The sequence below is a fragment of the Ascaphus truei genome, unplaced genomic scaffold, assembly GCF_040206685.1.
Source record: "Ascaphus truei isolate aAscTru1 unplaced genomic scaffold, aAscTru1.hap1 HAP1_SCAFFOLD_388, whole genome shotgun sequence".
NCBI classification, from domain to species: domain Eukaryota; kingdom Metazoa; phylum Chordata; class Amphibia; order Anura; family Ascaphidae; genus Ascaphus; species Ascaphus truei.
In genome coordinates, this window is record NW_027456718.1 from 716 (window position 1) to 72,457 (window position 71,742).

Genomic DNA, 71,742 nt, shown 5'->3' on the forward strand with positions numbered 1-71,742 from the left:
CCCCCTCCGCACCCAACAATACACATACCACAACCCCCCTCTCCGCACCCAGACAATACACATACACAACCCCCCCCCCCCCGCACCCAAAAATACACATACACAAAACCCCCCTCCGCAACCAACAATACACATTACAAACAAACAGCCCTCCACACCCAACAATACACATAACACATCACACCTATCCGCACCCAACACTACACAGTACACAACCCCCCCCCACTCTCTCTCTCTCTCTCTCTCTCTCTCTCTCTCTCTCTGACTTTCTCTTTCTCTCGTTCATTCTCCCTTTCTCTCTCTCTCTCTCTCTCTCTCTCTCTCTCTCTCTCTCTCTCTCTCTCTCTCTCTCTCTCTCTCTCTCTCTCTCTCTCTCTCTCCCTCTTTCTCTCTTTCTCTCTTTCCCTCTTTCTCTCTCTATCTTTCTCTCTTTCTCTCTCTCTCTCTCTCTTTCCCTCTTTCTCTCTCTCTCTCTTTCCCTCTGTCTCTCTCTCTCTCTCTTCTCTCTCTTTCTCTTTCTCTCGTCTTCTCTCTCTCCTCTCTCTCTCTCGCTCTCTCTCTCTCTCTCTCTCTCTCTCTCTCTTTCTCTCTCTCTTTCTCTCTCTCTCATCTCTCTCTCTCTCTCTTCTCTCGTTCTCTCTCTCTCTCTCTCTCTCTCTCTCTCTCTCTCTCTCTCTCTCATCTCTCTCTCTCTCTCTCTCTCTCTCTCTCTTTCCCTCTCTCTCTCTCTTTCTCTCTTTCCCTCTTTCTCCTCTTTCCCTCTTTCTCTTCCTCTCTTTCTCTCTCTTTCTCTCTCTACCCCCCAGTCCCACAATACCCACACACACAACCCCCCCTCCGCACCCAACAATACACATACACATACCCCCCCTCCGCACCCAACAATACACATACACACAACCCCCCCACCGCACCCAACAATATCCATACACACAACAATACACATAAACACAACCCCCCCCCTCCGCACCCAACAATACACATACACACAACTCCCCCTCCGCACCCAGCAATACACATACACACAACCCCCCCCCTCCGCACCCAACAATAAACATAAACACAACCCCTCCCCGCATGCAACAATACACATACACACAACCCCCCACTCCGCCCCCAACAATACACATACACACAACCCCCCCTCCGCACCCAACAATACACATACACATAACCCCCCTCCACAACCAACAATACACATACACACAAACCCCCCTCCACACCCAACAATAAACATACACACAATCCACCCCTCCGCACCCAAAAATATACATACACACAACCCCCCCTCCGCACCCAACAATACATATACACACAACACCCCCCTCCGCACCCAACAATACACATACACAAAACCCCTCCCCGCATCCAACAATACACATACACACAATCCACCCCTCCGCACCTAACAATACACATACAAACAACCCCCCCTCCGCACCCAGCATAACACATACACACAACCCCCCCTCCGCACCCAACAATACCCATACACACAACAATACACATACACACAGCCCCCCCCTCCGCAGCCAACAATACACATACACACACTTCCCCCTCCGCACCCAGCAATACACATACACACAACCCCCCCCTCCGCACCCAACAATAAACATAAACACAACCCCTCCCCGCATGCAACAATACACATACACACAACCCCCCACTCCGCCCCAACAATACACATACACACAACCCCCCCTCCGCACCCAACAATACACATACACATAACCCCCCTCCACAACCAACAATACACATACACAAAACCCCCCTCCACACCCAACAATAACATACACACAATCCACCCCTCCGCACCCAAAAATATACATACACACAACCCCCCCCTCCGCACCCAACATACATATACACACAACACCCCCCTCCGCACCCAACAATACACACATACAACAAAAACCCCTCCCGCATCCAACAATACACATACACACAATCCACCCCTCCGCACCTAACAATACACATACAAACAACCCCCCCTCCGCACCCAGCATAACACATACACACATCCCCCCCCTCCGCACCCAACAATACCCATATCACACAACAATACACATACACACAGCCCCCCCCTCCGCAGCCAACAATACACATACACACAACTTCCCCCTCCGCACCCAGCAATACACATACACACAGCCCCCCTCCGCACCCAACAATACACATACACACAACCCCTCCCTGCATCCAACAATACACATACACAAAACCCCTCCCCGCATCCAACAATTCACATACACACAATCCACCCCTCCGCACCTAACAATACACATAACAAACAACCCCCCCTCCGCACCAGCATAACACATACACACAACCCCCCCTCCGCACCCAACAATACCCATACACACAACAATACACATACACACAGCCCCCCCCTCCGCAACCAACAATACACATACACACAACTTCCCCCTCCGCACCAGCAATACACATACACATCAACCCCCCTCCGTACACCCAACAATACACATACACACAACCCCTCCCTGCATCCAACAATACACATACACAACCCACCCCCCCTCCGCACCCAACAATACACATACACACAACCCCCCCTCCGCACCCAACAATACACATGCACAAACCCCCCTTCACCCAACAATACACATACAACACAACCCCCCCTCCACACCCAACAATACACATACACACAACCCCCCCCTCCGCACCCAACAATACACATACACACAACCCCCCTCTCCTGCACCCAACAATACACATACACAACCCCCAGCTTTTCGCACCCAACAATACAATACACACATACCCCCCTCCACACCCAACAATACACATACACACAACCCCCCTCCGCACCCAACAATACACATACACAACCCCCCCCCCGCACCACAAAAATACACATACACACAACCCCCCCCTCCGCAACCAACAATCACATACACACAAACAGCCCTCCACACCCAACAATACACATACACACAATCCACCCCTCCGCACCCAACAATACACATACACACAACCCCCCCCCCCCTCTCTCTCTCTCTCTCTCTCTCTCTCTCTCTCTCTTTCTCCCTTTCTCTTTCTCTCGTTCTTTCTCCCTTTCTCTCTTTCTCTCTTTCTCTCTCTCTCTCTCTCTCTCTCTCTCTCTCTCTCTCTCTCGTTCTCTCTCTCTTTCTCTCTCTCTCTCTCTCTCTCTCTCTCTCTCTCTCTCTCTCTCGTTCTTTCTCTCTCTCTTTCTCTCTCTCTCTCGTTCTCTCTCGTTCTTCTCTCTCTCTTTCTCTCTCTCTCTCGTTCTCTCTCGTTCTTTCTCTCTCTCTTTCTCTCTCTCTCTCGTTCTTTCTCTCTCTCTTTCTCTCTCTCTCTCTCTCTCTCTCTCTCTCTCTCTTCTCTCTCTTTCTCTCTTTCCCTCTTTCTCTCTCTCCGCACCCAACAATACACATACACACAACCCCCCCTCCGCACCCAACAATACACATACACAAAACCCTCTTCCGCACCCAACAATACACATACACACAACCCCGCCTCTCACCCAACAATACACATACGCACAACCCCCTCCCTCCTCACCCAACAATACACATACACACAAACCCCCCTCCACACCCAACAATACACATACACACAACCCCCCCTCCGCACCCAACAATACACATACACACAACACCCTCTCCGCACCCAAACAATACACATACACAACCCCCCCCCCGCACCCAAAATACACATACACACAACCCCCCCTCCGCAACCAACAATACACATACACACAAACCCCCTTCCACACCCAACAATACACATACACACAATCCACCCCTCCGCACCCAACAATACACATACACACAACCCCCCCCCTCCGCACCCAACAATACACATACACACAACCCCCCCCTCCGCACCCAACAATACACATACACACAACCCCCCCTCCGCACCCAACAATACCCATACACACAACAATACACATACACACAAACCCCCCCTCCGCACCCAACAATACACATACACACAACCCCTCCCCGCATCCAACAATACACATACACTCAACCCCCCCCTCAACACCCAACAATACACATACACACAACCCCCCCCTCCGCACCCAACAATACACATACACACAACCCCCCCCTCCCTGCACCCAACAATACACATACACAACCCCCCCTCCGCACCCAACAATACACATACACACAACCCCCCCTCCACACCCAACAATACACATACACACAACCCCCCCTCCGCACCCAACAATACACATATACACAACCCCCCCTCCGCACCCAACAATACACATACACACAACCCCCCCTCCGCACCCAAACAATACACATACACACAACCCCCCCTCCACACCCAACAATACACATACACACAACCCCCCCATCACACTCAACAATACACATACACACAACCCCCCCTCCGCACCCAACAATACACACACACACAACCCCCCCTCCGCACCCAACAATACACATACACACAACCCCCCTCTCCGCACCCAACAATATACATACACAAACCCCCCCCCTCCGCACCCAAAAATACACATACACAAACCCCCCCTCCGCACCCAACAATACACATACACACAACTCGCCCGCCGCACCCAACAATACACATACACACAACCCCCCCCTCCGCACACAACAATACACATACACACAGCCCCCCCCTCCGCACCCAACAATACACATACACAACCCCCCCCTCCGCACCCAACAATGCACATACACAACCCCCCCTCCCCCTCCACACCCAACAATACACATACACACAAACTCCCCCCCGAATCTGCACGAACAATACACATACACACAAACTCCCCGCCCCCTCTGCACCCAACAATACACATACACACATCCCCCCCCTCCGCACCCAACAATACACATACACACAACCCCCCCCTCCCTGCACCCAACAATACACATACACACAACCCCCCTCCACACCCAACAATACACACACACGGTAGCCAAGAAATGAGTGCCACCTAATTTGGAGTATGTTCGGAAGTAGGGTGTCCCTGGAGAGTAACTTAATGAGGTTCAGCTCTGGAGGTCCCCTTCTTCAATTCAATATATATAAAAATGTCATTTGAAAACCATTGCAGGCTTGGATTGCTTCTTTAAATAAATTAGAAATATCTCTGCCCCACTCATACATTAGATTAAATTAGCCCATGCAAACAGTGTTCGGGGCCTATTTTTGGCCAGTTATAAATCAGGATATTTTTACTCAGTCCAAACCACCATTTAGGGCCTGCACAATGAGTTTCCCGTACAGCTCCCCACCGTGTCCTGTTCTCTGCCACTGGCATTAGACATTTCTCCTCTTTCCTGGCGAAAGAGAGGTCTGAGGGAGTCCTTTGTAACTCTTTCTCTCTCTTTCTCCACATAGGATTGTCTGTAGGAAGCCATGCTTTGCCTTTGTATCTTCCTCACCCTCTGCCTGAGTGCAGTGTACAGCCAGTTCCCCAGAGCCTGCACCACAGAATCTGCTTTTCGGACCAAGATCTGCTGTCCGGCCTGGAAGAATGCCGGCCCCTGTGGTTCCCGTGCCGGGAGGGGTCGATGCCGGAATATGATCGTTTTCCAACCATTTGCAGCTGGACAAGTCCCCCAGTATGACGATGACCGCCTGGGCTGGCCACGACACTATTATGATAGTACGTGCGAATGCTTCGAAAACTACAGTGGTTTCAACTGTGGCAGCTGCAAATACGGTTACTTTGGAGAGAAATGTGATCAGAAAAAGATTGTGATTCGGAGAGAGATCCGGGAGCTTTCCTTTCTGGAGCAAAAGCGATTCTTCAGTTACTTGGCTCTGGCGAAGACCACAAAGAGCAAAGATTTTGTTATCCTGAGCACTGGAGACAGACACCACAGAGACACGTATCGCTTTGTGGATGCTTCAATCTATGATGTGTTCGCTTGGATCCATTACTACTCCATGAAGCCAATACTGATAAACAGCACATTTGATAGCACACATAACTACGCCCATCAGGGCCCTGCTTTTCCTGGCTGGCATCGCCTGGGACTTGTCTCGTTGGAGAGAGAAATTCAGCTAATGACCGGGGATAAAGACTTTGCTCTTCCATATTACGATTGGCGTGGAGAGAAGAACTGCTCAATCTGCACTAACGATTTTGTGGGAGATAATGATGTTCAGGGGATCCTCAACCCATACTCCCACTTCTCAGGCTGGAGGGTGAGTCACATCTTGTTTATAACTTTATGCAATAAGTAAACGTGGGAAGGATGTTGATCCAGGGATTAATCCGATTGCCAATTCTTGGAGTCAGGAAGGAATTTATTTTCCCCCTTATGAGATATCATTGGATGATGTGACTCTGGGGTGTTTTGTTTGCCTTCCTCTGGATCAATAAGTTAGTACAGATATAGGATAAAGTATCTTTCGTCTACATTAAGCATAGGTTGAACTTGATGGATGTATGTCTTTTTTCAACCTCATCTACTATGTAACTATGTAACGATGTAACTATGTAACTATGTAACTTGTTATCCTCTATCTAACTGGGCTGTTTCTCTTTCTCTCTCCAGTTGATTTAGTTTATTTTCTCATTTTCACTTTTTTTCTTTGTAATATCACACTCTACCTCTATTCACCTTTTGTGGAAATATATTAAATACAAACTTTTGAGCACTGGGTCCCTCGGCCTCCCATAGACAGTTTTTTTCTGGACTCCCTGCTTTATTTGCCATGACATTCCTCTGTGCTAAGGTATTATATTTCTATGGACCCAGAACACTATGGGGTGATGTATTATCTGGCTGCAGAACTGAGTAAAATGTGATAGAAAAATAGCAACACATTTATGAAAGAACAAAATCACATATAACAACTACTGTAGATCTCCTAATATGCAATAACAAGCGCACAAGACAGTAGAGGAATTACCATCTCTGTATCATCTCTTTACCCTTCAGTGCATTTGCAGTGGGTTTAATTACCCAGACGCTTACTGCCCATTTGCTAGTGAGGAGTTTCAGATGGAAAGACTGCAGAGAAAACCGGGCGCCAACCCACAGTCCAACAGACTGCCCTCGTTCAAAGATGTGGAGGACACACTCAAGTGGGGAAACTTCGACACACCTCCATATAACAACGAAGCAAAACAAAGCTTCCGTAACGCCCTAGAAGGTACAGAGCCATATTCTCTACATAAGGGTCTCACTGCCCTGATATCTGGAGTTATTATTAAAGATTACTTAGCAGAACCCTCTTCCCTTCCAGTCCAGAAGTAGGTGGAGAGTGGTTACCGAAGCAATTTTAGGAGCAGCTAGAGGAGAAGTTATCCAGAGTGGTTATAGAAGAAATTAAGGGAGGAGTTACAGGGAGCAGTTATTTATAAGACCAGTTATGGGAGAAATTATAGTGAAATGTTGTAGGAGTAATTATAGGAGGAGTCATAGGAGAGTTAAGGGAGAAGTAATAAGGAACTGTTATAATAGCAGTTAGGGGAGAAAAGCAATTACGAGTTATATGGACTATGGATCAGCGTTAGAAGCAGTTAGGGAAGGAGTTATAGAGAATAGTTACTGGAGCAGTTAGAGGAGTTATAAGGAATATGGATCAGCGTTAGAAGCAGTTAGGGATGGAGTTATAGAGAATAGATACTGGAGCAGTTAGAGGAGTTATATGGTGGACTATGGATCAGTGTTAGAAGCAGTTAGGGAAGGAGTTATAGAGAATAGTTACTGGAGCAGTTAGAGGAGTTATAAGGAATATGGATCAGCGTTAGAAGCAGTTAGGGATGGAGTTATAGAGAATAGATACTGGAGCAGTTAGAGGAGTTATATGGACTATGGATCAGCGTTAGAAGCAGTTAGGGAAGGAGTTATAGAGAATAGTTACTGGAGCAGTTAGAGGAGTTATATGGTGGACTATGGATCAGCGTTAGAAGCAGTTAGGGAAGGAGTTATAGAGAATAGATACTGGAGCAGTTAGAGGAGTTATATGGACTATGGATCAGCGTTAGAAGCAGTTAGGGAAGGAGTTATAGAGTATAGTTACTGGAGCAGTTAGAGGAGTTATATGGACTATGGATCAGCGTTAGAAGCAGTTAGGGAAGGAGTTATAGAGAATAGTTACTGGAGCAGTTAGAGGAGTTATAAGGACTATGGATCAGCGTTAGAAGCAGTTAGGGATGGAGTTATAGAGAATAGATACTGGAGCAGTTAGAGGAGTTATATGGACTATGGATCAATGTTAGAAGCAGTTAGGGAAGGAGTTATAGAGAATAGTTACTGGAGCAGTTAGAGGAGTTATATGGACAATGGATCAGCGTTAGAAGCAGTTAGGGAAGGAGTTATAGAGAATAGATACTGGAGCAGTTAGAGGAGTTATAAGGACTATGGATCAGCGTTAGAAGCAGTTAGGGAAGGAGTTATAGAGAATAGATACTAGAGCAGTTATAGGAGTTATATAGACTATGGATCAGCGTTAGAGCAGTTAGGGAAGGAGTTATAGAGAATAGTTACTGGAGCAGTTAGAGGAGTTATAAGGACTATGGATCAGCGTTAGAAGCAGTTAGGGAAGGAGTTATAGAGAATAGTTACAGTAGCAGTTATAGGAGTTATATGGACTATGGATCAGCGTTAGAAGCAGTTAGGGAAGGAGTTATAGAGAATAGTTACTGGAGCAGTTAGAGGAGTTATAAGGACTATGGATCAGCGTTAGAAGCAGTTAGGGAAGGAGTTATAGAGAATAGTTACTGGAGCAGTTAGAGGAGTTATATGGACTATGGATCAGTGTTAGAAGCAGTTAGGGAAGGAGTTATAGAGAATAGATACTGGAGCAGTTAGAGGAGTTATATGGTGGACTATGGATCAGCGTTCGAAGCAGTTAGGGAAGGAGTTATAGAGAATAGATACTGGAGCAGTTAGAGGAGTTATATGGACTATGGATCAGCGTTAGAAGCAGTTAGGGAAGGAGTTATAAAGAATAGTTACTGGAGCAGTTAGAGGAGTTATATGGTGGACTATGGAACAGCGTTAGAAGCAGTTAGGGAAGGACTTATAGAGAATAGTTACTGGAGCAGTTAGAGGAGTTATATGGACTATGGATCAGCGTTAGAAGCAGTTAGGGAAGGAGTTATAGAGAATAGATACTGGTGCAGTTAGAGGAGTTATATGGTGGACTATGGATCAGTGTTAGAAGCAGTTAGGGAAGGAGTTATAGAGAATAGTTACTGGAGCAGTTAGAGGAGTTATAAGGACTATGGATCAGCGTTAGAAGCAGTTAGGGAAGGAGTTATAGAGAATAGTTACTGGAGCAGTTAGAGGAGTTATATGGTGGACTATGGATCAGTGTTAGAAGCAGTTAGGGAAGGAGTTATAGAGAATAGTTACTGGAGCAGTTAGAGGAGTTATATGGTGGACTATGGATCAGTGTTAGAAGCAGTTAGGGAAGGAGTTATAGAGAATAGTTACTGGAGCAGTTAGAGGAGTTATAAGGACTATGGATCAGCGTTAGAAGCAGTTAGGGAAGGAGTTATAGAGAATAGTTACTGGAGCAGTTATAGGAGTTATATGGACTATGGGTCAGCGTTAGAAGCAGTTAGGGAAGGAGTTATAGAGAATAGTTACTGGAGCAGTTAGAGGAGTTATATGGTGGACTATGGATCAGCGTTAGAAGCAGTTAGGGAAGGACTTATAGAGAATAGTTACTGGAGCAGTTAGAGGAGTTATATGGACTATGGATCAGCGTTAGAAGCAGTTAGGGAAGGAGTTATAGAGAATAGTTACTGGAGCAGTTAGAGGAGTTATATGGTGGACTATGGATCAGTGTTAGAAGCAGTTAGGGAAGGAGTTATAGAGTATAGTTACTGGAGCAGTTAGAGGAGTTATAAGGACTATGGATCAGCGTTAGAAGCAGTTAGGGAAGGAGTTATAGAGAATAGTTACTGGAGCAGTTAGAGGAGTTATATGGTGGACTATGGATCAGTGTTAGAAGCAGTTAGGGAAGGAGTTATAGAGAATAGTTACTGGAGCAGTTAGAGGAGTTATATGGACTATGGATCAGCGTTAGAAGCAGTTAGGGAAGGAGTTATAGAGAATAGATACTAGAGCAGTTATAGGAGTTATATAGACTATGGATCAGCGTTAGAGCAGTTAGGGAAGGAGTTATAGAGAATAGTTACTGGAGCAGTTAGAGGAGTTATAAGGACTATGGATCAGCGTTAGAAGCAGTTAGGGAAGGAGTTATAGAGAATAGTTACAGTAGCAGTTATAGGAGTTATATGGACTATGGATCAGCGTTAGAAGCAGTTAGGGAAGGAGTTATAGAGAATAGTTACTGGAGCAGTTAGAGGAGTTATAAGGACTATGGATCAGCGTTAGAAGCAGTTAGGGAAGGAGTTATAGAGAATAGTTACTGGAGCAGTTAGAGGAGTTATAAGGACTATGGATCAGCGTTAGAAGCAGTTAGGGAAGGAGTTATAGAGAATAGATACTGGAGCAGTTAGAGGAGTTATATGGTGGACTATGGATCAGTGTTAGAAGCAGTTAGGGAAGGAGTTATAGAGAATAGATACTGGAGCAGTTAGAGGAGTTATATGGACTATGGATCAGCGTTAGAAGCAGTTAGGGAAGGAGTTATAGAGAATAGTTACTGGAGCAGTTAGAGGAGTTATATGGTGGACTATGGATCAGCGTTAGAAGCAGTTAGGGAAGGAGTTATAGAGAATAGATACTGGAGCAGTTAGAGGAGTTATATGGACTATGGATCAGCGTTAGAAGCAGTTAGGGAAGGAGTTATAGAGTATAGTTACTGGAGCAGTTAGAGGAGTAATATGGACTATGGATCAGCGTTAGAAGCAGTTAGGGAAGGACTTATAGAGAATAGTTACTGGAGCAGTTAGAGGAGTTATATGGACTATGGATCAGCGTTAGAAGCAGTTAGGGAAGGAGTTATAGAGAATAGTTACTGGAGCAGTTAGAGGAGTTATATGGTGGACTATGGATCAGTGTTAGAAGCAGTTAGGGAAGGAGTTATAGAGTATAGTTACTGGAGCAGTTAGAGGAGTTATAAGGACTATGGATCAGCGTTAGAAGCAGTTAGGGAAGGAGTTATAGAGAATAGTTACTGGAGCAGTTAGAGGAGTTATATGGTGGACTATGGATCAGTGTTAGAAGCAGTTAGGGAAGGAGTTATAGAGAATAGTTACTGGAGCAGTTAGAGGAGTTATATGGACTATGGATCAGCGTTAGAAGCAGTTAGGGAAGGAGTTATAGAGAATAGATACTAGAGCAGTTATAGGAGTTATATAGACTATGGATCAGCGTTAGAGCAGTTAGGGAAGGAGTTATAGAGAATAGTTACTGGAGCAGTTAGAGGAGTTATAAGGACTATGGATCAGCGTTAGAAGCAGTTAGGGAAGGAGTTATAGAGAATAGTTACAGTAGCAGTTATAGGAGTTATATGGACTATGGATCAGCGTTAGAAGCAGTTAGGGAAGGAGTTATAGAGAATAGTTACTGGAGCAGTTAGAGGAGTTATAAGGACTATGGATCAGCGTTAGAAGCAGTTAGGGAAGGAGTTATAGAGAATAGTTACTGGAGCAGTTAGAGGAGTTATAAGGACTATGGATCAGCGTTAGAAGCAGTTAGGGAAGGAGTTATAGAGAATAGATACTGGAGCAGTTAGAGGAGTTATATGGTGGACTATGGATCAGTGTTAGAAGCAGTTAGGGAAGGAGTTATAGAGAATAGATACTGGAGCAGTTAGAGGAGTTATATGGACTATGGATCAGCGTTAGAAGCAGTTAGGGAAGGAGTTATAGAGAATAGTTACTGGAGCAGTTAGAGGAGTTATATGGTGGACTATGGATCAGCGTTAGAAGCAGTTAGGGAAGGAGTTATAGAGAATAGATACTGGAGCAGTTAGAGGAGTTATATGGACTATGGATCAGCGTTAGAAGCAGTTAGGGAAGGAGTTATAGAGTATAGTTACTGGAGCAGTTAGAGGAGTAATATGGACTATGGATCAGCGTTAGAAGCAGTTAGGGAAGGAGTTATAGAGAATAGTTACTGGAGCAGTTAGAGGAGTAATATGGACTATGGATCAGCGTTAGAAGCAGTTAGGGAAGGAGTTATAGAATATAGTTACTGGAGCAGTTAGAGGAGTTATATGGACTATGGATCAGTGTTAGAAGCAGTTAGGGAAGGAGTTATAGAGTATAGTTACTGGAGCAGGTAGAGGAGTTATATGGACTATGGATCAGTGTTAGAAGCAGTTAGGGAAGGAGTTATAGAGAATAGTTACTGGAGCAGTTAGAGGAGTTATATGGACTATGGATCAGTGTTAGAAGCAGTTAGGGAAGGAGTTATAGAGAATAGTTACTGGAGCAGTTAGAGGAGTTATATGGACTATGGATCAGCGTTAGAAGCAGTTAGGGAAGGAGTTATAGAGTATAGTTACTGGAGCAGTTAGAGGAGTTATATGGACTATGGATCAGCGTTAGAAGCAGTTAGGGAAGGAGTTATAGAGAATAGATACTGGAGCAGTTAGAGGAGTTATATGGACTATGGATCAGTGTTAGAAGCAGTTAGGGAAGGAGTTATAGAGAATAGTTACTGGAGCAGTTATAGGAGTTATAAGGACTATGTATCAGCGTTAGAAGCAGTTAGGGAAGGAGTTATAGAGAATAGTTACTGGAGCAGTTAGAGGAGTTATATGGACTATGGATCAGCGTTAGAAGCAGTTAGGGAAGAAGTTATAGAGAATAGTTACTGGAGCAGTTAGAGGAGTTATAAGGACTATGGATCAGCGTTAGAAGCAGTTAGGGATGGAGTTATAGAGAATAGATACTGGTGCAGTTAGAGGAGTTATAAGGACTATGGATCAGTGTTAGAAGCAGTTAGGGAAGGAGTTATAGAGAATAGTTACTGGAGCAGTTAGAGGAGTTATAAGGACTATGGATCAGCGTTAGAAGCAGTTAGGGAAGGAGTTATAGAGAATAGATACTGGTGCAGTTAGAGGAGTTATATGGACTATGGATCAGTGTTAGAAGCAGTTAGGGAAGGAGTTATAGAGAATAGATACTGGTGCAGTTAGAGGAGTTATATGGTGGACCATGGATCAGTGTTAGAAGCAGTTAGGGAAGGAGTTATAAAGAATAGTTACTGGAGCAGTTAGAGGAGTTATATGGTGGACTATGGAACAGCGTTAGAAGCAGTTAGGGAAGGACTTATAGAGAATAGTTACTGGAGCAGTTAGAGGAGTTATATGGACTATGGATCAGCGTTAGAAGCAGTTAGGGAAGGAGTTATAGAGAATAGTTACTGGAGCAGTTAGAGGAGTTATATGGTGGACTATGGATCAGTGTTAGAAGCAGTTAGGGAAGGAGTTATAGAGAATAGTTACTGGAGCAGTTAGAGGAGTTATATGGTGGACTATGGATCAATGTTAGAAGCAGTTAGGGAAGGAGTAATAGAGAATAGTTACTGGAGCAGTTAGAGGAGTTATAAGGACTATGGATCAGCGTTTGAAGCAGTTAGGGAAGGAGTTATAGAGAATAGTTACTGGAGCAGTTATAGGAGTTATATGGACTATGGATCAGTGTTAGAAGCAGTTAGGGAAGGAGTTATAGAGAATAGATACTAGAACAGTTATAGGAGTTATAAGGACTATGGATCAGCGTTAGAAGCAGTTAGGGAAGGAGTTATAGAGAATAGTTACTGGAGCAGTTAGAGGAGTTATATGGACTATGGATCAGCGTTAGAAGCAGTTAGGGAAGGAGTTATAGAGAATAGATACTAGAACAGTTATAGGAGTTATATGGTGGACCATGGATCAGTGTTAGAAGCAGTTAGGGAAGGAGTTATAAAGAATAGTTACTGGAGCAGTTAGAGGAGTTATATGGTGGACTATGGAACAGCGTTAGAAGCAGTTAGGGAAGGACTTATAGAGAATAGTTACTGGAGCAGTTAGAGGAGTTATATGGACTATGGATCAGCGTTAGAAGCAGTTAGGGAAGGAGTTATAGAGAATAGTTACTGGAGCAGTTAGAGGAGTTATATGGTGGACTATGGATCAGTGTTAGAAGCAGTTAGGGAAGGAGTTATAGAGAATAGTTACTGGAGCAGTTAGAGGAGTTATATGGTGGACTATGGATCAATGTTAGAAGCAGTTAGGGAAGGAGTTATAGAGAATAGTTACTGGAGCAGTTAGAGGAGTTATAAGGACTATGGATCAGCGTTTGAAGCAGTTAGGGAAGGAGTTATAGAGAATAGTTACTGGAGCAGTTATAGGAGTTATATGGACTATGGATCAGTGTTAGAAGCAGTTAGGGAAGGAGTTATAGAGAATAGATACTAGAACAGTTATAGGAGTTATAAGGACTATGGATCAGCGTTTGAAGCAGTTAGGGAAGGAGTTATAGAGAATAGTTACTGGAGCAGTTATAGGAGTTATATGGACTATGGATCAGCGTTAGAAGCAGTTAGGGAAGGAGTTATAGAGAATAGATACTAGAACAGTTATAGGAGTTATAAGGACTATGGATCAGCGTTAGAAGCAGTTACGGAAGGAGTTATAGAGAATAGTTACTGGAGCAGTTAGAGGAGTTATAAGGACTATGGATCAGCGTTAGAAGCAGTTAGGGAAGGAGTTATAGAGAATAGTTACTGGAGCAGTTAGCGTAGTTATAAGGACTATGGATCAGCGTTAGAAGCAGTTAGGGAAGGAGTTATAGAGAATAGTTACTGGAGCAGGTAGATAAGGAGTTATACAGTAGGTAGCAGTTTTAGGAACGTTTAGGGTTCAAGTTAACGGGATCAGTCATCTCAATATTAAAATGAGATGTATTAATATTTCTGCAGTTATCCTCTCCTTTTAATCACTTAAATCCTTCAGGTCTGTGGCTTTGTTATAACTTCTTTACTCAGATAACTGAATCAGAAAATTGATACAAGAGAAAATGATATAATCTCTTTTTGTACTGTATCCATATATGTTCCATATGTGTTTTCTCTGTGTTTTAGGGTTCTTGAGGGCATCAGATGGCATGACCTTAGAAAGGAACATGCACAACCTGGTTCATATATATCTCGGAGGCACAATGTCCCAAGTGGCAATCTCCAGCAATGACCCAGTGTTTGTGCTCCACCACGGCTTCATTGACAAGTACGTTACAACACAAGTCAACTCTTAAATGTAAACCAATTACAGGCCTCAATTCCAGCATGTACTGATTGCCTCATGGTGACTGTATTAGTTGTGTCAGAGTTCGATGAGGATTAGGAGGGAGGGAGACACAACGATTAGAAGAAAGAAAGAGAGGATAGAGGGAGTCATTGTTAAGGCAAATGAAAGCTAGAAGAGTTAGCATGGATGAAGAGTACAGATTGAACAAAGGTAGACCAGTGACAGAAGGTTAGATTGTAGAGTGAGGAACTGAGGTTTGCATCGAGTGGAAGAAAAGTTCTAAGTTTCGCCTTTATGAAGATAGGGAGTTGGAGGAAAATGCAGAGAGGGAAGTTTAGGATAATGTGTAGGCCTAAAGCATACAGTGGTGAGGCTTAATGAAAATATACAGAATCCAGGCCGAGTGGGAGAATAGAGAGAGGATAATAGATTGGGGGTTAGACTGTACATTGAGAGAGGACATTAGGTCAGAGTAAAGCTTGCAGGTTTCAGTTGATTTCAGGAAAAGGATATTGATATACATTCTTAAAAACATTTCTGTTGCAGGATCTATGAGGCCTGGATACACAAATATAATGGAACTCCTGATACATATCCTGAAAACGAGGAGCTGGGACAGGGCCCGAACGAGTGCTCCACCCCGTACTTCCCGTGTTACAGAAACAAAGATCTGCTCCGCAAGTCAACATATTTTGGATACAAATATTCAACATATCAGGGCCTGTAAACAGGAGCGGAAGCTTCAGTCACCCCTCAGAGAGAGAGCAGAAACCCGATAACTCGTGGGAAGCCGGACTTAGAACTTTCTTCTATTTGTCTGGGATTCTAACAATCTCTCAAACAGAGAAAACAAGATATTATTCTGATCATCAAACTTGTTTTTAATACTTTGTTAATTTTCTTCCAGTGGGGAAGGTTCAAATCCACGTTTTAGTGTAAAACACAAAGCTTTAGCTGTGATATTTCTGTCTGCAACTGTTACATACGCCCATAACATACTGTATATTATCTCTTACTGTGCAACCAATGTCTTGTATGTAATGTATAACCCTGCTCACTTAATTTAACTATGTACTTGTAACCATGTTACTGTCATCATAACTCTGTGCCCAGCACATACATGAAGACGAGAGGTAACTCTCAATGTATTACTTCCTGGTACAATATCTAATCAATAAATAATATAGCAACGCGATTGCAGCAAATCTGCTGTGGACTGTAATGTCAGTATAACAGCGTAATGAATAAGGCTCCAAGATCTCCAGCAGCTTGCAGTCCCATTCAGTGTGTGAGACCTCATGTTAACGCTGAGGAGTAGGGCCTGGGCTCGGTTTCTGCTGAATATCCTTTCATGCTCTTCACTCAGCGTCCCCGTGTTTGTTTAATGCTCCGACGCTGCCTTCCCATGCTCAGGAAGATGTAAGCTCTATATTTCCATTCATTAATCTAAAGATGATTTTAAATCCCCTTGAGCAAGGTCTATGGTATCTCCTGCCAATTCTCCACACTCCTCCTTGGTCCAGAACCTGTATGTAATATAACATATTAATTTAGGGAGCAAACTCTGATATTTTTGTTTATTCTGTTTATTTCCAACTCCACAGCGTTACACAATCTGTTATTGTCCTCTTAACAAATTAATAACAGCGTTATACAATCTGTCATTGTCCTCTTAACAAATTAATAACAGCGTTACACAACTGTCATTGTCCTCTTAACAAATTAATAACAGGTGAAAGTAAATTCCAGTTAGAGAGTCAACATTCATCATTGAAATATTTCACACTTACAGTAGCTGCTGATAGAAATCTGCATTATGTTTTGAAACTCAGGGATTTAACATTCTATTTAATTGTTTGTTTCTGATTATTTATTACTTCTACTGTAATTCCATGCACATGGCTCAAAAAAAAAAAAAAATCCTACCTAATTATTAATGTTTTCCTCTGTGTTATTCTACATTATGATCAAATAAAGAATAAAATCCAATGTGGGTTTATTCAGTTATTCCAATCCAATGTTGTTGTTAGAGCACATGTATGTATGTATGTATGTATGTACAGTATGTATGTATGTATGTATCTATGTATGTATGTATGTATGTATGTATGTATGTATGTCTTTATTTATATAGCGCCATTAATGTACATAGCGCTTCACAGTAGTAATACACGTGACAATCATATAAATAATAAATAATACAAATAGTACATCAATGGAATAAGTGCTTTCAGACATATAAGTGGCATTTAGGAAAAGGAGTCAGTAGTAGGGAGGCATACATTATGTCAAACTTTTTTTGATAGGTGCCACGGCCCCTTTTGCCTTAAGCCCCACCCCCTTTGGCCATAACCCCGCCCACATGTCCCGCCCCTTCCGTATCTGGTCCCGCCCCTTCCGTATCCGGCCCCGCCCACTGCACCAATTTTTTGAGGTTGACGCCCCCTTTGCCAAAAACTCGCGGTTGACGCCTCCTACGCCAAAAAAATGTGGTTGACGCCCCCTGCGCCAATTTTAATTTTTTTATTATGATGTGTATTTTTTATTCTTTTTTGTGATTGGTGCATACTGTTGACGTAGATAGGAGGAGGCGTGTACATATGCGGGGCATGTCCATGTTTATAGGCGTTTGGGACATGCCCGAACATGTTTTTTTTTCATATGGGCAAGTCTGGACATGTTTATTCTGGAATAACGCAGTGCGCATGTCAGAAAATTTCAAAAGACGTTGAATAGAGGGCATTTTTTTTTTTAATGCAGACAGAATAAGGTTTTAAGAGGATAAACCCCTCAAGTGTCAGGGTGGCCGAGTGGTTTAAGGCGTTGGACTTAAGATCCAATGTACGTATGTCCTCGTGGGTTTGAATCCCTCCTCTGACATAATCATTTTATATATTTTTTATTTGTATATTGTCTGTACATGTGTTAGCCGCAACAGGGCTACATAAAAAGAAAAAGCACAAGTGTATAATAGTCAAAAAAAAATATTTTATTTTTAAAAGATACAACATTTTCAACCATGAATTAATTACAAGGCGTATTTACAAGTAAAAAAAAATAAGGTATTTCAAAAGACGATGAAAAGAGGGCATAGCATTTAAGTGATAAAATAGTCAAAATGTTTATTTTATTTTTAAAAGATACAACATTTTCAAGCAGGAATTAATTACAAGGCGTATTTACAAGTAAAAAAAAAAAGTAAATAAGCTATTTCAAAAGACGATGAAAAGAGAGCATAGCATTTTTTAAATTCAGACAGAATACTGCTTTAAGAGGATAAACTCTTTTCATATATTTTTTATTTGTATATAGTCTGTACTTGTGTTAGCTGCAACAGGGCTACATAAAAATAAAAAGCATAAGTGTATAATAGTCAAAAATATTTATTTATTTTTAAAAGATACAACAGTTTCAAGCAGGAATTAAATACAAGGCTTATTTACAAGTAAAAAAAAAGTAAATAAGGTAATTCAAAAGACTATGAAAAGCAGTCATAGCAGATGAAACAACAGACTCATTGGCAGAGGGGGGGCACAATGGCAGGACAGACAACCACATGCGGTTTTAATTGAGAACAGATGTGTGGTGTGTTGATATATAATTATTCCTGCACTGTGAATAATTACTGATTGATAGGCTTATCAGGAGAAACAAAACATTAAGCATGATTATTTTCACAGTTTGGCTAGCCTGAGTGATACCTAATGTGAGGTTCAACAGGTTATCAGTAACGCTTTAAACAGATGCGGAAAGGACCATAGAAACATTATATTGATTTATGAAACACTATTAAAGAATGCACAGACATACAAGATAAAAAAAACGGATGCACAATTACGAAAAATATATTACACGCCGAAAACGCCGGGTTCCTTTGGCAGCATACAGAGTTTAAATAATGCAGCACAAAAATACGGTATTTCAAATGCAACGGTCAAAAATTATCTTTCAGATCAAGATGTCTATTCGTTATACAAACCAGCGCGAAAAAAATTCAAAAGGAATATGATTTTAGTTTCTAATGTGGATTTGCAATGACAGGCTGATCTCGTATCAATGATTGATTTTGCCAAGTTTAATGACGGCGCCCGCTATATACTGACGGTTATTGATATTTTGTCAAAAAGGCCGGGGCGAAATTGTTGCGAAATAAAACCGGGTTAAGCGTCGCTACTGCGTTGCAGGAAATTTTCTTAGAGGCCGTGTGCCTCAAAAGTTACAAACTGACAGAGGTAAAGAATTCTTGAATAAGAATGTTAATTTACTGCTCAAAAAATATGGCATTAACAGTTTCATTTCTGGCAACTCAGTTAAGGCCGCAGTTATTGAACGCTTTAATAGGACATTAAAAACGAAAATGTGGCGCTTTTTCACAGCTCATAATACGTACCGGTACAACGATGTGTTATCAGACTTAATATGCAGCTATAACCACACGCCACATCGCACCATTAAGTGTGCTCCAAAGGATGTAACGCAAGCGAATTCTCTCACCGTTTGGAAGACTATTTATGGGCCACATGTGAGTTCTAAGAAACTTAAGCCACTTTTAAAAATTAGAGATCACGTTCGGATATCAAAGTATAAAGGCGTTTTTACAAAGGGTTATGAACAGTGTTTTACAGATGAAATATGTATTATTGATGATGTACGCATGAAAAGCGTGAAACCTCTGTATAAGCTTACAGATAGCGCTGGTGAGGCCATAGAAGGCTCATTCTACGCTGAAGAGGTACAAAAAATACCAAAGAATTTAAATCGCGTTTACAGAATTGAGAAGATATTAAAACAAAAAAGCGTAAGGCGTAAAATCGTCTACTACGTTAAATGGTGGGGATACCCTACATAATTCAACAGCTGGATAGAAAAAGCACAACTAACTCGTTTGTAGAAATACGCCGTCATGGAGGATATTGCATTTTATGTAACGCTGCCTAGTAATGCGTCATACGAAACGTTCCCCCAAAATGACATTTCTAATTATACGACAAAACTAGCCAAGCCCATTATTTTAAAAAGTGAATGGGAGGTTGCTTTAACAGAAATACAGTATCCACATACTTGGAATACATTTGAAACAGTGGACGGTAACGTATCTGTAACCCAACTAAGTCCGCAGATGTGGAACGCTGCGACAGACAGCACAATACATGTAGCACCGCTAAACGCCATTAAATCAAACTTCACGGTAAAAGCAGGGTATTATAGTGATATTAATGAATTGGTTAGGTCTATTAATAATGCGATGGTCAGCAGCAAAGTGAAATTGAAATATGATGACTTTGAAAGAACAGTATCTGTTGTGGGCACACAACGCTTTACAGCCTCAGAACGTATGATGAACATTCTAGGCCTGGATTCTAATAATATCGATAAAATTGAAAAAAGGGCTAAAATATGTGCAGATATAAAAAATGGCTTTTATACAATATTTGTTTATACCGACATCATTATGCATCAACGCATAGGTCACAGTTTTGTCCCACTACTTCGTACCGTTGAAATCACCGGCAATAATAATGATATCATTACGCAGCGCTACATAAAACCTGATTACATCCCCGTCAGTAAATATCACATCGATTGCATTACAATCGAGATAAAGAACGACCAAAATAAGAACGTCTCATTCAAGTACGGGAAGTCCATTGTAAAACTACACTTTCGGCCGCGCAAAGGCTCTTTGTATTGAAAGGGCCGGCAACATGGTGGCCGTTAAAAATTATGGCGAGCCACAGGTTTACAGTATGTATTATAGGGCACAAGCAGGAAATGGCTTACAGGGTTTTCATGGGAGCCCTTATATGTACGGTCGTGGATTAGCAGGCATTTTACGCAGTCTGTTTAGGCGGGCGGTGCCGTTATTCAGACGCTGCTTTGATATTGTAAAACCTCATGTAAAAACTGCAGCACTAAATATCGCTAGAGACGTTGTAGGGCGTGTTTCAACCGCGGTGACGAATAAAATGGGCGGTGCAGCACAAGATGGGTCCGGTCTCGTGTACATCAGTAGAATCAGTGCTAAAGGCAAACGCAAGCGCAGCGTTGCATTCCCACCCAGCACAGCCCGTTATCAAAACAAAAAGAGCAGTCGCAACGTCAGAAAGAAGAAAAAAACCTCGCGACGGAACTTAAACGACATCTTTTGATTCATTTGACAAGAAAAAAAGGTGCTTTTATTTATATATACATATATATATATATTTTTTTTTATCGCTTTAATTCGTCATGTCATTTATTCAGACCAATGCCGTAGAACGCGCTAAAGCAGAAACGGGCCACTTTCAAAGGCATATGACACACACGTGCATAGAAAAAAGTATGCATGTGGAAATACAAACAGCAGCGACTATTTCAGAAAACGCGCCTATGGAATTTTATAGCGCCGAAAGCGGGGAAGATTACTGCGACATCAACAATGCATTAAATTACATTACCTGTAAGATGGAGGCGTTGACATTGTAAATCAGCACGTGAAAACGACGGAGCGAAATAACGCTTTCAGCCGCAGTGTTGAATAAAATGGGCGGTACAACGCCAACATGCTCCGGACACAGGTACATAAGTAAAGCAATTCTAAAGACAAACGCATACAACGCGTAGCGTTTCAGCCTTGCACATATCGGTGCCAAAACAAACAGAGCGGACGCAAAAGACAGAAAGAAGAGAAAAACGGCACTTAAAAATAAAAAATAGATACATAATTATTGTATCTGCATGTCCCTATTGTAGGATATAAAAAAGTGTAATAAAACGAATAGAAACACTCTCTTAGCCAACTTAGATATATAATTACAGCCGTAATCTATAAATTTTAAATAAATTAAAAAAATGTCTATAGTGTTAGTTTTAAATATAACCGCGATACATTGTCATACATACCCCGTTTTTGATTTGTCATTATGGATGGTTCAGGGCAGTGTTGTTTGGTCGAACGCTTGACAGTGCGTACACCGTTTTCCGTACCAGCCTTGGTTTGTTCTGCAGCCACAATAATTATGTATCTATTTTTTATTTTTAAATGCTGTTGTCTATTATAAAACTTTTTAATACTGAGGACATTGTTCACAGATTCAAAAATGCACCGGCACCAAAACGTTAGAAGCCCAAAAATCGCCGCTGAAATGCAAAGCCAGAACAAGAAACCACAGGCCCCACAAACTGAAAAGCCTGGTGAATATATTGTGTTGTTGTGCCATTCAAGCATCTATATACATGGTATTGTGTAATGTAGTACTACCATAGCGCCTCAAGATGGCCGGACTTTAATCTATTAATGAAATGAGCTGACATGTTTCTATGGTCCTTTCCGCATCTGTTTAAAGCGTTACTGATAACCTATTGAACCTCACATTAGGTATCACTCAGGCTAGCCAAACTGTGAAAATAATCATGCTTAATGTTTTGTTTCTCTTGATAAGCCTATCAATCAGTAATTATTCACAGTGCCGGAATAATTATATATCAACACACGACACATCTGTTCTCAATTAACACCGCATGTGTTTGTCTGTCCTGCCATTGTGCCCCCCCTCTGCCAATGAGTCTGTTGTTTCATCTGCTATGACCGCTTTTCATAGTCTTTTGAAATGCCTTATTTACTTTTTTTTACTTGTAAATAAGCCTTGTATTTAATTCCTGCTTGAAACTATTGTATCTTTTAAAAATAAATAAATATTTTTGACTATTATACACTTGTGCTTTTTTTTATGTAGCCCTGTTGCGGCTAACACAAGTACAGACTATATACAAATAAAAAATATATAAAAAGAGTTTATCCTCTTAAAGCAGTATTCTGTCTGAATTTAAAAAATGATATGCCCTCTTTTCATCGACTTTTGAAATACCTTATTTACTTTTTTTTTACTTGTAAATACGCCTTGTAATTAATTCATGCTTGAAAATGTTGTATCTTTTAAAAATAAAATAAACATTTTTGACTATTATACACTTGTGCTTTTTATTTTATGTAGCCCTGTTGAGGCTAACACATGTACAGACTATATACAAATAAAAATGATATAAAACGATTATGTCAGAGGAGGGATTCAAACCCACGAGGACATACGTACATTGGATCTTAAGTCCAACGCCTTAAACCACTCGGCCACCCTGACACTTGAGGGATTTATCCTCTTAAAGCCGTATTCTGTCTGAATTAAAAAAAAATGCCCTCTATTCAACGTCTTTTGAAATTTTCTGACATGCGCACTGCCCATATGAAAAAAAAACATGTTCGGGTATGTCCCAAACGCCTATAAACATGGACATGCCCCGCGTATGTACACGCCTCCTCCTATCTACGTCAACAGTATGCACCAATCACAAAAAAAGAAAAAAAAATACACATCATAATAAAAAAATTAAAATTGGCGCAGGGGGCGTCAATCATGGTTTTTTGGCGTAGGGGGCGTCAACCGCGAGTTCTTGGCGAAGGGGGCGTCAACCTCAAAAAAATGGCGCTGGGGGCGGGCCGGATACGGAAGGGGTGGGACATGTGGGCGGGGTTATGGCTAAAGGGGCGTGGCTTAATGCAAAAGGGGTCGTGGCACCTGTCAAAAAAAGTTTGACATAATGTATGCCTCCCTACTACTGGAGTCCCTGCTCCGAAGAGCTTACAATCTAATTGGTAAGTAGGGAGAGCGTACAGAGACAGTAGGAGGGCATTCTGGTAAGTGCGTCTGCAAGGGGACAAGCTTTATGTATGAGGTGCTACTCATATGCTTCCTGTGTGTTTTAAGGTGGAGACAGAGGGTGCTGTCGGGTATTGAGGTGAAGGGCATTCCAGAGGTGTGAGGCAGTCAGTGAGAAAGATTTTAGGTGGAAGAGGGCTTAGATACAAAGGGGGTAGAGAGAAGACATCCTTGAGCAGAACGCAAGTCGGGATGGTGTATAGCGAGAAATTAGGGCTGAGATGTAAGGAGGGGCAGAAGAGTGTAAAGCTTTAAAAGTGAGGAGGAGAATTGAGTGATTGATACAGGATTTGATGGAAAACCAGGAGATGGATTTCAGCAGGAGAGGGACTCCACAAAATGGGATACCAGCCCAACAGAAATACTGCATCTGGAATTTTGCAAACACCTTCTCCAAGTACACAGGAGTACATCAAACAATGCATGCCGGATGGAGCTGGGCCGCTTTCATCTACTGCTCACTGTACAGAAGAGAGCACTGACATTCTGGGCTCACCTAAACAGCCACCCACAGTCTTACTGCTACAGAGCAATGCAAAGCCAGGACCTCCTCACTAAACCCTGTGCCATCAAACAACTTGTCCTCTCACTCCAAGGACAAAACCCCACACAGATCAACAACCTGCTGAAAAAACAAATCAACTCAAATCGCCAACGAAATGAAGAAGCAGTATGTGACTTTGTGGGAAAATGATATCCAGCGCTCAAAGAAGCTGGAAATCTACCACAGCATACAGAGAGAATACACTCTGGCACCCTACCTACTGAAGGTAAAAGACCTAAAACAGAGACAGACCCTGGGACAGTACAGAATAAGTGTCCACAGCCTAGAAATAGAAACAGGCAGACACAGACAGAACTGGAAGCCCCGGGAGATGAGACTATGCCAAAGATGTGAGCTAGGAGAGGTAGAAGATGAAACATACTTCCTGTTGCGTTGCACACAATACTCTGAAGTCAGGAGTGCCCACCTAGAGAAACTAACTGCTCTTATCCAGAACTTTAATAATATAGAGGAGAACCAAAAAATAGTGATCCTCTTGGGAGAAGATGAAACCACAGCAGAACTGGCTGCACACTATATCAGCACCTGCCACAAGCTGATAGACGTCCACTAACCCCCACATCCCTGTGTGAAACTGTTACCCATATACTGTGCAATCATTATACCCTACCCCCTAGTATTCGTGTAATTATTGTCCCCCACCCCCTATTATTCATGCTTTGGCAATACTGAAATGTTCTTTCGTCGTGCCAATAAAGCTGATTTGATTTGATTTGATTTCAGCAGGAGAGGGATTTCAGCAGGACAGACCATGAGACAGATTTAGGAAAGAGTAGAGTGATTCTGGCAGCAGTATTTAAGATAGATTGTAGGGAGACAGGTGAGAGGCAGGAAGGTCAGACAGCAGGAGGTACAGTCGTTTAGCTGGAGAGAATGAGGGCCTGTGTCAGAGTTTTAGCAGTTGAGCAACAGAGGAAAAAGCGTATCTTTGTAATATTGCAGAGGAAAAAACAACCTTTTGAATGGAAAAGGAGAATGTGAGAGAGGAGTTGAGTGTGACCCCTAGGCAGCTTACTTGTGCTACTTAGTGTATGATAGTGCTTCCAACAGTAATGTGGAAGGAGGTAGTAGGGCCAGGTTTGAGAGGAAATAGGAGGAGCTCCAATTTTGACATGTTAAGTTTAAGTCGACAGAGGGCTATCCAGGATGATATAGCGGAGAGACATTCAGAAAATTTCGTCTGAACAGCAGGTGTAAGGTCAGGGGTTGAAAAGTAAATTTGTGTTTTCAGCATAGAGGTGATTATTTGAACCCAAGAGATGTAATTAGGTCACCTAGACAGAGTGTGTACAGAGAAAAGAGAAGAGGTCCCAGGACAGAGCCCTGGGTACCCCAACAGAGAGATCCATAGAGGAGGAGGAGGTATTAGAAAAAGAGACACTGAAAGTACAATGGGAGAGGTAAGAGGAGATCCAGGAAAGAGCTTTGTTACGAATACCAAGAATATGGAGAATGTGACCGATAAGAGGGTGGTCCACAGTATCAAATGCTGCAGAGATGTTGAGTAATATGAGCAGAGTATAATGACCTTTGTCTTTGGCAGTAGGGTGGTCATTAGTTATTTTAGTGAGGGCTGTTTCAGTGGTGTGAGCAGTGTGGAACCCAGATTGTAGAGGGTCAGGAGAGAATAGGGGGTGAGAAAATGTAGCAAGCGAAACAATGCAAGGCGTTCAAGGAATTTAGTGGAAAAGGGCAGGAAGTAGAAAGGGCAATAGTTAGAAATACAGGTAGGGTCAAGCTTGCTGTTTTTGAGGAATGGTATAACTGTTCAATGTTTGAAGAGGAGGGAAAGGTATCAGAGTAGAGGGGGGAATTAAAAATGTGTGTGAGGTTAGGGATTAGAGTAAGAGCTAGATGTTTAATGAAATGGGAGGGAATGGGGTCAACCTGTAGAGGGAGAAGAGGAGATCAGCACCGATATATCCTCCTCAGTGACAGTGGAAAAAGAGTTGAGTATAGCAGGAGTTGAGTTAGGAAAAGGTGTAGGATGGGAGGAGGATACAGAGCGGATGTCGTGACGTATGGATTCCATCTTTTCCTTGAAATAGTCAGCAAAGAGATGGAGGAAGAAAAACGGGCAGCAGAGGATGGTCTGAGTAGAGGGTCAAAGACAGAGAAGAGTCGGCATGGGTTAGACATGGGCATGTTGATTAGTGAAGAAAAGTAGGTTTGTTGAGCCTTGGAGAGGGCACAGTTGAAACAGGATAACATACATTTGTAGTGAAGGAAGTCTGCGAGAGTGAACAAGTGCAGGAATACAGCATGCGTGTGTGGCAATTTAGCCAGGGTTAGAAGGGCGAGAATGTCAGAGAGAAAGCGGGGCATGTAGATCAAGGGAGAAGGATAGTGCAGAGTTGTAGTTCCTGACCAGGTTGTCAGGGTCTGGAGCAGAGCTCAGAGAGGGGAGGGAGGAGCGCAAAGTGATATCAAAAGCTTGTAGGTTAATAGGGAGCAGGTCTCTGCAGATACGAGAGGTAGATGGAGGAGAAGTGAGAGATAAAATGAGATGAGATGATGGTCAGAGAGAGGAAAGGGGAAAATGGAGAAATCAGAGATAAAGTTATTGGGGCCTATTGTAGTAGCTTCAATAACCAACTCATCAAGGATTTTGAGCTGTTCTACCAAAATTTTGCTAGGTAGCTATTAAGGAAGCCTCGATGAGTTGGCCTAATCGTACGGGGAAGGCATTTTTTTCAAGATTTCTCGCTCCTGCTCAAACACATTGGGGCCTATTCACTAAACAGTGATAAGTGGTTTAGTGGGTGATAAATACCTTTATAGCGCGATACTGCCTGCTCTGCCATTCACAAAGTAGTGATAGTGCAGGATCACGCTACAATTGCTTTTTTTCGCCCCTAAACAGTCAGAGACAAATAAGTCGTCCGATAGGCAAAAAAAAAGACAAAATCGCCATTTTTTGCCAGTAACAGCTATTCACAAAGCTGTGATAAGTTTATCGTTATATTTTCACTAGCTAAAGGCTGGCGGAAAAGAGATTGAGACATGTAAGCTTTTTTTTTCAGTACTGGCATCAATCCTGAGGCAGGCGGGGGCCTCTGCGTGGTCCCAGTGGGAACTTTGGGACCCCACAGGTGTTTGGAGGTCCTCGGGTTGTCCCCACAGGTGTCTGGTGGTCCTCAGGTTGTCCCCACAGGTGTCTGGTGGTCCTCGGTTGGTCCCCGCAGGTGGCCGGGGGCCTGCAGATGGTGCCCGTGGGTGTCCAGGGGTCTCACTGGTGTCCGGTGGTCCTTGGGATTGTTCTTGTGGGTGTCTGGGGGTCCTTGGGTTGTCCCTGCAGGTGTCCTGGGGCCCCACGGGTGTCCGGGAGTCCACCAGTGGTCCCCACAGTATCCTGGTGCCTCGACGTTGTCCCTGCGGGTGTTCAGGGGCCCCACGGGTATCCGGAGTCCTCATGTGGTCCCTGCGGTGTCTGGGGATCCTCGGGTGATCCCCGCGGGTGTCGGGGGCCCAACGGGTTTCCAGGGGTCCTTAGGTGGTCCCCACAAGTGTCTTGGTGTCCTTGGGTGGTCCCCATGGGTGTCCGGGGGTGTCCACTGGCCTGCGGCACCAATCCTGTTGCCGAAAAAAAAAGTGCAATACATTGATATAAATATACCTGATCTCTGACTGTCTCCCTGTGGTAGCGCATGGCACTGGTAGTATTTCCGAAAATACTACCTTGGAGGTCCTTGCCTTAAGCTTTTGGCCTAGATCCCTGTAATCATTTTTTAGGACCCTCCATCTTTCTCTAACTTTGTGATTGGTGCCAACGTGTACCAAGACCGCCGGGTCAATCCCAGCACCCCCCAACAATCTGTCTACCCGATCCGCAATGTGCCGAATCCGAGCACCCGGGAGACAACAAACTGTTCGGTTCATGCGGTCATGGCAACAGATTGCCCTATCTACCTTCCTAATAATGGAGTCCCATACGACAAGGTACCGCCAGCCCCCCTTCTGACGTTTGCTTCAAAAGGATCTGTTTCCTAATTCGTGCTTTTTACCCCCCCATATGAATTTGTATATCTCAGATTGCAGAGAGTCTATATGTTCCAGTCTCAGTGACACTGGTAGAGTCTGAAACAGATATAGTATCCACGGGAGGAGATTCATTTTGACACTATAAATCCTTCCAATCCACGAGATGTTGTGGGATGAACATTTTCTGAGATCCTCTCTTAGCGACTGTGTGAGTTTTGGGAAATTTGCCTTGTAAATGGACCCGTAATTTTTGGTGATATGGATACCTAAATACTTTATGCATTGCGTTGCCAGTTAACATTGAAATTAATCTCGATTAGTTTCTCTGTTGGTTTTGGTAAATGTATATTTAGTGCCTCTGATTTAGATTGATTAATTTTAAACCCCGATATTTTGTTACATTTCCCTAACAGGCTGAATAAGTTTGGGAGAGAAGTGAGCGGGTTAGACAGCACCACGAGGACATCATCCGTGTATAGGGCGACCTTATGCATTTGATTTCTAGTGTCAATTCCAGGGATGTCTGGGCAATTACGGATCTGAGTCGCTAAAGGCTCCATGCACAGGGCGAATAACAGCGGCGAGAGGGGGGATCCCTGTCTCGTGTCGCTTTTGATCCGGAGGGGATCAGAGTTAAAGCCCTTATGAATAACTCTAGCGACAGGGTTCGAGTACAGTGACATGATCGCATTTGTCAGCTTTTTCCCGAAACCAAATGCCCCAAGCTTCTCTCTTAGATATGCCCAGTCTATCCTGTCAAACGCCTTTTCTGCATCCAGACTCAACAACATAACCTGTATTTTTATTGTATTAGCTATTTCTAGCAGATCAATAATTCGTTGTGTGTTGTCAGCCGCTTGTCTATCTCTAATAAATCCGACTCGATCTGGGTGTATTAGTCTGGGCAGGATACGACTTAATCTGTTGGCGATTAGTTTATAGTACATTTTGATGTCTGTGTTTATAAGGGATATTGGCCTGTAACTCATACAGTCTGGGGGATCTTTTCCTTGTTTGAATATTAGTGATATAGACACCGGGAGCATGTGTTCCGGGAAAGAGGCCCCCGCTAGCACCGCATTAAACATCCTAAGGAGATAAGGGGCCAGTAGTTTTATATATTTTCTGTAATACAAGTTCCAGAACCCGTCCGGGCCAGGGGCTTTAGATGCTTTAAGTCCTCAATTACTTGTGTTAATTCCTCAATGGTAAAGCCCCCCCCCCCACCCAGCACCTCCCTCTCTTCCTCACTCAGACCCGATAGATCTGAGCTTGTCAGGAATTCCTTCATAGCTCGTGATCTGTTGTTATTATTATGTGCCACTTTTTCTCTGTTGTATAATTCTTCATAGAAGTTTTTAAATTCCTCTACTATCTTTTTGGAGTTGGCCGTAGTAGTTCCAGATTTCAGCCTTAACGCCTGAATATTGTAATTTGGACGCCTATTTCACAGTTTATTCGCTAGCAGGGTATCTGGCCTGTTTGCCTTTTCCAAAAATTGTCTTTTTGACCAACTCAGAGAATTATCCGCCTGGGAGGTCAGCAGTAGATTTAATTCAATTTTTACATCTTTTATTTGTTGCAAGATGATTGGGTCGGCCCTTTTCTTGTGCAATCTCGACAAGTCTTTCATTGTTCCTATCAGTTTAAGTATCTTCCTTCTCTAGCCTTCTTTATCTGATCTACTTTAAAAGGAAATGTGTTATTTAGAAGTATTGCAACTCCCTTGTTCTTTTGGTTAGATGAAGATACGTAAAATTGTCTGAAATATTTATCCATAAATTTGGGCTGACTTTTTGTGCTAAAGTGGGTTTCCTGCAGCATTACCACATCTGCCCGCCTTCTACGATATTCTGGCAACGCAACCTGCCTCTTCCCTGGGTTATTAAGGCCCTTTACATTGTGGGGCAGTACAATTACTCCCATTACTGCCCACTGCCATAGCAGATTTCATCTCCCATCCCCTCCAAGCTATCAGTCATTTTTGCTATCATTAGAATATGTACGGGTATCCAAGACCCAGTCCTGCAACTGAATCCGAGAGCGGACCCCTCCCCGAGGAGGGTGGGGAAGGAAAGGAGTAGGTGGGTGGGGGATAGATAGGAGAATCCAATCTCGTCCATGACGGGACCGACCCTCTCGCCATGGGGATGGGACTGGAGGTTGGTACACCCAAAAGGGGTGCCCTGTAGGCCGCCTGAATCCAGCCTCCAGAATCCCAAGGGACTTGATCCAGTGCCCGTGACTCTTTCAGGACACCTCGTAAGGGACGCACAGAAACAGCCAAGGTGTTCCCACCAACGGGACATCCAGACCCATAGTAGCAACAACCGAAATACCTATCACATCAACATAGTTATATGACATAACATTCATCGTAAAACATCTTACAAAGCTTCCAAAAACAAGCAGAAACATTTAACCAATCTTTATTACCCCAAAGGTATGCTCCCCCCTTTTATGTTTCTCCATCTGTAGTTGTCTTCCTCCTCGCTATTCCATGACTATTCTGGAACCAGGGTCACGTGTAGGATGTGAATGAGGCCAGATAGCTTAACACATCCCTCTTCGAAAGCACAGCAAGTCCTTATGTATTTTCTTAACTTTATTGGGAAAGTCACAGCAAATAAAGAGTATTTGTAGATGTTGTGGAGTGGTGAGAGAGTGATTCTCTATGTTGAGTGGTGAGAGAGTGCTTCTCTATGTGGAGTGGTGAGAGAGTGCTTCTCTATGTGGAGTGGTGAGAGAGTGCTTCTCTATGTGGAGTGGTGAGAGAGTGCTTCTCTATGTGGAGTGGTGAGAGAGTGCTTCTCTATGTGGAGTGGTGAGAGAGTGCTTCTCAATGTGGAGTGCTTGGTATCAAAGGAAGGTAAAGACGGAATGGCCTTGCCAGGGGGTAGATAGCATGAGAGGTACTCACTCAGCCTGCTTAGGTTGGAAAAGGAGTGAGTAATCTTTGTCACACAGGAATAGTGACAGGACTAAGCTACCTGTGAATACAGAGAGGAGTGTGTGGGAAAGTCCACTTAGCCGGGGGGATTAAAGAGGTTGGCAAGGCAACCAGCTACTGGCAGTGTAAGAAGGGAATGTGTAACAATAATGTATCGATTACACAGGCACTGTCAGTTTTCAGAGCAGGGAAAACATGCAGCTGAAATATAAAGGGCAGCAGGCAGAGCTGCAATGGGGGGACAGAAATTAGCAATCCTGTTCCAGGACAATGACCTCTACCTAAGGTGAATGGCAGTTAACTCACACCCCTATATTTGAATATCCCTTTAGTATCTCCTTCTCTGTGTGCCCCTTGGCCCCATTCCACCGATCTACATTCGGGACTCATTGTCCAGAATCCCCACCCCCCACCGACCCACCCCGCACGACCCCGCCGTCTCCCTGTGTGCCCGACTCTAATTTACTCACAGTTCATTGCCCGGTCTGACAACTCTGCCTGGGATAACGCCACGGCAAGGGTCCGCTGCTGCCGATGAGAGGCGGGCAGAGCGGTTTGAGGGGGGCAGAGCGGAGCGAGGGGAGAAGAGCGTACATGTAAGCACATTGTCCTGTAATATCTCCCCTTGAAAACGCAAGCACGACTCACCACTAGGGTACCCTGCTTCAGCACAGCCCAGAAAGGAGAATGGGGCACAGGGATAAAACAGCTGTTCCTGTAGCTGACGGAATCCCTAGGTTAAGGGGGTACCCCAGACAGTGCCCATGTGACCCACAACAAGTATAGGGTTTGTGGGTATCCCAAAAGTATATAATGTTGAGGGGGACGCTGAGGGTCCAGATTGAGTCCAAGGGAAAGTGTGTGGGGAATAAGGCAGATATAAATAAACCTACTAATTTCTCCTCTTTGATAACGTAGCCGTGGCGCATGTACAGTAACTTCACGCTGATTTGGGTTCCAGGGGATTCCGGGCTAAGTCCCGGTCGGGGTAAAATTCTCCCATAGGGTTCCCTGCAACTAGGAAAGTCTAGTTTTCGACCCCAGTCCCAAAGTTACTGTGCCCTTTTGTCTGTATTGTGTATCATTGTGTGTAAGCGAATTTATGTGAATAAACGTCAATTTATTTCATGACCTTGTTTTGCTCCTTGAATGATCCTGGTAAAAAGGTGTAAATAACCTGGTCTCCCATGGCAACCACTGACTACGCGGCTGTGGCAGTGGAAGGGGCGTGAGACCAGAGCAGGGGTTTAGCGCACCACTTTCCCTGCTGGGATGTTTCCAGTTTTATGTTTGGTATTTTGTTGGGGAAGCGGAGCTCGCAGTTTTAGGACATGCTGAGCTGCTCCATGTCCCAGAATGACCACGCGGCCATGTCAGGGAGTAGGAGGTCAGGGACAGGCCCCAGCTCATGGTTCTCTTTGTTTGTCAGATGATGCTGTTTTGTGTTCACCCCCACGTGTGTGGTCTCGTGTGTGGTAGTCAATCCAGATGGATTCAGAATGTATAGGACTGGGGGGAGAGGGCGGCCTATGATTTCAAGAGGGCCTTTGTGTCTGGTAGTGCCATGGGCTGGAGGGTAATGGTGGAAACAGTCAGTCTCTGATATGTCCCCAATTTCCACCATCCCACAATGACAAGGCAAGAAAAAGGGGGACAGCACCCTCATCCTTTCCTTCTGTATTAAAAGGTAAGGTGGACATGAGGGAAAGGAGGTCCTTTCTGTCACTATTACACCCTGTGCTTTGGGTGACTGACTGCCTGTAACTCTTTCAGACATCATTGGAAGAGGCAAACTCAGTGGCTATTATCGCTGATCTGTCTCTGTGTTACGGTGCTCGCCTGTGGGGAGAGACACAGTCAGTGGTTATTATCGCTGATCTGTCTCTGTGTTACGGTGCTCGCCTGTGGGGAGAGACACAGTCAGTGGTTATTATCGCTGATCTGTCTCTGTGTTACGGTGCTCGCCTGTGGGGAGAGACACAGTCAGTGGTTATTATCGCTGATCTGTCTCTGTGTTACGGTGCTCGCCTGTGGGGAGAGACACAGTCAGTGGTTATTATCGCTGATCTGTCTCTGTGTTACGGTGCTCGCCTGTGGGGGGAGACACAGTCAGTGGTTATTATCGCTGATCTGTCTCTGTGTTACGGTGCTCGCCTGTGGGGAGAGACACAGTCAGTGGTTATTATCGCTGATCTGTCTCTGTGTTACGGTGCTCGCCTGTGGGGAGAGACAAAGTCAGTGGTTATTATCGGTGATCTGTCTCTGTGTTACGGTGCTCGCCTGTGGGGAGAGACACAGTCAGTGGTTATTATCGCTGATCTGTCTCTGTGTTACGGTGCTCGCCTGTGGGGAGAGACACAGTCAGTGGTTATTATCGCTGATCTGTCTCTGTGTTACGGTGCTCGCCTGTGGGGAGAGACACAGTCAGTGGTTATTATCGCTGATCTGTCTCTGTGTTACGGTGCTCGCCTGTGGGGAGAGACACAGTCAGTGGTTATTATCGCTGATCTGTCTCTGTGTTACGGTGCTCGCCTGTGGGGAGAGACACAGTCAGTGGTTATTATCGCTGATCTGTCTCTGTGTTACGGTGCTCGCCTGTGGGGAGAGACACAGTCAGTGGTTATTATCGCTGATCTGTCTCTGTGTTACGGTGCTCGCCTGTGGGGAGAGACACAGTCAGTGGTTATTATCGCTGATCTGTCTCTGTGTAACGGTGCTCGCCTGTGGGGCGAGACACAGTCAGTGGTTATTATCGCTGATCTGTCTCTGTGTTACGGTGCTCGCCTGTGGGGAGAGACACAGTCAGTGGTTATTATCGCTGATCTGTCTCTGTGTTACGGTGCTCGCCTGTGGGGAGAGACACAGTCAGTGGTTATTATCGCTGATCTGTCTCTGTGTTACGGTGCTCGCCTGTGGGGAGAGACACAGTCAGTGGTTATTATCGCTGATCTGTCTCTGTGTTACGGTGCTCGCCTGTGGGGAGAGACACAGTCAGTGGTTATTATCGCTGATCTGTCTCTGTGTTACGGTGCTCGCCTGTGGGGAGAGACAAAGTCAGTGGTTATTATCGGTGATCTGTCTCTGTGTTACGGTGCTCGCCTGTGGGGAGAGACACAGTCAGTGGTTATTATCGCTGATCTGTCTCTGTGTTACGGTGCTCGCCTGTGGGGAGAGACACAGTCAGTGGTTATTATCGCTGATCTGTCTCTGTGTTACGGTGCTCGCCTGTGGGGAGAGACACAGTCAGTGGTTATTATCGCTGATCTGTCTCTGTGTTACGGTGCTCGCCTGTGGGGAGAGACACAGTCAGTGGTTATTATCGCTGATCTGTCCCTGTGTTACGGTGCTCGCCTGTGGGGAGAGACACAGTCAGTGGTTATTATCGCTGATCTGTCTCTGTGTTACGGTGCTCGCCTGTGGGGAGAGGCACAGTCAGTGGTTATTATCGCTGATCTGTCTCTGTGTTACGGTGCTCGCCTGTGGGGAGAGGCACAGTCAGTGGTTATTATCGCTGATCTGTCTCTGTGTTACGGTGCTCGCCTGTGGGGAGAGGCACAGTCAGTGGTTATTATCGCTGATCTGTCTCTGTGTTACGGTGCTCGCCTGTGGGGAGAGACACAGTCAGTGGTTATTATCGCTGATCTGTCTCTGTGTTACGGTGTTCGCCTGTGGGGAGAGACACAGTCAGTGGTTATTATCGCTGATCTGTCTCTGTGTTACGGTGCTCGCCTGTGGGGAGAGACACAGTCAGTGGTTATTATCGCTGATCTGTCTCTGTGTTACGGTGCTCGCCTGTGGGGAGAGACACAGTCAGTGGTTATTATCGCTGATCTGTCTCTGTGTTACGGTGCTCGCCTGTGGGGAGAGACACAGTCAGTGGTTATTATCGCTGATCTGTCTCTGTGTTACGGTGCTCGCCTGTGGGGAGAGACACAGTCAGTGGTTATTATCGCTGATCTGTCTCTGTGTTACGGTGCTCGCCTGTGGGGAGAGACACAGTCAGTGGTTATTATCGCTGATCTGTCTCTGTGTTACGGTGCTCGCCTGTGGGGAGAGACACAGTCAGTGGTTATTATCGCTGATCTGTCTCTGTGTTACGGTGCTCGCCTGTGGGGAGAGACAAAGTCAGTGGTTATTATCGGTGATCTGTCTCTGTGTTACGGTGCTCGCCTGTGGGGAGAGACACAGTCAGTGGTTATTATCGCTGATCTGTCTCTGTGTTACGGTGCTCGCCTGTGGGGAGAGACACAGTCAGTGGTTATTATCGCTGATCTGTCTCTGTGTTACGGTGCTCGCCTGTGGGGAGAGACACAGTCAGTGGTTATTATCGCTGATCTGTCTCTGTGTTACGGTGCTCGCCTGTGGGGAGAGACACAGTCAGTGGTTATTATCGCTGATCTGTCTCTGTGTTACGGTGCTCGCCTGTGGGGAGAGGCACAGTCAGTGGTTATTATCGCTGATCTGTCTCTGTGTTACGGTGCTCGCCTGTGGGAGAGGCACAGTCAGTGGTTATTATCGCTGATCTGTCTCTGTGTTACGGTGCTCGCCTGTGGGGAGAGGCACAGTCAGTGGTTATTATCGCTGATCTGTCTCTGTGTTACGGTGCTCGCCTGTGGGGAGAGACACAGTCAGTGGTTATTATCGCTGATCTGTCTCTGTGTTACGGTGCTCGCCTGTGGGAGAGACACAGTCAGTGGTTATTATCGCTGATCTGTCTCTGTGTTACGGTGCTCGCCTGTGGGGAGAGACACAGTCAGTGGTTATTATCGCTGATCTGTCTCTGTGTTACGGTGCTCGCCTGTGGGGAGAGACACAGTCAGTGGTTATTATCGCTGATCTGTCTCTGTGTTACGGTGCTCGCCTGTCGGGGAGAGACACAGTCAGTGGTTATTATCGCTGATCTGTCTCTGTGTTACGGTGCTCGCCTGTGGGGAGAGACACAGTCAGTGGTTATTATCGCTGATCTGTCTCTGTGTTACGGTGCTCGCCTGTGGGGAGAGACACAGTCAGTGGTTATTATCGCTGATCTGTCTCTGTGTTACGGTGCTCGCCTGTGGGGAGAGACACAGTCAGTGGTTATTATCGCTGATCTGTCTCTGTGTTACGGTGCTCGCCTGTGGGGAGAGACACAGTCAGTGGTTATTATCGCTGATCTGTCCTCTGTGTTACGGTGCTCGCCTGTGGGGAGAGACACAGTCAGTGGTTATTATCGCTGATCTGTCTCTGTGTTACGGTGCTCGCCTGTGGGAGAGACACAGTCATGGTTATTATCGCTGATCTGTCTCTGTGTTACGGTGCTCGCCTGTGGGGAGAGACACAGTCAGTGGTTATTATCGCTGATCTGTCTCTGTGTTACGGTGCTCGCCTGTGGGGAGAGACACAGTCAGTGGTTATTATCGCTGATCTGTCTCTGTGTTACGGTGCTCGCCTGTGGGGAGAGACACAGTCAGTGGTTATTATCGCTGATCTGTCTCTGTGTTACGGTGCTCGCCTGTGGGGAGAGACACAGTCAGTGGTTATTATCGCTGATCTGTCTCTGTGTTACGGTGCTCGCCTGTGGGGAGAGACACAGTCAGTGGTTATTATCGCTGATCTGTCTCTGTGTTACGGTGCTCGCCTGTGGGGAGAGACACAGTCAGTGGTTATTATCGCTGATCTGTCTCTGTGTTACGGTGCTCGCCTGTGGGGAGAGACACAGTCAGTGGTTATTATCGCTGATCTGTCCTGTGTTACGGTGCTCGCCTGTGGGGAGAGACACAGTCAGTGGTTATTATCGCTGATCTGTCCCTGTGTTACGGTGCTCGCCTGTGGGGAGAGGCACAGTCAGTGGTTATTATCGCTGATCTGTCTCTGTGTTACGGTGCTCGCCTGTGGGGAGAGGCACAGTCAGTGGTTATTATCGCTGATCTGTCTCTGTGTTACGGTGCTCGCCTGTGGGGAGAGGCACAGTCAGTGGTTATTATCGCTGATCTGTCTCTGTGTTACGGTGCTCGCCTGTGGGGAGAGACACAGTCAGTGGTTATTATCGCTGATCTGTCTCTGTGTTACGGTGCTCGCCTGTGGGGAGAGACACAGTCAGTGGTTATTATCGCTGATCTGTCTCTGTGTTACGGTGCCTCGCCTGTGGGGAGAGACACAGTCAGTGGTTATTATCGCTGATCTGTCTCTGTGTTACGGTGCTCGCCTGTGGGGAGAGACACAGTCAGTGGTTATTATCGCTGATCTGTCTCTGTGTTACGGTGCTCGCCTGTGGGGAGAGACACAGTCAGTGGTTATTATCGCTGATCTGTCTCTGTGTTACGGTGCTCGCCTGTGGGGAGAGACACAGTCAGTGGTTATTATCGCTGATCTGTCTCTGTGGTTACGGTGCTCGCCTGTGGGGAGAGACACAGTCAGTGGTTATTATCGCTGATCTGTCTCTGTGTTACGGTGCTCGCCTGTGGGGAGAGACACAGTCAGTGGTTATTATCGCTGATCTGTCTCTGTGTTACGGTGCTCGCCTGTGGGGAGAGACAAAGTCAGTGGTTATTATCGCTGATCTGTCCTCTGTGTTACGGTGCTCGCCTGTGGGGAGAGACACAGTCAGTGGTTATTATCGCTGATCTGTCTCTGTGTTACGGTGCTCGCCTGTGGGGAGAGACACAGTCAGTGGTTATTATCGCTGATCTGTCTCTGTGTTACGGTGCTCGCCTGTGGGAGAGACACAGTCAGTGGTTATTATCGCTGATCTGTCTCTGTGTTACGGTGCTCGCCTGTGGGGAGAGACACAGTCAGTGGTTATTATCGCTGATCTGTCTCTGTGTTACGGTGCTCGCCTGTGGGGAGAGACACAGTCAGTGGTTATTATCGCTGATCTGTCTCTGTGTTACGGTGCTCGCCTGTGGGGAGAGGCACAGTCAGTGGTTATTATCGCTGATCTGTCTCTGTGTTACGGTGCTCGCCTGTGGGGAGAGGCACAGTCAGTGGTTATTATCGCTGATCTGTCCTCTGTGTTACGGTGCTCGCCTGTGGGGAGAGACACAGTCAGTGGTTATTATCGCTGATCTGTCTCTGTGTTACGGTGCTCGCCTGTGGGGAGAGACACAGTCAGTGGTTATTATCGCTGATCTGTCTCTGTGTTACGGTGCTCGCCTGTGGGGAGAGACACAGTCAGTGGTTATTATCGCTGATCTGTCTCTGTGTTACGGTGCTCGCCTGTGGGGAGAGACACAGTCAGTGGTTATTATCGCTGATCTGTCTCTGTGTTACGGTGCTCGCCTGTGGGGAGAGGACACAGTCAGTGGTTATTATCGCTGATCTGTCTCTGTGTTACGGTGCTCGCCTGTGGGGAGAGACACAGTCAGTGGTTATTATCGCTGATCTGTCTCTGTGTTACGGTGCTCGCCTGTGGGGAGAGACACAGTCAGTGGTTATTATCGCTGATCTGTCTCTGTGTTACGGTGCTCGCCTGTGGGGAGAGACACAGTCAGTGGTTATTATCGCTGATCTGTCTCTGTGTTACGGTGCTCGCCTGTGGGGAGAGACACAGTCAGTGGTTATTATCGCTGATCTGTCTCTGTGTTACGGTGCTCGCCTGTGGGGAGAGACACAGTCAGTGGTTATTATCGCTGATCTGTCTCTGTGTTACGGTGCTCGCCTGTGGGGAGAGGCACAGTCAGTGGGTTATTATCGCTGATCTGTCTCTGTGTTACGGTGCTCGCCTGTGGGGAGAGGCACAGTCAGTGGTTATTATCGCTGATCTGTCTCTGTGTTACGGTGCTCGCCTGTGGGGAGAGACACAGTCAGTGGTTATTATCGCTGATCTGTCTCTGTGTTACGGTGCTCGCCTGTGGGGGAGAGACACAGTCAGTGGTTATTATCGCTGATCTGTCTCTGTGTTACGGTGCTCGCCTGTGGGGAGAGACACAGTCAGTGGTTATTATCGCTGATCTGTCTCTGTGTTACGGTGCTCGCCTGTGGGGAGAGACACAGTCAGTGGTTATTATCGCTGATCTGTCTCTGTGTTACGGTGCTCGCCTGTGGGGAGAGGCACAGTCAGTGGTTATTATCGCTGATCTGTCTCTGTGTTACGGTGCTCGCCTGTGGGAGAGACCAAAGTCAGTGGTTATTATCGGTGATCTGTCTCTGTGTTACGGTGCTCGCCTGTGGGGAGAGGACACAGTCAGGTGGTTATTATCGCTGATCTGTCCTCTGTGTTACGGTGCTCGCCTGTGGGGAGAGACACAGTCAGTGGTTATTATCGCTGATCTGTCTCTGTGTTACGGTGCTCGCCTGTGTGGAGAGACACAGTCAGTGGTTATTATCGCTGATCTGTCTCTGTGTTACGGTGCTCGCCTGTGGGGAGAGACACAGTCAGTGGTTATTATCGCTGATCTGTCTCTGTGTTACGGTGCTCGCCTGTGGGGCGAGACACAGTCAGTGGTTATTATCGCTGATCTGTCTCTGTGTTACGGTGCTCGCCTGTGGGCGAGACTCAGTCATTGGTTATTATCGCTGATCTGTCTCTGTGTTACGGTGCTCGCCTGTGGGGAGAGACACAGTCAGTGGTTATTATCGCTGATCTGTCTCTGTGTTACGGTGCTCGCCTGTGGGGAGAGGCACAGTCAGTGGTTATTATCGCTGATCTGTCTCTGTGTTACGGTGCTCGCCTGTGGGAGAGACACAGTCAGTGGTTATTATCGCTGATCTGTCTCTGTGTTACGGTGCTCGCCTGTGGGGAGAGACACAGTCAGTGGTTATTATCGCTGATCTGTCTCGTGTTACGGTGCTCGCCTGTGGGGAGAGACACAGTCAGTGGTTATTATCGCTGATCTGTCTCTGTGTTACGGTGCTCGCCTATGGGGAGAGACACAGTCAGTGGTTATTATCGCTGATCTGTCTCTGTGTTACGGTGCTCGCCTGTGGGAGAAGACACAGTCAGTGTGGTTATTATCGCTGATCTGTCTCTGTGTTACGGTGCTCGCCTGTGGGGAGAGACACAGTCAGTGGTTATTATCGCTGATCTGTCTCTGTGTTACGGTGCTCGCCTGTGGGGAGAGACACAGTCAGTGGTTATTATCGCTGATCTGTCTCTGTGTTACGGTGCTCGCCTGTGGGGAGAGGACACAGTCAGTGGTTATTATCGCTGATCTGTCTCTGTGTTACGGTGCTCGCCTGTGGGGAGAGACACAGTCAGTGGTTATTATCGCTGATCTGTCTCTGTGTTACGGTGCTCGCCTGTGGGGAGAGACACAGTCAGTGGTTATTATCGCTGATCTGTCTCTGTGTTACGGTGCTCGCCTGTGGGAGAGACACAGTCAGTGGGTTATTATCGCTGATCTGTCTCTGTGTTACGGTGCTCGCCTGTGGGGAGAGACACAGTCAGTGGTTATTATCGCTGATCTGTCTCTGTGTTACGGTGCTCGCCTGTGGGGAGAGACACAGTCAGTGGTTATTATCGCTGATCTGTCTCTGTGTTACGGTGCTCGCCTGTGGGAGAGACACAGTCAGTGGTTATTATCGCTGATCTGTCTCTGTGTTACGGTGCTCGCCTGTGGGGAGAGACACAGTCAGTGGTTATTATCGCTGATCTGTCCTCTGTGTTACGGTGCTCGCCTGTGGGGAGAGACACAGTCAGTGGTTATTATCGCTGATCTGTCTCTGTGTTACGGTGCTCCGCCTGTGGGGAGAGACACAGTCAGTGGTTATTATCGCTGATCAGCCTCTGTGTTACGGTGCTCGCCTGTGGGGAGAGACACAGTCAGTGGTTATTATCGCTGATCTGTCTCTGTGTTACGGTGCCTCGCCTGTGGGGAGAGACACAATCAGTGGTTATTATCGCTGATCTGTCTCTGTGTTACGGTGCTCGCCTGTGGGGAGAGACACAGTCAGTGGTTATTATCGCTGATCTGTCTCTGTGTTACGGTGCTCGCCTGTGGGGAGAGACACAGTCAGTGGTTATTATCGCTGATCTGTCTCTGTGTTACGGTGCTCGCCTGTGGGGAGAGACACAGTCAGTGGTTATTATCGCTGATCTGTCTCTGTGTTACGGTGCTCGCCTGTGGGGAGAGACACAGTCAGTGGTTATTATCGCTGATCTGTCTCTGTGTTACGGTGCTCGCCTGTGGGAGAGACACAGTCAGTGGTTATTATCGCTGATCTGTCTCTGTGTTACGGTGCTCGCCTGTGGGGAGAGACACAGTCATTGGTTATTATCGCTGATCTGTCTCTGTGTTACGGTGCTCGCCTGTGGGGAGAGACACAGTCATTGGTTATTATCGCTGATCTGTCTCTGTGTTACGGTGCTCGCCTGTGGGGAGAGACACAGTCAGTGGTTATTATCGCTGATCTGTCTCTGTGTTACGGTAGCTCTCGCCTGTGGGGAGAGACACAGTCAGTGGTTATTATGGCTGATCTGTCTCTGTGTTACGGTGCTCGCCTGTGGGGAGAGACACAGTCAGTGGTTATTATCGCTGATCTGTCTCTGTGTTACGGTGCTCGCCTGTGGGGAGAGACACAGTCAGTGGTTATTATCGCTGATCTGTCCTCCTGTGTTACGGTGCTCGCCTGTGGGGAGAGACACAGTCAGTTGGTTATTATCGCTGATCTGTCTCTGTGTTACGGTGCTCGCCTGTGGGGAGAGACACAGTCAGTGGTTATTATCGCTGATCTGTCTCTGTGTTACGGTGCTCGCCTGTGGGGAGAGACACAGTCATTGGTTATTATCGCTGATCTGTCTCTGTGTTACGGGTGCTCGCCTGTGGGGAGAGAACAGTCAGTGGTTATTATCGCTGATCTGTCTCTGTGTTACGGTGCTCGCCTGTGGGGAGGAGACACAGTCAGTGGTTATTATCGCTGATCTGTCTCTGTGTTACGGTGCTCGCCTGTGGGGAGAGACAAAGTCAGTGGTTATTATCGCTGATCTGTCCTCTGTGTTACGGTGCTCGCCTGTGGGGTGAGACAAAGTCAGTGGTTATTATCGCTGATCTGTCTCTGGGTTTACGGTGCTCGCCTGTGGGGAGAGGACACAGTCAGTGTTTATTATCGCTGATCTGTCTCTGTGTTAGGGGAGAGACACAGTCAGTGGTTATTATCGCTGATCTGTCTCTGTGTTACGGTGCTCGCCTGTGGGGAGAGACACAGTCAGTGGTTATTATCGCTGATCTGTCTCTGTGTTACGGTGCTCGCCTGTGGGGAGAGACACAGTCAGTGGTTATTATCGCTGATCTGTCTCTGTGTTACGGTGCTCGCCTGTGGGGAGAGACACAGTCAGTGGTTATTATCGCTGATCTGTCTCTGTGTTACGGTGCTCGCCTGTGGGGAGAGACACAGTCAGTGGTTATTATCGCTGATCTGTCTCTGTGTTACGGTGCTCGCCTGTGGGGAGAGACACAGTCAGTGGTTATTATCGCTGATCTGTCTCTGTGTTACGGTGCTCGCCTGTGGGGAGAGACACAGTCAGTGGTTATTATCGCTGATCTGTCTCTGTGTTACGGTGCTCGCCTGTGGGGAGAGACACAGTCAGTGGTTATTATCGCTGATCTGTCTCTGTGTTACGGTGCTCGCCTGTGGGGAGAGACACAGTCAGTGGTTATTATCGCTGATCTGTCTCTGTGTTACGGTGCTCGCCTGTGGGGAGAGACACAGTCAGTGGTTATTATCGCTGATCTGTCTCTGTGTTACGGTGCTCGCCTGTGGGGAGAGACACAGTCAGTGGTTATTATCGCTGATCTGTCTCTGTGTTACGGTGCTCGCCTGTGGGGAGAGACACAGTCAGTGGTTATTATCGCTGATCTGTCTCTGTGTTACGGTGCTCGCCTGTGGGGAGAGACACAGTCAGTGGTTATTATCGCTGATCTGTCTCTGTGTTACGGTGCTCGCCTGTGGGGAGAGACACAGTCAGTGGTTATTATCGCTGATCTGTCTCTGTGTTACGGTGCTCGCCTGTGGGGAGAGACACAGTCAGTGGTTATTATCGCTGATCTGTCTCTGTGTTACGGTGCTCGCCTTGTGGGGAGAGACAAAGTCAGTGGTTATTATCGCTGATCTGTCTCTGTGTTACGGTGCTCGCCTGTGGGGAGAGACAAAGTCAGTGGTTATTATCGCTGATCTGTCTCTGTGTTACGGTGCTCGCCTGTGGGGAGAGACACAGTCAGTGGTTATTATCGCTGATCTGTCTCTGTGTTACGGTGCTCGCCTGTGGGGAGAGACACAGTCAGTGGTTATTATCGCTGATCTGTCTCTGTGTTACGGTGCTCGCCTGTGGGGAGAGACACAGTCAGTGGTTATTATCGCTGATCTGTCTCTGTGTTACGGTGCTCGCCTGTGGGGAGAGACACAGTCAGTGGTTATTATCGCTGATCTGTCTCTGTGTTACGGTGCTCGCCTGTGGGGAGAGACACAGTCAGTGGTTATTATCGCTGATCTGTCTCTGTGTTACGGTGCTCGCCTGTGGGGAGAGACACAGTCAGTGGTTATTATCGCTGATCTGTCTCTGTGTTACGGTGCTCGCCTGTGGGGAGAGACACAGTCAGTGGTTATTATCGCTGATCTGTCTCTGTGTTACGGTGCTCGCCTGTGGGGAGAGACACAGTCAGTGGTTATTATCGCTGATCTGTCTCTGTGTTACGGTGCTCGCCTGTGGGGAGAGACACAGTCAGTGGTTATTATCGCTGATCTGTCTCTGTGTTACGGTGCTCGCCTGTGGGGAGAGACACAGTCAGTGGTTATTATCGCTGATCTGTCTCTGTGTTACGGTGCTCGCCTGTGGGGAGAGACACAGTCAGTGGTTATTATCGCTGATCTGTCTCTGTGTTACGGTGCTCGCCTGTGGGGAGAGACACAGTCAGTGGTTATTATCGCTGATCTGTCTCTGTGTTACGGTGCTCGCCTGTGGGGAGAGACACAGTCAGTGGTTATTATCGCTGATCTGTCTCTGTGTTACGGTGCTCGCCTGTGGGGAGAGACACAGTCAGTGGTTATTATCGCTGATCTGTCTCTGTGTTACGGTGCTCGCCTGTGGGGAGAGACACAGTCAGTGGTTATTATCGCTGATCTGTCTCTGTGTTACGGTGCTCGCCTGTGGGGAGAGACACAGTCAGTGGTTATTATCGCTGATCTGTCTCTGTGTTACGGTGCTCGCCTGTGGGGAGAGACACAGTCAGTGGTTATTATCGCTGATCTGTCTCTGTGTTACGGTGCTCGCCTGTGGGGAGAGACACAGTCAGTGGTTATTATCGCTGATCTGTCTCTGTGTTACGGTGCTCGCCTGTGGGGAGAGACACAGTCAGTGGTTATTATCGCTGATCTGTCTCTGTGTTACGGTGCTCGCCTGTGGGGAGAGACACAGTCAGTGGTTATTATCGCTGATCTGTCTCTGTGTTACGGTGCTCGCCTGTGGGGAGAGACACAGTCAGTGGTTATTATCGCTGATCTGTCTCTGTGTTACGGTGCTCGCCTGTGGGGAGAGACACAGTCAGTGGTTATTATCGCTGATCTGTCTCTGTGTTACGGTGCTCGCCTGTGGGGAGAGACACAGTCAGTGGTTATTATCGCTGATCTGTCTCTGTGTTACGGTGCTCGCCTGTGGGGAGAGACACAGTCAGTGGTTATTATCGCTGATCTGTCTCTGTGTTACGGTGCTCGCCTGTGGGGAGAGACACAGTCAGTGGTTATTATCGCTGATCTGTCTCTGTGTTACGGTGCTCGCCTGTGGGGAGAGACACAGTCAGTGGTTATTATCGCTGATCTGTCTCTGTGTTACGGTGCTCGCCTGTGGGGAGAGACACAGTCAGTGGTTATTATCGCTGATCTGTCTCTGTGTTACGGTGCTCGCCTGTGGGGAGAGACACAGTCAGTGGTTATTATCGCTGATCTGTCTCTGTGTTACGGTGCTCGCCTGTGGGGAGAGACACAGTCAGTGGTTATTATCGCTGATCTGTCTCTGTGTTACGGTGCTCGCCTGTGGGGAGAGACACAGTCAGTGGTTATTATCGCTGATCTGTCTCTGTGTTACGGTGCTCGCCTGTGGGGAGAGACACAGTCAGTGGTTATTATCGCTGATCTGTCTCTGTGTTACGGTGCTCGCCTGTGGGGAGAGACACAGTCAGTGGTTATTATCGCTGATCTGTCTCTGTGTTACGGTGCTCGCCTGTGGGGAGAGACACAGTCAGTGGTTATTATCGCTGATCTGTCTCTGTGTTACGGTGCTCGCCTGTGGGGAGAGACACAGTCAGTGGTTATTATCGCTGATCTGTCTCTGTGTTACGGTGCTCGCCTGTGGGGAGAGACACAGTCAGTGGTTATTATCGCTGATCTGTCTCTGTGTTACGGTGCTCGCCTGTGGGGAGAGACACAGTCAGTGGTTATTATCGCTGATCTGTCTCTGTGTTACGGTGCTCGCCTGTGGGGAGAGACACAGTCAGTGGTTATTATCGCTGATCTGTCTCTGTGTTACGGTGCTCGCCTGTGGGGAGAGACACAGTCAGTGGTTATTATCGCTGATCTGTCTCTGTGTTACGGTGCTCGCCTGTGGGGAGAGACACAGTCAGTGGTTATTATCGCTGATCTGTCTCTGTGTTACGGTGCTCGCCTGTGGGGAGAGACACAGTCAGTGGTTATTATCGCTGATCTGTCTCTGTGTTACGGTGCTCGCCTGTGGGGAGAGACACAGTCAGTGGTTATTATCGCTGATCTGTCTCTGTGTTACGGTGCTCGCCTGTGGGGAGAGACACAGTCAGTGGTTATTATCGCTGATCTGTCTCTGTGTTACGGTGCTCGCCTGTGGGGAGAGACACAGTCAGTGGTTATTATCGCTGATCTGTCTCTGTGTTACGGTGCTCGCCTGTTGGGAGAGACACAGTCAGTGGTTATTATCGCTGATCTGTCTCTGTGTTACGGTGCTCGCCTGTGGGGAGAGACACAGTCAGTGGTTATTATCGCTGATCTGTCTCTGTGTTACGGTGCTCGCCTGTGGGGAGAGACACAGTCAGTGGTTATTATCGCTGATCTGTCTCTGTGTTACGGTGCTCGCCTGTGGGGAGAGACACAGTCAGTGGTTATTATCGCTGATCTGTCTCTGTGTTACGGTGCTCGCCTGTGGGGAGAGACACAGTCAGTGGTTATTATCGCTGATCTGTCTCTGTGTTACGGTGCTCGCCTGTGGGGAGAGACACAGTCAGTGGTTATTATCGCTGATCTGTCTCTGTGTTACGGTGCTCGCCTGTGGGGAGAGACACAGTCAGTGGTTATTATCGCTGATCTGTCTCTGTGTTACGGTGCTCGCCTGTGGGGAGAGACACAGTCAGTGGTTATTATCGCTGATCTGTCTCTGTGTTACGGTGCTCGCCTGTGGGGAGAGACACAGTCAGTGGTTATTATCGCTGATCTGTCTCTGTGTTACGGTGCTCGCCTGTGGGGAGAGACACAGTCAGTGGTTATTATCGCTGATCTGTCTCTGTGTTACGGTGCTCGCCTGTGGGGAGAGACACAGTCAGTGGTTATTATCGCTGATCTGTCTCTGTGTTACGGTGCTCGCCTGTGGGGAGAGACACAGTCAGTGGTTATTATCGCTGATCTGTCTCTGTGTTACGGTGCTCGCCTGTGGGGAGAGACACAGTCAGTGGTTGTTATCGCTGATCTGTCTCTGTGTTACGGTGCTCGCCTGTGGGGAGAGACACAGTCAGTGGTTATTATCGCTGATCTGTCTCTGTGTTACGGTGCTCGCCTGTGGGGAGAGACACAGTCAGTGGTTATTATCGCTGATCTGTCTCTGTGTTACGGTGCTCGCCTGTGGGGAGAGACACAGTCAGTGGTTATTATCGCTGATCTGTCTCTGTGTTACGGTGCTCGCCTGTGGGGAGAGACACAGTCAGTGGTTATTATCGCTGATCTGTCTCTGTGTTACGGTGCTCGCCTGTGGGGAGAGACACAGTCAGTGGTTATTATCGCTGATCTGTCTCTGTGTTACGGTGCTCGCCTGTGGGGAGAGACACAGTCAGTGGTTATTATCGCTGATCTGTCTCTGTGTTACGGTGCTCGCCTGTGGGGAGAGACACAGTCAGTGGTTATTATCGCTGATCTGTCTCTGTGTTACGGTGCTCGCCTGTGGGGAGAGACACAGTCAGTGGTTATTATCGCTGATCTGTCTCTGTGTTACGGTGCTCGCCTGTGGGGAGAGACACAGTCAGTGGTTATTATCGCTGATCTGTCTCTGTGTTACGGTGCTCGCCTGTGGGAGAGACACAGTCAGTGGTTATTATCGCTGATCTGTCTCTGTGTTACGGTGCTCGCCTGTGGGGAGAGACACAGTCAGTGGTTATTATCGCTGATCTGTCTCTGTGTTACGGTGCTCGCCTGTGGGGAGAGACACAGTCAGTGGTTATTATCGCTGATCTGTCTCTGTGTTACGGTGCTCGCCTGTGGGGAGAGACACAGTCAGTGGTTATTATCGCTGATCTGTCTCTGTGTTACGGTGCTCGCCTGTGGGGGAGAGACACAGTCAGTGGTTATTATCGCTGATCTGTCTCTGTGTTACGGTGCTCGCCTGTGGGGAGAGACACAGTCAGTGGTTATTATCGCTGATCTGTCTCTGTGTTACGGTGCTCGCCTGTGGGGAGAGACACAGTCAGTGGTTATTATCGCTGATCTGTCTCTGTGTTACGGTGCTCGCCTGTGGGGAGAGACACAGTCAGTGGTTATTATCGCTGATCTGTCTCTGTGTTACGGTGCTCTGCCTGTGGGGAGAGACACAGTCAGTGGTTATTATCGCTGATCTGTCTCTGTGTTACGGTGCTCGCCTGTGGGGAGAGACACAGTCAGTGGTTATTATCGCTGATCTGTCTCTGTGTTACGGTGCTCGCCTGTGGGGAGAGACACAGTCAGTGGTTATTGATCGCTGATCTGTCTCTGTGTTACGGTGCTCGCCTGTGGGGAGAGACACAGTCAGTGGTTATTATCGCTGATCTGTCTCTGTGTTACGGTGCTCGCCTGTGGGGAGAGACACAGTCAGTGGTTATTATCGCTGATCTGTCTCTGTGTTACGGTGCTCGCCTGTGGGGAGAGACACAGTCAGTGGTTATTATCGCTGATCTGTCTCTGTGTTACGGTGCTCGCCTGTGGGGAGAGACACAGTCAGTGGTTATTATCGCTGATCTGTCTCTGTGTTACGGTGCTCGCCTGTGGGGAGAGGCACAGTCAGTGGTTATTATCGCTGATCTGTCTCTGTGTTACGGTGCTCGCCTGTGGGGAGAGAAACAGTCAGTGGTTATTATCGCTGATCTGTCTCTGTGTTACGGTGCTCGCCTGTGGGGAGAGGCACAGTCAGTGGTTATTATCGCTGATCTGTCTCTGTGTTACGGTGCTCGCCTGTGGGGAGAGACACAGTCAGTGGTTATTATCGCTGATCTGTCTCTGTGTTACGGTGCTCGCCTGTGGGGAGAGGCACAGTCAGTGGTTATTATCGCTGATCTGTCTCTGTGTTACGGTGCTCGCCTGTGGGGAGAGAAACAGTCAGTGGTTATTATCGCTGATCTGTCTCTGTGTTACGGTGCTCGCCTGTGGGGAGAGACACAGTCAGTGGTTATTATCGCTGATCTGTCTCTGTGTTACGGTGCTCGCCTGTCTGGAGAGACACAGTCAGTGGTTATTATCGCTGATCTGTCTCTGTGTTACGGTGCTCGCCTGTGGGGAGAGACAAAGTCAGTGGTTATTATCGCTGATCTGTCTCTGTGTTACGGTGCTCGCCTGTGGGGAGAGACACAGTCAGTGGTTATTATCGCTGATCTGTCTCTGTGTTACGGTGCTCGCCTGTGGGGAGAGACACAGTCAGTGGTTATTATCGCTGATCTGTCTCTGTGTTACGGTGCTCGCCTGTGGGGAGAGACACAGTCAGTGGTTATTATCGCTGATCTGTCTCTGTGTTACGGTGCTCGCCTGTGGGGAGAGACACAGTCAGTGGTTATTATCGCTGATCTGTCTCTGTGTTACGGTGCTCGCCTGTGGGGAGAGACACAGTCAGTGGTTATTATCGCTGATCTGTCTCTGTGTTACGGTGCTCGCCTGTGGGGAGAGACACAGTCAGTGGTTATTATCGCTGATCTGTCTCTGTGTTACGGTGCTCGCCTGTGGGGAGAGACACAGTCAGTGGTTATTATCGCTGATCTGTCTCTGTGTTACGGTGCTCGCCTGTGGGGAGAGACACAGTCAGTGGTTATTATCGCTGATCTGTCTCTGTGTTACGGTGCTCGCCTGTGGGGAGAGACACAGTCAGTGGTTATTATCGCTGATCTGTCTCTGTGTTACGGTGCTCGCCTGTGGGGAGAGACACAGTCAGTGGTTATTATCGCTGATCTGTCTCTGTGTTACGGTGCTCGCCTGTGGGGAGAGACACAGTCAGTGGTTATTATCGCTGATCTGTCTCTGTGTTACGGTGCTCGCCTGTGGGGAGAGACACAGTCAGTGGTTATTATCGCTGATCTGTCTCTGTGTTACGGTGCTCGCCTGTGGGGAGAGACACAGTCAGTGGTTATTATCGCTGATCTGTCTCTGTGTTACGGTGCTCGCCTGTGGGGAGAGACACAGTCAGTGGTTATTATCGCTGATCTGTCTCTGTGTTACGGTGCTCGCCTGTGGGGAGAGACACAGTCAGTGGTTATTATCGCTGATCTGTCTCTGTGTTACGGTGCTCGCCTGTGGGGAGAGACACAGTCAGTGGTTATTATCGCTGATCTGTCTCTGTGTTACGGTGCTCGCCTGTGGGGAGAGACACAGTCAGTGGTTATTATCGCTGATCTGTCTCTGTGTTACGGTGCTCGCCTGTGGGGAGAGACACAGTCAGTGGTTATTATCGCTGATCTGTCTCTGTGTTACGGTGCTCGCCTGTGGGGAGAGACACAGTCAGTGGTTATTATCGCTGATCTGTCTCTGTGTTACGGTGCTCGCCTGTGGGGAGAGACACAGTCAGTGGTTATTATCGCTGATCTGTCTCTGTGTTACGGTGCTCGCCTGTGGGGAGAGACACAGTCAGTGGTTATTATCGCTGATCTGTCTCTGTGTTACGGTGCTCGCCTGTGGGGAGAGACACAGTCAGTGGTTATTATCGCTGATCTGTCTCTGTGTTACGGTGCTCGCCTGTGGGGAGAGACACAGTCAGTGGTTATTATCGCTGATCTGTCTCTGTGTTACGGTGCTCGCCTGTGGGGAGAGACACAGTCAGTGGTTATTATCGCTGATCTGTCTCTGTGTTACGGTGCTCGCCTGTGGGGAGAGACACAGTCAGTGGTTATTATCGCTGATCTGTCTCTGTGTTACGGTGCTCGCCTGTGGGGAGAGACACAGTCAGTGGTTATTATCGCTGATCTGTCTCTGTGTTACGGTGCTCGCCTGTGGGGAGAGACACAGTCAGTGGTTATTATCGCTGATCTGTCTCTGTGTTACGGTGCTCGCCTGTGGGGAGAGACACAGTCAGTGGTTATTATCGCTGATCTGTCTCTGTGTTACGGTGCTCGCCTGTGGGGAGAGACACAGTCAGTGGTTATTATCGCTGATCTGTCTCTGTGTTACGGTGCTCGCCTGTGGGGAGAGACACAGTCAGTGGTTATTATCGCTGATCTGTCTCTGTGTTACGGTGCTCGCCTGTGGGGAGAGACACAGTCAGTGGTTATTATCGCTGATCTGTCTCTGTGTTACGGTGCTCGCCTGTGGGGAGAGACACAGTCAGTGGTTATTATCGCTGATCTGTCTCTGTGTTACGGTGCTCGCCTGTGGGGAGAGACACAGTCAGTGGTTATTATCGCTGATCTGTCTCTGTGTTACGGTGCTCGCCTGTGGGGAGAGACACAGTCAGTGGTTATTATCGCTGATCTGTCTCTGTGTTACGGTGCTCGCCTGTGGGGAGAGACACAGTCAGTGGTTATTATCGCTGATCTGTCTCTGTGTTACGGTGCTCGCCTGTGGGGAGAGACACAGTCAGTGGTTATTATCGCTGATCTGTCTCTGTGTTACGGTGCTCGCCTGTGGGGAGAGACACAGTCAGTGGTTATTATCGCTGATCTGTCTCTGTGTTACGGTGCTCGCCTGTGGGGAGAGACACAGTCAGTGGTTATTATCGCTGATCTGTCTCTGTGTTACGGTGCTCGCCTGTGGGGAGAGACACAGTCAGTGGTTATTATCGCTGATCTGTCTCTGTGTTACGGTGCTCGCCTGTGGGGAGAGACACAGTCAGTGGTTATTATCGCTGATCTGTCTCTGTGTTACGGTGCTCGCCTGTGGGGAGAGACACAGTCAGTGGTTATTATCGCTGATCTGTCTCTGTGTTACGGTGCTCGCCTGTGGGGAGAGACACAGTCAGTGGTTATTATCGCTGATCTGTCTCTGTGTTACGGTGCTCGCCTGTGGGGAGAGACACAGTCAGTGGTTATTATCGCTGATCTGTCTCTGTGTTACGGTGCTCGCCTGTGGGGAGAGACACAGTCAGTGGTTATTATCGCTGATCTGTCTCTGTGTTACGGTGCTCGCCTGTGGGGAGAGACACAGTCAGTGGTTATTATCGCTGATCTGTCTCTGTGTTACGGTGCTCGCCTGTGGGGAGAGACACAGTCAGTGGTTATTATCGCTGATCTGTCTCTGTGTTACGGTGCTCGCCTGTGGGGAGAGACACAGTCAGTGGTTATTATCGCTGATCTGTCTCTGTGTTACGGTGCTCGCCTGTGGGGAGAGGACACAGTCAGTGGTTATTATCGCTGATCTGTCTCTGTGTTACGGTGCTCGCCTGTGGGGAGAGACACAGTCAGTGGTTATTATCGCTGATCTGTCTCTGTGTTACGGTGCTCGCCTGTGGGGAGAGACACAGTCAGTGGTTATTATCGCTGATCTGTCTCTGTGTTACGGTGCTCGCCTGTGGGGAGAGACACAGTCAGTGGTTATTATCGCTGATCTGTCTCTGTGTTACGGTGCTCGCCTGTGGGGAGAGACACAGTCAGTGGTTATTATCGCTGATCTGTCTCTGTGTTACGGTGCTCGCCTGTGGGGAGAGTCAGTGGTTATTATCGCTGATCTGTCTCTGTGTTACGGTGCTCGCCTGTGGGGAGAGACACAGTCAGTGGTTATTATCGCTGATCTGTCTCTGTGTTACGGTGCTCGCCTGTGGGGAGAGACACAGTCAGTGGTTATTATCGCTGATCTGTCTCTGTGTTACGGTGCTCGCCTGTGGGGAGAGACACAGTCAGTGGTTATTATCGCTGATCTGTCTCTGTGTTACGGTGCTCGCCTGTGGGGAGAGACACAGTCAGTGGTTATTATCGCTGATCTGTCTCTGTGTTACGGTGCTCGCCTGTGGGGAGAGACACAGTCAGTGGTTATTATCGCTGATCTGTCTCTGTGTTACGGTGCTCGCCTGTGGGGAGAGACACAGTCAGTGGTTATTATCGCTGATCTGTCTCTGTGTTACGGTGCTCGCCTGTGGGGAGAGACACAGTCAGTGGTTATTATCGCTGATCTGTCTCTGTGTTACGGTGCTCGCCTGTGGGGAGAGACACAGTCAGTGGTTATTATCGCTGATCTGTCTCTGTGTTACGGTGCTCGCCTGTGGGGAGAGACACAGTCAGTGGTTATTATCGCTGATCTGTCTCTGTGTTACGGTGCTCGCCTGTGGGGAGAGACACAGTCAGTGGTTATTATCGCTGATCTGTCTCTGTGTTACGGTGCTCGCCTGTGGGGAGAGACACAGTCAGTGGTTATTATCGCTGATCTGTCTCTGTGTTACGGTGCTCGCCTGTGGGGAGAGACACAGTCAGTGGTTATTATCGCTGATCTGTCTCTGTGTTACGGTGCTCGCCTGTGGGGAGAGACACAGTCAGTGGTTATTATCGCTGATCTGTCTCTGTGTTACGGTGCTCGCCTGTGGGGAGAGACACAGTCAGTGGTTATTATCGCTGATCTGTCTCTGTGTTACGGTGCTCGCCTGTGGGGAGAGACACAGTCAGTGGTTATTATCGCTGATCTGTCTCTGTGTTACGGTGCTCGCCTGTGGGGAGAGACACAGTCAGTGGTTATTATCGCTGATCTGTCTCTGTGTTACGGTGCTCGCCTGTGGGGAGAGACACAGTCAGTGGTTATTATCGCTGATCTGTCTCTGTGTTACGGTGCTCGCCTGTGGGGAGAGACACAGTCAGTGGTTATTATCGCTGATCTGTCTCTGTGTTACGGTGCTCGCCTGTGGGGAGAGACACAGTCAGTGGTTATTATCGCTGATCTGTCTCTGTGTTACGGTGCTCGCCTGTGGGGAGAGACACAGTCAGTGGTTATTATCGCTGATCTGTCTCTGTGTTACGGTGCTCGCCTGTGGGGAGAGACACAGTCAGTGGTTATTATCGCTGATCTGTCTCTGTGTTACGGTGCTCGCCTGTGGGGAGAGACACAGTCAGTGGTTATTATCGCTGATCTGTCTCTGTGTTACGGTGCTCGCCTGTGGGGAGAGACACAGTCAGTGGTTATTATCGCTGATCTGTCTCTGTGTTACGGTGCTCGCCTGTGGGGAGAGACACAGTCAGTGGTTATTATCGCTGATCTGTCTCTGTGTTACGGTGCTCGCCTGTGGGGAGAGACACAGTCAGTGGTTATTATCGCTGATCTGTCTCTGTGTTACGGTGCTCGCCTGTGGGGAGAGACACAGTCAGTGGTTATTATCGCTGATCTGTCTCTGTGTTACGGTGCTCGCCTGTGGGGAGAGACACAGTCAGTGGTTATTATCGCTGATCTGTCTCTGTGTTACGGTGCTCGCCTGTGGGGAGAGACACAGTCAGTGGTTATTATCGCTGATCTGTCTCTGTGTTACGGTGCTCGCCTGTGGGGAGAGACACAGTCAGTGGTTATTATCGCTGATCTGTCTCTGTGTTACGGTGCTCGCCTGTGGGGAGAGACACAGTCAGTGGTTATTATCGCTGATCTGTCTCTGTGTTACGGTGCTCGCCTGTGGGGAGAGACACAGTCAGTGGTTATTATCGCTGATCTGTCTCTGTGTTACGGTGCTCGCCTGTGGGGAGAGACACAGTCAGTGGTTATTATCGCTGATCTGTCTCTGTGTTACGGTGCTCGCCTGTGGGGAGAGACACAGTCAGTGGTTATTATCGCTGATCTGTCTCTGTGTTACGGTGCTCGCCTGTGGGGAGAGACACAGTCAGTGGTTATTATCGCTGATCTGTCTCTGTGTTACGGTGCTCGCCTGTGGGGAGAGACACAGTCAGTGGTTATTATCGCTGATCTGTCTCTGTGTTACGGTGCTCGCCTGTGGGGAGAGACACAGTCAGTGGTTATTATCGCTGATCTGTCTCTGTGTTACGGTGCTCGCCTGTGGGGAGAGACACAGTCAGTGGTTATTATCGCTGATCTGTCTCTGTGTTACGGTGCTCGCCTGTGGGGAGAGACACAGTCAGTGGTTATTATCGCTGATCTGTCTCTGTGTTACGGTGCTCGCCTGTGGGGAGAGACACAGTCAGTGGTTATTATCGCTGATCTGTCTCTGTGTTACGGTGCTCGCCTGTGGGGAGAGACACAGTCAGTGGTTATTATCGCTGATCTGTCTCTGTGTTACGGTGCTCGCCTGTGGGGAGAGACACAGTCAGTGGTTATTATCGCTGATCTGTCTCTGTGTTACGGTGCTCGCCTGTGGGGAGAGACACAGTCAGTGGTTATTATCGCTGATCTGTCTCTGTGTTACGGTGCTCGCCTGTGGGGAGAGACACAGTCAGTGGTTATTATCGCTGATCTGTCTCTGTGTTACGGTGCTCGCCTGTGGGGAGAGACACAGTCAGTGGTTATTATCGCTGATCTGTCTCTGTGTTACGGTGCTCGCCTGTGGGGAGAGACACAGTCAGTGGTTATTATCGCTGATCTGTCTCTGTGTTACGGTGCTCGCCTGTGGGGAGAGACACAGTCAGTGGTTATTATCGCTGATCTGTCTCTGTGTTACGGTGCTCGCCTGTGGGAGAGAGACACAGTCAGTGGTTATTATCGCTGATCTGTCTCTGTGTTACGGTGCTCGCCTGTGGGGAGAGACACAGTCAGTGGTTATTATCGCTGATCTGTCTCTGTGTTACGGTGCTCGCCTGTGGGGAGAGACACAGTCAGTGGTTATTATCGCTGATCTGTCTCTGTGTTACGGTGCTCGCCTGTGGGGAGAGACACAGTCAGTGGTTATTATCGCTGATCTGTCTCTGTGTTACGGTGCTCGCCTGTGGGGAGAGACACAGTCAGTGGTTATTATCGCTGATCTGTCTCTGTGTTACGGTGCTCGCCTGTGGGGAGAGACACAGTCAGTGGTTATTATCGCTGATCTGTCTCTGTGTTACGGTGCTCGCCTGTGGGGAGAGACACAGTCAGTGGTTATTATCGCTGATCTGTCTCTGTGTTACGGTGCTCGCCTGTGGGGAGAGACACAGTCAGTGGTTATTATCGCTGATCTGTCTCTGTGTTACGGTGCTCGCCTGTGGGGAGAGACACAGTCAGTGGTTATTATCGCTGATCTGTCTCTGTGTTACGGTGCTCGCCTGTGGGGAGAGACACAGTCAGTGGTTATTATCGCTGATCTGTCTCTGTGTTACGGTGCTCGCCTGTGGGGAGAGACACAGTCAGTGGTTATTATCGCTGATCTGTCTCTGTGTTACGGTGCTCGCCTGTGGGGAGAGACACAGTCAGTGGTTATTATCGCTGATCTGTCTCTGTGTTACGGTGCTCGCCTGTGGGGAGAGACACAGTCAGTGGTTATTATCGCTGATCTGTCTCTGTGTTACGGTGCTCGCCTGTGGGGAGAGACACAGTCAGTGGTTATTATCGCTGATCTGTCTCTGTGTTACGGTGCTCGCCTGTGGGGAGAGACACAGTCAGTGGTTATTATCGCTGATCTGTCTCTGTGTTACGGTGCTCGCCTGTGGGGAGAGACACAGTCAGTGGTTATTATCGCTGATCTGTCTCTGTGTTACGGTGCTCGCCTGTGGGGAGAGACACAGTCAGTGGTTATTATCGCTGATCTGTCTCTGTGTTACGGTGCTCGCCTGTGGGGAGAGACACAGTCAGTGGTTATTATCGCTGATCTGTCTCTGTGTTACGGTGCTCGCCTGTGGGGAGAGACACAGTCAGTGGTTATTATCGCTGATCTGTCTCTGTGTTACGGTGCTCGCCTGTGGGGAGAGACACAGTCAGTGGTTATTATCGCTGATCTGTCTCTGTGTTACGGTGCTCGCCTGTGGGGAGAGACACAGTCAGTGGTTATTATCGCTGATCTGTCTCTGTGTTACGGTGCTCGCCTGTGGGGAGAGACACAGTCAGTGGTTATTATCGCTGATCTGTCTCTGTGTTACGGTGCTCGCCTGTGGGGAGAGACACAGTCAGTGGTTATTATCGCTGATCTGTCTCTGTGTTACGGTGCTCGCCTGTGGGGAGAGACACAGTCAGTGGTTATTATCGCTGATCTGTCTCTGTGTTACGGTGCTCGCCTGTGGGGAGAGACACAGTCAGTGGTTATTATCGCTGATCTGTCTCTGTGTTACGGTGCTCGCCTGTGGGGAGAGACACAGTCAGTGGTTATTATCGCTGATCTGTCTCTGTGTTACGGTGCTCGCCTGTGGGGAGAGACACAGTCAGTGGTTATTATCGCTGATCTGTCTCTGTGTTACGGTGCTCGCCTGTGGGGAGAGACACAGTCAGTGGTTATTATCGCTGATCTGTCTCTGTGTTACGGTGCTCGCCTGTGGGGAGAGACACAGTCAGTGGTTATTATCGCTGATCTGTCTCTGTGTTACGGTGCTCGCCTGTGGGGAGAGACACAGTCAGTGGTTATTATCGCTGATCTGTCTCTGTGTTACGGTGCTCGCCTGTGGGGAGAGACACAGTCAGTGGTTATTATCGCTGATCTGTCTCTGTGTTACGGTGCTCGCCTGTGGGGAGAGACACAGTCAGTGGTTATTATCGCTGATCTGTCTCTGTGTTACGGTGCTCGCCTGTGGGGAGAGACACAGTCAGTGGTTATTATCGCTGATCTGTCTCTGTGTTACGGTGCTCGCCTGTGGGGAGAGACACAGTCAGTGGTTATTATCGCTGATCTGTCTCTGTGTTACGGTGCTCGCCTGTGGGGAGAGACACAGTCAGTGGTTATTATCGCTGATCTGTCTCTGTGTTACGGTGCTCGCCTGTGGGGAGAGACACAGTCAGTGGTTATTATCGCTGATCTGTCTCTGTGTTACGGTGCTCGCCTGTGGGGAGAGACACAGTCAGTGGTTATTATCGCTGATCTGTCTCTGTGTTACGGTGCTCGCCTGTGGGGAGAGACACAGTCAGTGGTTATTATCGCTGATCTGTCTCTGTGTTACGGTGCTCGCCTGTGGGGAGAGACACAGTCAGTGGTTATTATCGCTGATCTGTCTCTGTGTTACGGTGCTCGCCTGTGGGGAGAGACACAGTCAGTGGTTATTATCGCTGATCTGTCTCTGTGTTACGGTGCTCGCCTGTGGGGAGAGACACAGTCAGTGGTTATTATCGCTGATCTGTCTCTGTGTTACGGTGCTCGCCTGTGGGGAGAGACACAGTCAGTGGTTATTATCGCTGATCTGTCTCTGTGTTACGGTGCTCGCCTGTGGGGAGAGACACAGTCAGTGGTTATTATCGCTGATCTGTCTCTGTGTTACGGTGCTCGCCTGTGGGGAGAGACACAGTCAGTGGTTATTATCGCTGATCTGTCTCTGTGTTACGGTGCTCGCCTGTGGGGAGAGACACAGTCAGTGGTTATTATCGCTGATCTGTCTCTGTGTTACGGTGCTCGCCTGTGGGGAGAGACACAGTCAGTGGTTATTATCGCTGATCTGTCTCTGTGTTACGGTGCTCGCCTGTGGGGAGAGACACAGTCAGTGGTTATTATCGCTGATCTGTCTCTGTGTTACGGTGCTCGCCTGTGGGGAGAGACACAGTCAGTGGTTATTATCGCTGATCTGTCTCTGTGTTACGGTGCTCGCCTGTGGGGAGAGACACAGTCAGTGGTTATTATCGCTGATCTGTCTCTGTGTTACGGTGCTCGCCTGTGGGGAGAGACACAGTCAGTGGTTATTATCGCTGATCTGTCTCTGTGTTACGGTGCTCGCCTGTGGGGAGAGACACAGTCAGTGGTTATTATCGCTGATCTGTCTCTGTGTTACGGTGCTCGCCTGTGGGGAGAGACACAGTCAGTGGTTATTATCGCTGATCTGTCTCTGTGTTACGGTGCTCGCCTGTGGGGAGAGACACAGTCAGTGGTTATTATCGCTGATCTGTCTCTGTGTTACGGTGCTCGCCTGTGGGGAGAGACACAGTCAGTGGTTATTATCGCTGATCTGTCTCTGTGTTACGGTGCTCGCCTGTGGGGAGAGACACAGTCAGTGGTTATTATCGCTGATCTGTCTCTGTGTTACGGTGCTCGCCTGTGGGGAGAGACACAGTCAGTGGTTATTATCGCTGATCTGTCTCTGTGTTACGGTGCTCGCCTGTGGGGAGAGACACAGTCAGTGGTTATTATCGCTGATCTGTCTCTGTGTTACGGTGCTCGCCTGTGGGGAGAGACACAGTCAGTGGTTATTATCGCTGATCTGTCTCTGTGTTACGGTGCTCGCCTGTGGGGAGAGACACAGTCAGTGGTTATTATCGCTGATCTGTCTCTGTGTTACGGTGCTCGCCTGTGGGGAGAGACACAGTCAGTGGTTATTATCGCTGATCTGTCTCTGTGTTACGGTGCTCGCCTGTGGGGAGAGACACAGTCAGTGGTTATTATCGCTGATCTGTCTCTGTGTTACGGTGCTCGCCTGTGGGGAGAGACACAGTCAGTGGTTATTATCGCTGATCTGTCTCTGTGTTACGGTGCTCGCCTGTGGGGAGAGACACAGTCAGTGGTTATTATCGCTGATCTGTCTCTGTGTTACGGTGCTCGCCTGTGGGGAGAGACACAGTCAGTGGTTATTATCGCTGATCTGTCTCTGTGTTACGGTGCTCGCCTGTGGGGAGAGACACAGTCAGTGGTTATTATCGCTGATCTGTCTCTGTGTTACGGTGCTCGCCTGTGGGGAGAGACACAGTCAGTGGTTATTATCGCTGATCTGTCTCTGTGTTACGGTGCTCGCCTGTGGGGAGAGACACAGTCAGTGGTTATTATCGCTGATCTGTCTCTGTGTTACGGTGCTCGCCTGTGGGGAGAGACACAGTCAGTGGTTATTATCGCTGATCTGTCTCTGTGTTACGGTGCTCGCCTGTGGGGAGAGACACAGTCAGTGGTTATTATCGCTGATCTGTCTCTGTGTTACGGTGCTCGCCTGTGGGGAGAGACACAGTCAGTGGTTATTATCGCTGATCTGTCTCTGTGTTACGGTGCTCGCCTGTGGGGAGAGACACAGTCAGTGGTTATTATCGCTGATCTGTCTCTGTGTTACGGTGCTCGCCTGTGGGGAGAGACACAGTCAGTGGTTATTATCGCTGATCTGTCTCTGTGTTACGGTGCTCGCCTGTGGGGAGAGACACAGTCAGTGGTTATTATCGCTGATCTGTCTCTGTGTTACGGTGCTCGCCTGTGGGGAGAGACACAGTCAGTGGTTATTATCGCTGATCTGTCTCTGTGTTACGGTGCTCGCCTGTGGGGAGAGACACAGTCAGTGGTTATTATCGCTGATCTGTCTCTGTGTTACGGTGCTCGCCTGTGGGGAGAGACACAGTCAGTGGTTATTATCGCTGATCTGTCTCTGTGTTACGGTGCTCGCCTGTGGGGAGAGACACAGTCAGTGGTTATTATCGCTGATCTGTCTCTGTGTTACGGTGCTCGCCTGTGGGGAGAGACACAGTCAGTGGTTATTATCGCTGATCTGTCTCTGTGTTACGGTGCTCGCCTGTGGGGAGAGACACAGTCAGTGGTTATTATCGCTGATCTGTCTCTGTGTTACGGTGCTCGCCTGTGGGGAGAGACACAGTCAGTGGTTATTATCGCTGATCTGTCTCTGTGTTACGGTGCTCGCCTGTGGGGAGAGACACAGTCAGTGGTTATTATCGCTGATCTGTCTCTGTGTTACGGTGCTCGCCTGTGGGGAGAGACACAGTCAGTGGTTATTATCGCTGATCTGTCTCTGTGTTACGGTGCTCGCCTGTGGGGAGAGACACAGTCAGTGGTTATTATCGCTGATCTGTCTCTGTGTTACGGTGCTCGCCTGTGGGGAGAGACACAGTCAGTGGTTATTATCGCTGATCTGTCTCTGTGTTACGGTGCTCGCCTGTGGGGAGAGACACAGTCAGTGGTTATTATCGCTGATCTGTCTCTGTGTTACGGTGCTCGCCTGTGGGGAGAGACACAGTCAGTGGTTATTATCGCTGATCTGTCTCTGTGTTACGGTGCTCGCCTGTGGGGAGAGACACAGTCAGTGGTTATTATCGCTGATCTGTCTCTGTGTTACGGTGCTCGCCTGTGGGGAGAGACACAGTCAGTGGTTATTATCGCTGATCTGTCTCTGTGTTACGGTGCTCGCCTGTGGGGAGAGACACAGTCAGTGGTTATTATCGCTGATCTGTCTCTGTGTTACGGTGCTCGCCTGTGGGGAGAGACACAGTCAGTGGTTATTATCGCTGATCTGTCTCTGTGTTACGGTGCTCGCCTGTGGGGAGAGACACAGTCAGTGGTTATTATCGCTGATCTGTCTCTGTGTTACGGTGCTCGCCTGTGGGGAGAGACACAGTCAGTGGTTATTATCGCTGATCTGTCTCTGTGTTACGGTGCTCGCCTGTGGGGAGAGACACAGTCAGTGGTTATTATCGCTGATCTGTCTCTGTGTTACGGTGCTCGCCTGTGGGGAGAGACACAGTCAGTGGTTATTATCGCTGATCTGTCTCTGTGTTACGGTGCTCGCCTGTGGGGAGAGACACAGTCAGTGGTTATTATCGCTGATCTGTCTCTGTGTTACGGTGCTCGCCTGTGGGGAGAGACACAGTCAGTGGTTATTATCGCTGATCTGTCTCTGTGTTACGGTGCTCGCCTGTGGGGAGAGACACAGTCAGTGGTTATTATCGCTGATCTGTCTCTGTGTTACGGTGCTCGCCTGTGGGGAGAGACACAGTCAGTGGTTATTATCGCTGATCTGTCTCTGTGTTACGGTGCTCGCCTGTGGGGAGAGACACAGTCAGTGGTTATTATCGCTGATCTGTCTCTGTGTTACGGTGCTCGCCTGTGGGGAGAGACACAGTCAGTGGTTATTATCGCTGATCTGTCTCTGTGTTACGGTGCTCGCCTGTGGGGAGAGACACAGTCAGTGGTTATTATCGCTGATCTGTCTCTGTGTTACGGTGCTCGCCTGTGGGGAGAGACACAGTCAGTGGTTATTATCGCTGATCTGTCTCTGTGTTACGGTGCTCGCCTGTGGGGAGAGACACAGTCAGTGGTTATTATCGCTGATCTGTCTCTGTGTTACGGTGCTCGCCTGTGGGGAGAGACACAGTCAGTGGTTATTATCGCTGATCTGTCTCTGTGTTACGGTGCTCGCCTGTGGGGAGAGACACAGTCAGTGGTTATTATCGCTGATCTGTCTCTGTGTTACGGTGCTCGCCTGTGGGGAGAGACACAGTCAGTGGTTATTATCGCTGATCTGTCTCTGTGTTACGGTGCTCGCCTGTGGGGAGAGACACAGTCAGTGGTTATTATCGCTGATCTGTCTCTGTGTTACGGTGCTCGCCTGTGGGGAGAGACACAGTCAGTGGTTATTATCGCTGATCTGTCTCTGTGTTACGGTGCTCGCCTGTGGGGAGAGACACAGTCAGTGGTTATTATCGCTGATCTGTCTCTGTGTTACGGTGCTCGCCTGTGGGGAGAGACACAGTCAGTGGTTATTATCGCTGATCTGTCTCTGTGTTACGGTGCTCGCCTGTGGGGAGAGACACAGTCAGTGGTTATTATCGCTGATCTGTCTCTGTGTTACGGTGCTCGCCTGTGGGGAGAGACACAGTCAGTGGTTATTATCGCTGATCTGTCTCTGTGTTACGGTGCTCGCCTGTGGGGAGAGACACAGTCAGTGGTTATTATCGCTGATCTGTCTCTGTGTTACGGTGCTCGCCTGTGGGGAGAGACACAGTCAGTGGTTATTATCGCTGATCTGTCTCTGTGTTACGGTGCTCGCCTGTGGGGAGAGACACAGTCAGTGGTTATTATCGCTGATCTGTCTCTGTGTTACGGTGCTCGCCTGTGGGGAGAGACACAGTCAGTGGTTATTATCGCTGATCTGTCTCTGTGTTACGGTGCTCGCCTGTGGGGAGAGACACAGTCAGTGGTTATTATCGCTGATCTGTCTCTGTGTTACGGTGCTCGCCTGTGGGGAGAGACACAGTCAGTGGTTATTATCGCTGATCTGTCTCTGTGTTACGGTGCTCGCCTGTGGGGAGAGACACAGTCAGTGGTTATTATCGCTGATCTGTCTCTGTGTTACGGTGCTCGCCTGTGGGGAGAGACACAGTCAGTGGTTATTATCGCTGATCTGTCTCTGTGTTACGGTGCTCGCCTGTGGGGAGAGACACAGTCAGTGGTTATTATCGCTGATCTGTCTCTGTGTTACGGTGCTCGCCTGTGGGGAGAGACACAGTCAGTGGTTATTATCGCTGATCTGTCTCTGTGTTACGGTGCTCGCCTGTGGGGAGAGACACAGTCAGTGGTTATTATCGCTGATCTGTCTCTGTGTTACGGTGCTCGCCTGTGGGGAGAGACACAGTCAGTGGTTATTATCGCTGATCTGTCTCTGTGTTACGGTGCTCGCCTGTGGGGAGAGACACAGTCAGTGGTTATTATCGCTGATCTGTCTCTGTGTTACGGTGCTCGCCTGTGGGGAGAGACACAGTCAGTGGTTATTATCGCTGATCTGTCTCTGTGTTACGGTGCTCGCCTGTGGGGAGAGACACAGTCAGTGGTTATTATCGCTGATCTGTCTCTGTGTTACGGTGCTCGCCTGTGGGGAGAGACACAGTCAGTGGTTATTATCGCTGATCTGTCTCTGTGTTACGGTGCTCGCCTGTGGGGAGAGACACAGTCAGTGGTTATTATCGCTGATCTGTCTCTGTGTTACGGTGCTCGCCTGTGGGGAGAGACACAGTCAGTGGTTATTATCGCTGATCTGTCTCTGTGTTACGGTGCTCGCCTGTGGGGAGAGACACAGTCAGTGGTTATTATCGCTGATCTGTCTCTGTGTTACGGTGCTCGCCTGTGGGGAGAGACACAGTCAGTGGTTATTATCGCTGATCTGTCTCTGTGTTACGGTGCTCGCCTGTGGGGAGAGACACAGTCAGTGGTTATTATCGCTGATCTGTCTCTGTGTTACGGTGCTCGCCTGTGGGGAGAGACACAGTCAGTGGTTATTATCGCTGATCTGTCTCTGTGTTACGGTGCTCGCCTGTGGGGAGAGACACAGTCAGTGGTTATTATCGCTGATCTGTCTCTGTGTTACGGTGCTCGCCTGTGGGGAGAGACACAGTCAGTGGTTATTATCGCTGATCTGTCTCTGTGTTACGGTGCTCGCCTGTGGGGAGAGACACAGTCAGTGGTTATTATCGCTGATCTGTCTCTGTGTTACGGTGCTCGCCTGTGGGGAGAGACACAGTCAGTGGTTATTATCGCTGATCTGTCTCTGTGTTACGGTGCTCGCCTGTGGGGAGAGACACAGTCAGTGGTTATTATCGCTGATCTGTCTCTGTGTTACGGTGCTCGCCTGTGGGGAGAGACACAGTCAGTGGTTATTATCGCTGATCTGTCTCTGTGTTACGGTGCTCGCCTGTGGGGAGAGACACAGTCAGTGGTTATTATCGCTGATCTGTCTCTGTGTTACGGTGCTCGCCTGTGGGGAGAGACACAGTCAGTGGTTATTATCGCTGATCTGTCTCTGTGTTACGGTGCTCGCCTGTGGGGAGAGACACAGTCAGTGGTTGATTATCGCTGATCTGTCTCTGTGTTACGGTGCTCGCCTGTGGGGAGAGACACAGTCAGTGGTTATTATCGCTGATCTGTCTCTGTGTTACGGTGCTCGCCTGTGGGGAGAGACACAGTCAGTGGTTATTATCGCTGATCTGTCTCTGTGTTACGGTGCTCGCCTGTGGGGAGAGACACAGTCAGTGGTTATTATCGCTGATCTGTCTCTGTGTTACGGTGCTCGCCTGTGGGGAGAGACACAGTCAGTGGTTATTATCGCTGATCTGTCTCTGTGTTACGGTGCTCGCCTGTGGGGAGAGACACAGTCAGTGGTTATTATCGCTGATCTGTCTCTGTGTTACGGTGCTCGCCTGTGGGGAGAGACACAGTCAGTGGTTATTATCGCTGATCTGTCTCTGTGTTACGGTGCTCGCCTGTGGGGAGAGACACAGTCAGTGGTTATTATCGCTGATCTGTCTCTGTGTTACGGTGCTCGCCTGTGGGGAGAGACACAGTCAGTGGTTATTATCGCTGATCTGTCTCTGTGTTACGGTGCTCGCCTGTGGGGAGAGACACAGTCAGTGGTTATTATCGCTGATCTGTCTCTGTGTTACGGTGCTCGCCTGTGGGGAGAGACACAGTCAGTGGTTATTATCGCTGATCTGTCTCTGTGTTACGGTGCTCGCCTGTGGGGAGAGACACAGTCAGTGGTTATTATCGCTGATCTGTCTCTGTGTTACGGTGCTCGCCTGTGGGGAGAGACACAGTCAGTGGTTATTATCGCTGATCTGTCTCTGTGTTACGGTGCTCGCCTGTGGGGAGAGACACAGTCAGTGGTTATTATCGCTGATCTGTCTCTGTGTTACGGTGCTCGCCTGTGGGGAGAGACACAGTCAGTGGTTATTATCGCTGATCTGTCTCTGTGTTACGGTGCTCGCCTGTGGGGAGAGACACAGTCAGTGGTTATTATCGCTGATCTGTCTCTGTGTTACGGTGCTCGCCTGTGGGGAGAGACACAGTCAGTGGTTATTATCGCTGATCTGTCTCTGTGTTACGGTGCTCGCCTGTGGGGAGAGACACAGTCAGTGGTTATTATCGCTGATCTGTCTCTGTGTTACGGTGCTCGCCTGTGGGGAGAGACACAGTCAGTGGTTATTATCGCTGATCTGTCTCTGTGTTACGGTGCTCGCCTGTGGGGAGAGACACAGTCAGTGGTTATTATCGCTGATCTGTCTCTGTGTTACGGTGCTCGCCTGTGGGGAGAGACACAGTCAGTGGTTATTATCGCTGATCTGTCTCTGTGTTACGGTGCTCGCCTGTGGGGAGAGACACAGTCAGTGGTTATTATCGCTGATCTGTCTCTGTGTTACGGTGCTCGCCTGTGGGGAGAGACACAGTCAGTGGTTATTATCGCTGATCTGTCTCTGTGTTACGGTGCTCGCCTGTGGGGAGAGACACAGTCAGTGGTTATTATCGCTGATCTGTCTCTGTGTTACGGTGCTCGCCTGTGGGGAGAGACACAGTCAGTGGTTATTATCGCTGATCTGTCTCTGTGTTACGGTGCTCGCCTGTGGGGAGAGACACAGTCAGTGGTTATTATCGCTGATCTGTCTCTGTGTTACGGTGCTCGCCTGTGGGGAGAGACACAGTCAGTGGTTATTATCGCTGATCTGTCTCTGTGTTACGGTGCTCGCCTGTGGGGAGAGACACAGTCAGTGGTTATTATCGCTGATCTGTCTCTGTGTTACGGTGCTCGCCTGTGGGGAGAGACACAGTCAGTGGTTATTATCGCTGATCTGTCTCTGTGTTACGGTGCTCGCCTGTGGGGAGAGACACAGTCAGTGGTTATTATCGCTGATCTGTCTCTGTGTTACGGTGCTCGCCTGTGGGGAGAGACACAGTCAGTGGTTATTATCGCTGATCTGTCTCTGTGTTACGGTGCTCGCCTGTGGGGAGAGACACAGTCAGTGGTTATTATCGCTGATCTGTCTCTGTGTTACGGTGCTCGCCTGTGGGGAGAGACACAGTCAGTGGTTATTATCGCTGATCTGTCTCTGTGTTACGGTGCTCGCCTGTGGGGAGAGACACAGTCAGTGGTTATTATCGCTGATCTGTCTCTGTGTTACGGTGCTCGCCTGTGGGGAGAGACACAGTCAGTGGTTATTATCGCTGATCTGTCTCTGTGTTACGGTGCTCGCCTGTGGGGAGAGACACAGTCAGTGGTTATTATCGCTGATCTGTCTCTGTGTTACGGTGCTCGCCTGTGGGGAGAGACACAGTCAGTGGTTATTATCGCTGATCTGTCTCTGTGTTACGGTGCTCGCCTGTGGGGAGAGACACAGTCAGTGGTTATTATCGCTGATCTGTCTCTGTGTTACGGTGCTCGCCTGTGGGGAGAGACACAGTCAGTGGTTATTATCGCTGATCTGTCTCTGTGTTACGGTGCTCGCCTGTGGGGAGAGACACAGTCAGTGGTTATTATCGCTGATCTGTCTCTGTGTTACGGTGCTCGCCTGTGGGGAGAGACACAGTCAGTGGTTATTATCGCTGATCTGTCTCTGTGTTACGGTGCTCGCCTGTGGGGAGAGACACAGTCAGTGGTTATTATCGCTGATCTGTCTCTGTGTTACGGTGCTCGCCTGTGGGGAGAGACACAGTCAGTGGTTATTATCGCTGATCTGTCTCTGTGTTACGGTGCTCGCCTGTGGGGAGAGACACAGTCAGTGGTTATTATCGCTGATCTGTCTCTGTGTTACGGTGCTCGCCTGTGGGGAGAGACACAGTCAGTGGTTATTATCGCTGATCTGTCTCTGTGTTACGGTGCTCGCCTGTGGGGAGAGACACAGTCAGTGGTTATTATCGCTGATCTGTCTCTGTGTTACGGTGCTCGCCTGTGGGGAGAGACACAGTCAGTGGTTATTATCGCTGATCTGTCTCTGTGTTACGGTGCTCGCCTGTGGGGAGAGACACAGTCAGTGGTTATTATCGCTGATCTGTCTCTGTGTTACGGTGCTCGCCTGTGGGGAGAGACACAGTCAGTGGTTATTATCGCTGATCTGTCTCTGTGTTACGGTGCTCGCCTGTGGGGAGAGACACAGTCAGTGGTTATTATCGCTGATCTGTCTCTGTGTTACGGTGCTCGCCTGTGGGGAGAGACACAGTCAGTGGTTATTATCGCTGATCTGTCTCTGTGTTACGGTGCTCGCCTGTGGGGAGAGACACAGTCAGTGGTTATTATCGCTGATCTGTCTCTGTGTTACGGTGCTCGCCTGTGGGGAGAGACACAGTCAGTGGTTATTATCGCTGATCTGTCTCTGTGTTACGGTGCTCGCCTGTGGGGAGAGACACAGTCAGTGGTTATTATCGCTGATCTGTCTCTGTGTTACGGTGCTCGCCTGTGGGGAGAGACACAGTCAGTGGTTATTATCGCTGATCTGTCTCTGTGTTACGGTGCTCGCCTGTGGGGAGAGACACAGTCAGTGGTTATTATCGCTGATCTGTCTCTGTGTTACGGTGCTCGCCTGTGGGGAGAGACACAGTCAGTGGTTATTATCGCTGATCTGTCTCTGTGTTACGGTGCTCGCCTGTGGGGAGAGACACAGTCAGTGGTTATTATCGCTGATCTGTCTCTGTGTTACGGTGCTCGCCTGTGGGGAGAGACACAGTCAGTGGTTATTATCGCTGATCTGTCTCTGTGTTACGGTGCTCGCCTGTGGGGAGAGACACAGTCAGTGGTTATTATCGCTGATCTGTCTCTGTGTTACGGTGCTCGCCTGTGGGGAGAGACACAGTCAGTGGTTATTATCGCTGATCTGTCTCTGTGTTACGGTGCTCGCCTGTGGGGAGAGACACAGTCAGTGGTTATTATCGCTGATCTGTCTCTGTGTTACGGTGCTCGCCTGTGGGGAGAGACACAGTCAGTGGTTATTATCGCTGATCTGTCTCTGTGTTACGGTGCTCGCCTGTGGGGAGAGACACAGTCAGTGGTTATTATCGCTGATCTGTCTCTGTGTTACGGTGCTCGCCTGTGGGGAGAGACACAGTCAGTGGTTATTATCGCTGATCTGTCTCTGTGTTACGGTGCTCGCCTGTGGGGAGAGACACAGTCAGTGGTTATTATCGCTGATCTGTCTCTGTGTTACGGTGCTCGCCTGTGGGGAGAGACACAGTCAGTGGTTATTATCGCTGATCTGTCTCTGTGTTACGGTGCTCGCCTGTGGGGAGAGACACAGTCAGTGGTTATTATCGCTGATCTGTCTCTGTGTTACGGTGCTCGCCTGTGGGGAGAGACACAGTCAGTGGTTATTATCGCTGATCTGTCTCTGTGTTACGGTGCTCGCCTGTGGGGAGAGACACAGTCAGTGGTTATTATCGCTGATCTGTCTCTGTGTTACGGTGCTCGCCTGTGGGGAGAGACACAGTCAGTGGTTATTATCGCTGATCTGTCTCTGTGTTACGGTGCTCGCCTGTGGGGAGAGACACAGTCAGTGGTTATTATCGCTGATCTGTCTCTGTGTTACGGTGCTCGCCTGTGGGGAGAGACACAGTCAGTGGTTATTATCGCTGATCTGTCTCTGTGTTACGGTGCTCGCCTGTGGGGAGAGACACAGTCAGTGGTTATTATCGCTGATCTGTCTCTGTGTTACGGTGCTCGCCTGTGGGGAGAGACACAGTCAGTGGTTATTATCGCTGATCTGTCTCTGTGTTACGGTGCTCGCCTGTGGGGAGAGACACAGTCAGTGGTTATTATCGCTGATCTGTCTCTGTGTTACGGTGCTCGCCTGTGGGGAGAGACACAGTCAGTGGTTATTATCGCTGATCTGTCTCTGTGTTACGGTGCTCGCCTGTGGGGAGAGACACAGTCAGTGGTTATTATCGCTGATCTGTCTCTGTGTTACGGTGCTCGCCTGTGGGGAGAGACACAGTCAGTGGTTATTATCGCTGATCTGTCTCTGTGTTACGGTGCTCGCCTGTGGGGAGAGACACAGTCAGTGGTTATTATCGCTGATCTGTCTCTGTGTTACGGTGCTCGCCTGTGGGGAGAGACACAGTAGTGGTTATTATCGCTGATCTGTCTCTGTGTTACGGTGCTCGCCTGTGGGGAGAGACACAGTCAGTGGTTATTATCGCTGATCTGTCTCTGTGTTACGGTGCTCGCCTGTGGGAGAGAAACAGTCAGTGGTTATTATCGCTGATCTGTCTCTGTGTTACGGTGCTCGCCTGTGGGGAGAGACACAGTCAGTGGTTATTATCGCTGATCTGTCTCTGTGTTACGGTGCTCGCCTGTGGGGAGAGACACAGTCAGTGGTTATTATCGCTGATCTGTCTCTGTGTTACGGTGCTCGCCTGTGGGGAGAGACACAGTCAGTGGTTATTATCGCTGATCTGTCTCTGTGTTACGGTGCTCGCCTGTGGGGAGAGACACAGTCAGTGGTTATTATCGCTGATCTGTCTCTGTGTTACGGTGCTCGCCTGTGGGGAGAGACACAGTCAGTGGTTATTATCGCTGATCTGTCTCTGTGTTACGGTGCTCGCCTGTGGGGAGAGACACAGTCAGTGGTTATTATCGCTGATCTGTCTCTGTGTTACGGTGCTCGCCTGTGGGAGAGACACAGTCAGTGGTTATTATCGCTGATCTGTCTCTGTGTTACGGTGCTCGCCTGTGGGAGAGACACAGTCAGTGGTTATTATCGCTGATCTGTCTCTGTGTTACGGTGCTCGCCTGTGGGGAGAGACACAGTCAGTGGTTATTATCGCTGATCTGTCTCTGTGTTACGGTGCTCGCCTGTGGGGAGAGACACAGTCAGTGGTTATTATCGCTGATCTGTCTCTGTGTTACGGTGCTCGCCTGTGGGGAGAGACACAGTCAGTGGTTATTATCGCTGATCTGTCTCTGTGTTACGGTGCTCGCCTGTGGGGAGAGACACAGTCAGTGGTTATTATCGCTGATCTGTCTCTGTGTTACGGTGCTCGCCTGTGGGAGAGACACAGTCAGTGGTTATTATCGCTGATCTGTCTCTGTGTTACGGTGCTCGCCTGTGGGGAGAGACACAGTCAGTGGTTATTATCGCTGATCTGTCTCTGTGTTACGGTGCTCGCCTGTGGGGAGAGACACAGTCAGTGGTTATTATCGCTGATCTGTCTCTGTGTTACGGTGCTCGCCTGTGGGGAGAGACACAGTCAGTGGTTATTATCGCTGATCTGTCTCTGTGTTACGGTGCTCGCCTGTGGGGAGAGACACAGTCAGTGGTTATTATCGCTGATCTGTCTCTGTGTTACGGTGCTCGCCTGTGGGGAGAGACACAGTCAGTGGTTATTATCGCTGATCTGTCTCTGTGTTACGGTGCTCGCCTGTGGGGAGAGACACAGTCAGTGGTTATTATCGCTGATCTGTCTCTGTGTTACGGTGCTCGCCTGTGGGGAGAGACACAGTCAGTGGTTATTATCGCTGATCTGTCTCTGTGTTACAGTGCTCGCCTGTGGGGAGAGACACAGTCAGTGGTTATTATCGCTGATCTGTCTCTGTGTTACGGTGCTCGCCTGTGGGGAGAGCACAGTCAGTGGTTATTATCGCTGATCTGTCTCTGTGTTACGGTGCTCGCCTGTGGGGCGAGACACAGTCAGTGGTTATTATCGCTGATCTGTCTCTGTGTTACGGTGCTCGCCTGTGGGGAGAGACACAGTCAGTGGTTATTATCGCTGATCTGTCTCTGTGTTACGGTGCTCGCCTGTGGGGAGAGAAACAGTCAGTGGTTATTATCGCTGATCTGTCTCTGTGTTACGGTGCTCGCCTGTGGGGAGAGACACAGTCAGTGGTTATTATCGCTGATCTGTCTCTGTGTTACGGTGCTCGCCTGTGGGGAGAGACACAGTCAGTGGTTATTATCGCTGATCTGTCTCTGTGTTACGGTGCTCGCCTGTGGGGAGACACAGTCAGTGGTTATTATCGCTGATCTGTCTCTGTGTTACGGTGCTCGCCTGTGGGGAGAGACACAGTCAGTGGTTATTATCGCTGATCTGTCTCTGTGTTACGGTGCTCGCCTGTGGGGAGAGACACAGTCAGTGGTTATTATCGCTGATCTGTCTCTGTGTTACGGTGCTCGCCTGTGGGGAGAGAAACAGTCAGTGGTTATTATCGCTGATCTGTCTCTGTGTTCGGTGCTCGCCTGTGGGGAGAGACACAGTCAGTGGTTATTATCGCTGATCTGTCTCTGTGTTACGGTGCTCGCCTGTGGGGAGAGACACAGTCAGTGGTTATTATCGCTGATCTGTCTCTGTGTTACGGTGCTCGCCTGTGGGGAGAGACACAGTCAGTGGTTATTATCGCTGATCTGTCTCTGTGTTACGGTGCTCGCCTGTGGGGAGAGACACAGTCAGTGGTTATTATCGCTGATCTGTCTCTGTGTTACGGTGCTCGCCTGTGGGGAGAGGCACAGTCAGTGGTTATTATCGCTGATCCTGTCTCTGTGTTACGGTGCTCGCCTGTGGGGAGAGA

At 48.3% G+C, this 71,742-nt stretch overlaps 1 protein-coding gene and 2 non-coding genes across 3 annotated transcripts; 2 read left to right on the plus strand and 1 right to left on the minus strand.

The window, feature by feature from the left end:
- The first annotated feature begins 5,355 nt into the window (after positions 1 to 5,355).
- Positions 5,356 to 17,087, plus strand: LOC142483896 (tyrosinase-like). Its single transcript, XM_075583826.1, has 4 exons — positions 5,356 to 6,189; positions 6,930 to 7,143; positions 14,988 to 15,129; positions 15,697 to 17,087. Exons 1-4 carry the CDS (start codon positions 5,395 to 5,397, stop codon positions 15,875 to 15,877), a joined length of 1,332 nt encoding a protein of 443 aa, XP_075439941.1. The 5' UTR covers positions 5,356 to 5,394; the 3' UTR covers positions 15,878 to 17,087.
- Positions 17,088 to 17,946: 859 nt separating this feature from the next.
- On the plus strand, positions 17,947 to 18,030 carry TRNAL-UAA (transfer RNA leucine (anticodon UAA)). The gene has a single exon. It is a non-coding gene; the product is annotated as a tRNA-Leu (tRNA).
- A 5,153-nt stretch (positions 18,031 to 23,183) lies between these two features.
- TRNAL-UAA (transfer RNA leucine (anticodon UAA)) lies at positions 23,184 to 23,267 on the minus strand. The gene has a single exon. It is a non-coding gene; the product is annotated as a tRNA-Leu (tRNA).
- Between the last annotated feature and the right edge of the window lie 48,475 nt (positions 23,268 to 71,742).

Coding starts and splice junctions, on each gene's coding strand:
- LOC142483896 (XM_075583826.1), top strand. CDS start 5,395: ATGCTTTGCCTTTGTATCTTCCTCACCCTCTGCCTGAGTGCAGTGTAC. Junction 6,190..6,929: donor CCCACTTCTCAGGCTGGAGG/GTGAGTCACATC, acceptor TTTACCCTTCAG/TGCATTTGCAGTGGGTTTAA. Junction 15,130..15,696: donor CACCACGGCTTCATTGACAA/GTACGTTACAAC, acceptor TTTCTGTTGCAG/GATCTATGAGGCCTGGATAC.